Source organism: Pocillopora verrucosa, chromosome 3, assembly GCF_036669915.1.
Source record: "Pocillopora verrucosa isolate sample1 chromosome 3, ASM3666991v2, whole genome shotgun sequence".
NCBI classification, from domain to species: Eukaryota; Metazoa; Cnidaria; class Anthozoa; order Scleractinia; family Pocilloporidae; genus Pocillopora; species Pocillopora verrucosa.
In genome coordinates, this window is record NC_089314.1 from 13,039,325 (window position 1) to 13,096,802 (window position 57,478).

General features: G+C 38.2%; 3 protein-coding genes and 1 pseudogene across 3 annotated transcripts; 1 reads left to right on the top strand and 3 right to left on the bottom strand.

Annotated features, from left to right (window-relative positions):
* Positions 1-260: 260 nt before the first annotated feature.
* Positions 261-10,518, bottom strand: LOC131786494 (CCR4-NOT transcription complex subunit 11). Its single transcript, XM_059103546.2, has 16 exons — positions 10,367-10,518; positions 9,563-9,668; positions 9,011-9,145; positions 7,864-7,968; positions 7,464-7,520; positions 6,569-6,681; positions 5,659-5,711; positions 5,073-5,152; positions 4,364-4,439; positions 3,923-3,987; positions 3,505-3,570; positions 3,083-3,162; positions 2,362-2,431; positions 1,983-2,087; positions 1,580-1,630; positions 261-606 (listed from the first exon to the last, which is right to left on the bottom strand). Exons 1-16 carry the CDS (start codon positions 10,402-10,404, stop codon positions 484-486), a joined length of 1,323 nt encoding a protein of 440 aa, XP_058959529.1. The 5' UTR covers positions 10,405-10,518; the 3' UTR covers positions 261-483.
* A 1,509-nt stretch (positions 10,519-12,027) lies between these two features.
* LOC131786517 (secreted frizzled-related protein 5) lies at positions 12,028-23,980 on the bottom strand. The gene is made up of 4 exons (XM_059103575.2): positions 23,839-23,980; positions 16,728-17,345; positions 16,250-16,324; positions 12,028-13,221 (listed from the first exon to the last, which is right to left on the bottom strand). Exons 2-4 carry the CDS (start codon positions 17,215-17,217, stop codon positions 12,896-12,898), a joined length of 891 nt encoding a protein of 296 aa, XP_058959558.1. The 5' UTR covers positions 17,218-17,345; positions 23,839-23,980; the 3' UTR covers positions 12,028-12,895.
* A 7,610-nt stretch (positions 23,981-31,590) lies between these two features.
* On the bottom strand, positions 31,591-40,932 carry LOC136279561 (zinc metalloproteinase nas-15-like). The gene is made up of 10 exons (XM_066163506.1): positions 40,886-40,932; positions 40,009-40,126; positions 39,155-39,246; positions 37,735-37,818; positions 35,921-36,051; positions 35,077-35,191; positions 34,083-34,166; positions 33,352-33,393; positions 32,543-32,601; positions 31,591-31,737 (listed from the first exon to the last, which is right to left on the bottom strand). Exons 2-10 carry the CDS (start codon positions 40,113-40,115, stop codon positions 31,591-31,593), a joined length of 861 nt encoding a protein of 286 aa, XP_066019603.1. The 5' UTR covers positions 40,116-40,126; positions 40,886-40,932.
* A 16,440-nt stretch (positions 40,933-57,372) lies between these two features.
* Positions 57,373-57,478, top strand: part of LOC131786530 (uncharacterized) — a 1,740-nt pseudogene continuing 1,634 nt past the window's right edge.

Consider the following 57,478-nt stretch of genomic DNA (forward strand, 5'->3'; position numbering starts at 1 on the left):
ACTGCGCTCAAGCCGTTTGTGTGCGCGCTAGAGAGAAAAAAATACTTGTATTCGTCGGCACTAACGAGATTAGCTTCTATTTTTCTTCTCGGTTGAATCAAAGATTACAGGAAGAGTGGGTAAAATGATAATCATTATTGCCGTTTGCTCATGCCTTCACCCATTCACTCTCAAGATCTCATTGGTAATTCTCCTTACTATCCGCCATATGATTTTCATGATGAAAGTTCTGAGAATTTAGTATTGGCTCAACCAATCCCCCAATTGATATTTTTCTTTATTCTTATCACTTGTCTGCTTGATATCGTATTGATATTGTAAGGAAAATTCTTTTAGGGTCACTCATGGGAGTGAAAGGGTTAACTCAGAATTGTCTGGCGGAAGCAGAAGGGAAAACGTTCCAAAAGTCAGTAAGTTCTTTTTAAAGCCCATAGGCTAATCAGCCGCTTCCAAGTGGTGTAGGATATCAAGACTTCATTCCGTTTACTTTGTGGCGGCGGGACTTGTTTCACCACAGTCCAAGGTTCTGAGAAGTCGAAACAATCCTGCTGCTTCTCTAATGCGACTGAACTCAATACAGAACGCTTGAACTTCGATGAAAAGGTCCTGAAAAAAAGTGGAAAAAAAAAATAATAAAAAACCCCAACAATAATTCGCTAAGCCACATGGACTTTCTCCTGGCAATTTTCCTGAAAACATGGCAGGCCTCTTGGTAGGCTGTCACGGATCTTTAGCTAGTAACAGAGGATAAATCAAATGACTGAGCTATTCAAAGGGGGAGGGGTCTCATGTCTATCTCAGCGCTGCTATCGAGTTTCGTTTACTAACGAAACACGCAACACGCCTGTTGCTTTCGAGTATCTTTCAGACCCTAATCAACCCATCTTCACTCAAAACTACTTGTGTCTCTAGATGCGATGATCGATCTTCGGGTAAAATCTTAATTCCAAAGTTCAAATGACTTATTTTGAAGTAATCTGCCCTTCATAAATGTCGAGCTCTCATTTGGCTTGATAGCTCAGTCGGTTAGAGCACTGCCTTTAGATCACCGGACAGTCATGAGTTTGAGTACCTTAAATTATTCTCAGAGCTTTATCTCCCTAACTAATAAAGTTTTGTATAGAAATGAGACGATTCTTCTTTTGTTAACACCACCTTTTAAGGTAACATACTCGAATCCGAAATTAACATCATTTGACATACGAGTGGTCTCATAGAGGGCGGTGTAATGAAATTAGGAAATAGAGATTGTTTCGGAAGTGACATGGTTGACACTCGCCGACATTTCAATGAATTTTTTGAGTTCCTGTGGGTCTCATTTACTCATTAAGGCAAAGACGCCATCAGGATTAATTGTAATCCCCGCTGAACAACGATCCAATAACGGCAGGTGGTGTCACACGATGACCTTCCAGGAGCGTGAGATTGTCTCATTCATTGGAGAACTGCAAACAAAACTTCACTACGCCAGACTTAACAAAAGTAAGGGCAGTTTAGATTAGAGACTTTCTTTGTTCGCCATTCTTCTTTCTAATCAAATTCTCTTTATTGTATTTATAGTCCTTGATTATTTACCCACCTTTACGTCTATAATCTTGTTACGAATCAGAGACTGAAGAAAAACACAAACCTGCAAGGAAAAGGAACATGAGAAAGCTTGGCATTCAAGGTTCAACTTCTCTTAAACGGACACTGAAGGGAAAAAAAAAACAAAGTGTCCGTAACAACGATGACTAATCAAGTGTCATTTGGAGAAACAGGCACGACCGTCTTAATATGCTCTATTAAGTATTGAAGCACTGTCTAGCTGATTAAGGACACGAACCACACCGCAATACTACAACTAAAAAATAATGTTATTTAAAGCATCTAAGACACGTGATAAAAACATAAAGAAGTGAGTGGAGCGGTTATGAATATGGAGTTGAGTAGGAAGTTTGTCTACTCATCTTTGATATGCACATAAATAAGTGCCGACATACCAGTCTGACAAGTCTATTCTGCATATATTTATCTTTAATATTTTCACAGGTGGAAATACAGTTCGAGATGTAAAGATGAACAAACTCTTGAGGAAGATCCACGGCCTGAAAACAACCAAGCAACAAAAACTAAGCTGTATTATAATACATAAAATATTTTCGTTCGCAAATTTGTCCTTAAAGATTATCTTACTATCTTAAGTGAAAACAACCAAACTACCTAAAGCTCGGGAAAACGTGCTTTGTGTTAGTTTTGAATCCGATTGGTTGAAAGAGTGGCGCGAGTTTTTTGGACCAATCACAGAGGGAAAGCAAAACCAAAACAATCCCGGATTACATTCAACACTCAAAGTTGAAAATTTCTCTTATATCTACTTACCGTTGTTAGTCTGTTGACGACCTCCATTGAATGCAGAGACATCTCCATGTTCACCAACACGGAGAAATACCTGATTACAACAGAAAGATTTTTAGTTCCTGCCATTTGCGTCGAATTCTGAATCGTCAAACTAAGACAGCCAAGTCATTAAGTGATTCTATAAAGGCAGCATCTACGGTCGAAATTTTAAACCCATTTCGGGACAATTTTAGAAAAGCAAAGTTACTCTGAGGAATCGCATAAACTTATTATTTCTGAGAAAAGGCAATCAGCCGTTGATACCTCGCTCGCCTTTCGCACTACTCTATCAGATTATTTATGAATGGCACACTGTTCGCCATCCTCAATCCGTTCTCATTCATTCACTGAGTCGCCTATTTTGTCAGTAAGGGCCTATGGTATTGATATAATTAACAAACTAATACATGGTTGTTTGTAGATATGAAATTTCTCTTCTCGTGTTCAGCTCGATATGTCAGGAGTGAGCGTTATAGTTTCTGGGGCATACCGGTCTTTTAAGGCTGGTTTGGAGAACGCGGACTTGATGGTGAAGTCGTTCCCTAATCCTGGGTTCACTTAGCATTCACTAACCTTGAGGTTATTGATTGCTACCAAAGAACTTGCAAATCTCCAAACTACCGTGATACATAACCTGTATTTCCTGGCAAAAACTTGGCTTTGAATCGACTTAACTTTCCACCAACGACGAGTGGCTACTTACTCTGTTATTTGATTGGACTGCATTAACTTCAGTAGGACTTCAATGGCAATCAGTGGATTATTCTCCACAAGATCAGGAAGCTACAAAATACAATCAAGCATGTAAATACTGGTAACAGGAGACAGAGCTGAAAAAGGGCTTCGCATGCCACGAACGTTGCGGGCTCATGTGTGAAACCAATGCAACATTGTAGTAAATTGACAGATTTTTGGAAAAGCTGAAAAGCGGCAAAGTTTTAAGCACCGGTTATGGCGTGAGTAGAAAGGTTAAGCTTGAAAATTTAATTACAGAGAGTCCTTTAAAAAGGCACAAAATATTTTTTGCACAGCAATTTCTTCCTTGACACATTACTTCATAAAAACAACTCCCATGCTAAAATGTTCCGAGTTACCTTATTAGAATCAAGTCCACGTCCACATTACCTTATTTGGAGTAAGCCCCACGTGATATACGAGCTTCGGATCTTTTTCGAGTTCACTTAGGACTTGCTAAATGAAAAAGAAAACAGCTTCAACTAAACTTTGGCGTACGTCTCGCACTAAAATTTGTACTCAATCAGCGAGAAAATTGGACGAGCTGTGTTACTAAAATGTATTTTCATATCGACAGAGTGTTACACTTTTAAAGTCACTTAAACGTAAAATCCCGCAACGTGTCCTTCGCAAATAAGGGCATTTCATATGACAGACAAGCACTGGAACAAAATTAGTTCTCACTGTTACCCGGGAAGAGGCACCCACAGCGATAAACAAAGATGGGAATGTTTCAAAATGGCCGCAGTAGTGTGAGTTTTCTTTAAGCAATGAACAGTTATAAGAATGTTTGACAAGCGTTCTTCACCTGTTGTTGTTGCATGACCAGAGGAGCCTTGAAAGCTTTGTTCATCAAACGACGAACTTCGGCACCTTACGAGATAATAATAGGGATAAAAAAATTGGACCATAAATATTCATTTGCTATGTAGCTCTTACTTATAAACATTCAAAGGAGATGTAAAGATTATATTTGTAGTATTCAGCACCAATCAAGACTACATGGTAGCTTTCACTGAATATGTAGAGGAGCGAAAGTAGCAAAGCCAACGGAAACATAAGTTGTCGAAGCTACTTAAAGTACATAAAAAGAAAAGCAACCAACTCTCTCTGTATGGTTTGAATCATAGGTAAACAAAAAAAGTAAGTTTAAATATTCGGCAATCGTCTTTCCAAATTTGGTTAGTCTTGACTTTACGCACTCGACCCAGTTTCCCAAATAAGCTGTTCAAAACACTGACTTACTGACCAGCGCTGTTTGTCACACACATGGTACTGTCCCATTCAACAGTATGCACTTCTCCAGTAGGGTTCATCCATACAAGCTACAAACCAATAATAAATAATAATCAAATATAGTTTGAGATTGATCAGAACAAATAAAAAAACTCTCTTTCAGATTTTTGCAGAATCTGAACATGTTGTACTGCCGTAGCATTTTTAAAGATATGTTGAAGTTCAAGTGAGGCCTAAAGCTGCTGTTAAACCCTTTAACTTCCAGAAGTGACTAACATGTAACCTCTCCCTTTCACATCCAAACAACATCCAGTAAAAAGGTAATGAGAATACTGAAACTCATCTGGTAGAAATTGTAATCTTGATTTAACACCAAATTCTTGTAACTATTTTAAACAGAATTGTGCAGCAGCTACAGTGGAGAATTAACCATCTGATCTTGGGAGTTAAAGGGTTAAAGAACTAGTAGGGTGCTACTTCCAACTGAGAGCTACATGCCAATGGATTCTTCTGTACTGCGTCTTCCAATAGCAAGGACAATAACCTGAACAGTTTAGGGTGAGGTCTGTGGTTTTCAGGGTGTGTTAATAAGGGGATGCGTGTGTGAATGGACATCTCCACTGCGCACGATGGGAATATGAAGCACCCTTGCAGAGTTGAGTTTGATTGCATGAATTCACTAGCTATGTCATGAGAAATGTTTGATGTCATGAGTGCTGTACCTCGTCATCACAGGAGTACAGTGGAGGTGGTATTCTGGCAAACACTGGTCTCAGATTTAACTCAGATGGTGGATTCAGCCCTGTTAAATGGAGATCAAACGCAGAATGAAGGAAAAAGGACACAAATTTCTGAGAAAGCAACTCAAAATGTGCTGCTATACATAAATCAAACCTCTGTTTGGCTTAATTTGACTGACACTATGCCAAACAATTTTCAAGCAGAGAGATGTTGCACAAGAGTAAAAATATAAAAATATATAACAAAAAACTAATGAGAATTCTAAACTCTGTTTGATAAGTCATGTAATGGGGTACAATTTGTAAGCACTTTGAGGGTTTGACCGGTAAAGGCCTTGGAAAATCGGACACTGGCCACAAGGGAAATACACTGGGTCTGCTGTTTTAAGTTTCTCTTCAAAGCCCACACAAAACTACCAACCACAATGAAGCTTGAATGAAGAATTCCCAGACTGACATTTTTAAGAATGACACAGACTGAAGTAAATCCCACCTAAGAAGAAAGCAAACTTAGAAATTTTATCTCTTTGTATGGCTTTGAAACAAACAGTTGGTTTCTTTAGCTCACCTGTGACAAGAGTCTCCGTGATTTGTGAAGCTGCTGTAGAATCAAACCCTGAACTGTTAAAATGAACAAAAGTCAGGTTTAAGTTAAAGTGGTTTGTAATTACAGGAATACAGTGTAAAAGAATTCTTATTTAGCCCATTTTTCCCCTCCTTTGTAAGCAACCCACTCTTAAAACAGTAATTTATGCTTCCTCTCTGAGAAATAATACTTTTCTTCATCCCACATGGGTGGAAAATGGTTAACATCTCTGCTTGATTGAAAACCAAAATGATGAAGTTCAACATTGACCATAAAATTATTCCAAAGTTGGACAAGTATGAATGATAAATTTGTGATTTCCTTTCACCAAGGTTGTCTTTTTTGGTTTACATTGAGGTCTTTATCCTCCACAAGATGTTTTATTGAGACATGGAAAAAAATCAATAGAAACACACTTCAAATAGCTCATCTCTCCACAGCTCCAAGTTCACTTTAAATATTTACAACAAAAGTGGCATCAAGCAGAGGTCCATTAGTCTCTTGATGACTGCCTGCTTATTACAGTGTTTGCAGATCACAGGTTTAGAAAATTTAACAAAAAAAGTAAATACAAAAAATTATATGATAAGCAACCTTTAGAATTGGCTGCTCTGCAGAGACAGAATAAAATCAATTACTGGAAACACATTTAAAAAGTAACAAATATGCAATCTTACAATGCAACTGGATAAAATTGAAACTCTAATTTTTCCATAATCTGTCAATTAAATAATGTTTTTGTGTCTATCTCTATTCAGTAGAGGTGTCTAATGAATACAGCCTAATTTTACATTATATATAGAAGAAGACATTTGTAATAAGGCTAATAACATCTGCTTAACATATCAGGAGATCCAGATAAGACAGGTTTCATTGTATTTTATGTAATTACCTGACATCTGGGTCAGCATCAGCCAGTACTGCTGGCAGTCCACAGCAGCTCAAGTCAGGCAACTGAGAATTTTTCTCTGTCAGAGCCAACTGCAGGGAACTAAGATCAATGTTCTGGAGAGAAATGCATAAATAGTGATATATTGCTATCCAAAAATTATCTTCCATAACTGAAATTTAGACCACTTACATCCCACAACTACTTGTGAAGCTACCAGAAAGATAAAGCAGAAAAACTGTAACAGCCCTGAAATACTTACAAATACATGTATGAATGTGCATGAATTCTTTGGACCACCCAAGTGCAGTTCTCTCTAACTGTACTTTATCATAGATCTTTGTTACTGTGCACACTATGATTGGCAATTTGGTGGACTGTATTTCAATGTACAGCCCACTAAATTCAAAAGTCTCTTTGAATTGAAATCTTTTCCCTCTGTTTGCCTCCAGATATTTCATGAATATCTTACTACCCTTTTTTTCTTGTTCTGTACTGTAGGTTACAGATCCCCATTTTTTCTGCCCAGATATTTTATGATTAGGGCCATAAATCCAGGCCAAAAAAAAAAAAACTCAGAAAATAACTTACAGTACAGACATTAACCCTTGGTTAGTAGAAGGTATAAATCCACATGAAAGTGGTTTAAAAACTTTGATTGTTTTTAGGTGATGGTGTTTGTGTTTTACACTTTGAATGTGCAAAAATTGACATCATGAAAAAAAAATTCAAATTCAAACACACATTTAAACAGCACAGCTAAGAGTTATTGCCTTGATAAAGATAGTGACAATTTCCCTATCTACAATAATCTTAGCACTTCCATCACACACTTCACAGTATTTAACTCATTTCATATGTAAAAGTACATCATTTTGCATTCCAAATCATATCTTACCTGCCCTCCCCCAGGAAAGTCGAATGCTAAAACTTGACGGGGATTTTTCTTTAGAAGCTGAAAAAAGGAAAAAACCAACAAAGTCCTTGGCAGCTTTCCAGTTAAAAATTATTGTTTATGTAGATCTAACATCTACATCATTCTATTACCATACATCTCTCGGTACAAGCTTTCGTATTTCTTTGGTGTTCAGTTACAGGCAACTGGATTTGAAAAGTAATGATGAGCACTGTAATGGAAAATACCGCTGAAATTCTACTAATGGCTACCCTTCTACATCAACCACCTGCCAAACACAGCAGGCAGATCAAGGATTAAGGACAACTGTATATCCAAAGTCTGCTAAAGAATGTTTACATTACACAATTTTCATGTTACTTAAAGTTTGCTTAATACTCACATCTCTTGATGGAGTGGTGATGAGAAGATACAAGAAAGATTTCTCAGCTGAACCCAGTGCTGGTAGTGATTCAAGACCACTGATCTTGTTTTCATCATTTGAACTCTAAAAGTCAATAACAAATAAATGAAAAAACTACTTGTAAACATGTTTTTGACCTATTTACCACCTTAATCCTATCTTCACCCTAACATTAGTATGCTTATTCTCCAAGCTGTTCTCCATAAATTTCCTAAGGTGCTGACTAGAAGAATTTGTTAAACAATCAAGGTGATTATTTCCTTTGTCCTTGTGACCCTACTGTTTGATTCTGTAAGGAGAAATTAGATGCTAGTAACTCTTGAGGATCAAAGGACTCATCAATTTGCCATTGTAAACAAAGTAAAATGAAAATACAAGCCTTTCATGTTGTTAACATTTGAATAACCAAATAAATTAATCAAACAGTTTGTTCTCCACTGGTTTGTGTAAAATCTGATCTGGGCACCTCCATGACACCACAAAAGATGGACGTCACTTTATTGTACCATCAATTTCCTTTATTCTTACAACCCTAATATGTGATTCAGGGGTGATACTGTAAGGAGAAATTAAATGTAAATGTACTTAAAGGTTTAATCAAAACTATAACGAAATTCTTGAATGTGATTGGCTATCACCAGGGCACAACTAGGACAGCATATACTTCATGCTCATAATTCCACAGTGCAATAGGATAGCTGAACAAACAGTTAACACATCATTCCTGTGTAACTGGAAAGAACATGTCATGTATGAGCTGTTGTCTTGCATTTTGCCAAGTTAACTTTTTTCTCTATGAAAACACAACCAGTGTGTAGTTTCTTTAGCAAATTTTGTCAGAGTTTTGATTAATTGGTGACAGGACTTTGTGCTGTCCAATTCTGTCTGCAATGATACTCTTCAGTTGATTTACAAATTGAACAAGAGCAAAGCATAATTTTATGACAGTAATAGGACCAAGAAGAGTCCAATTCTGTCTGTAATCATATCGGTGATAAACAAAATCTGATAAATGCAAAGTAGGAGTCCAATTTGTAAATCATGAGCATGATTACAGACAGAATTGGATGACACAAAGTCTTGTTACCATAAATAATCTACACAACTGGATGCATGGCATACTCACCAGAACATGGACAAACACAGACGCAAAAGGGTTATTAGCTATAGGCTCCACTTTATACATTTCGTACAACAAAAACAGGACTACAATTCTTTGGATGTTTAATGGCAGTAAGTCAGGTTGTTGTAAGAGCATAAGCTGTAAACAATTGGACAACAAAAAATGTTATAATGATGCTACACATGTGTGTATGTGTTATTCAAATTTCATAATCTTCTGCTATCATATCTAATAATTTATAGGATTTTGTGGCCCAAGATAACCATAGCCAACCACATGGACCACAGAAGAAAATTGTTACCCTGGTGGTTATTGTGTTAGACTGTGGAATTGGCCAAGGCATTGTGTTGTGTTAACAGTCACTGTGTGTGTGCTTTTTTCCTAAACTTTGTTTATAAAATGGGATTAGGAGTTTCTCTTTGCTATCCAATTTTTACATGTAGATCTCAGTCTCAATTCAAGTAGCACCAAAAAACTCTAAAACTGACACATAATTCATTACATGTACTGTACAGATGAGAACTTAAGAGATAAATGTTATTGTGCTGCACATACCATTGCACTCCCAATTTGGAAATGTTCATTTTTGTTAAATCTCTGGTGTAAGGAGGAAGCAATCGCTTCAAAGGAAGATGCAGCAAGGGAATCTTCAGCGAGGATACTAAGAGATAAACAAAACAATACATGAAGGGCACAGTTAAACCCTTTAATTCCCTGATCAAATTTGTAATTCTCCTTACTGTCAACCGTACAATTCTTAAAATGCTACTTCAGAGAATTTAGTATTGAATCAACAAATTATTCCTAAATTGATATTTTTCTTGATTCTCATCACCTATCTAGTTGATATTGCCTTGATATGGTAAGGAGAAATTCTGTCTTGGGCACTCATGGGAGTCAAAGGGTTAAAGATTTGTTCAAGTCACTGCAGCTGTATTGCAGTTGTAAATTCTGTTGATGATCATGAGACTTCACAAGAACATTACTTAACAATGAAATCACTCCAACTAAATATTCTTAAAACACACAGATAAGGCTTGAGATGTTTTTTTTCTCTCTGTGTCCATTACTTGAGGTCCCGGTAAAATTTCCGCACAGCCCCATACTGTTGTTAGACAAATCTGATGTCCCAATGGCAATGTATTGTTTTTGTCGTTCTTTTCTCTATCCAAGAACTGAATGCATAATGTAGTATGGGGCTGTGCGGAAATTTTACCGAGATCCCTTGTGAATAAACTGTGATCGTTTAATAATTTGATACACTTAACCAGACATAGAATTAAGCTCACAACCTCACATCATAATGAGAAGTTTACAAGTTTGCTTTCAATATCATGAAATAAACGAGAAATAACCTACCTCAAAAGTGAGGACAATTCTTTAGGAGTGAGTGTCATGGTGAATTAAACACCAAAGCAACCAAGGAGACGAGAAATGAAAAGAAATTGTTCCACACTAATCCACGCCGATGGCTACCAGTCGGCCATGTTGGATTACAACTAGTGCCATACTCCCTCGGTGAAATGAATAAACATGCGCCCGCGGTCACTTAGTTCTGTGTAGAAGACGCGGGAAAGATACCTAATTCTTCTCTGGAAACAGCTGTTACACAGGCAGCTACGCTCTTAGAGAGAAGCTTTGAAACATTCTATGGGTCGATAGATTCACTGTTTCCTAATCATTCCCAGCAATCACCAGCGTGTGACGGCGTTGCCAAGGAGTTTTAGAGCCGTAAGAAGTTTTAAAGCTGTCAGCCCGTCGTCGGAGCGAGCTCTAAAGAGGCCTACAAGTCACCTTAGGAAAGAATTACCACAGATGCTTTGGAAACCAGTCACCTCATTTGCGAGCGAAGATTAAAAACTACCCATCTGTTTTGCTTCGAAAACTCGTTAAGTAATCTATCTCTTGATCACGGCTGAACTTTCATGGCCTATCGAAAGTCTTACCTTAAATTCTCGATTTAGCGCCGCCCCTAGAATGGCGTTCCCTTCGACAAAGTGTCGCTCCTGTCGGAGGAAATTTTCAATCAGCATCCTTACTCGGCTTGAATGGGTGCCTCATCCACTCCATTACTCTTCGCCTGGTTTAAAGCACTGGCGCTAAGTGAAGGATGTACATTGTTTACAAGTTTAATTCATCACTCTCGTCCGACCTGAGCGCATTTATACAGCACTTATTTCAGCTTGTAAACATGGTAAATATGAGATAGTTGCGACTCTCAATTGTGCCGCTTAAAAACTTTTGGGCCAGCTTTAAAACAATAACTCCAGCTTTTATTTTGTATCCACTCAATAGCTATAACACAGAAACTGATTAATTCTGGCCACAATTTCGAAAATTCAATTCGTGCCCTTGGCCTATCGTAATGCGCATGGGCACTATTTCGGGTATCTACTGTAAAACAATCTTTTGAAAAAATTACGGTAATCTCCAAAGGGCATGCTACGGTAAGCCTCGAGCCAATCATAAAGTAATCATTCTAGTGGAACTGTGAACAACAAGGCCGCTGAATGTTTCTGAACGCTGTTTTTGTTTCAACACAGCCTTTTGGCTTAGTGAAGAAACTCCAACCAATGTCATTAAATATGATCCGAAACAATTTAAACGTGGACTTCTCTTCGTCAAAGATAGAGGAAATAGATTAAGTTTCAATTTACGTTTTAACCTGCTTAATATCAGCCTAAATCTCAACTTCAGAGAGAAATGTGGTATTTTTGAAGAAGACAGAGAGCGCAGAGTCTTATGACCAGCTATTATACAGTGGTTTCAGTGACTTTTCCATAAGTGTTTTCGGTTGTTGTAATAGGCGGTTGTGCCTGCAAAAGAGCCAAAAAGCTACACCCAAACACGAAGCACCCTCGTGGGCAAAACAGACGGCGGTGGGCGGTCTTAACGGCTGCGGTACACCGCCGGGAACCGACTTCCATTAAAATCCCTGTTATGCTTTGGGCTCCCAGTTTTTCCCCTCGCCTGTGCGCATTATCCGTCACCCGGGTGACCACAAGCGATAAGACAATGTCTTTCTCTAAATGGTTATATTAATTTATGGATAAAAGTGCCTTTAGTACTAGAAGGCTTTAGCACCATGTGCTTACAAATTACATACAAAATAACTAATTTATCTACTGTGCGATAAATGCTATGTTTTCTTTACTGGAAGATAAACTTATGAAGTAAATTACGACATTGCCAAACATAGCCCTCGCAGAGACAAGCGCTTGGTGACTTTACCGAGGATGTTCGGGTTAACTTACATGACGTAGTATGCCTCTTTTTCATATAATTGAACTGATAACTAAACGTGACAGTTAAAAATCTCACAAAGTAACACGAATTTTACGCGGTGCACAACGTAGGCACATATCAATGGTTCAACGACTACAGAAAAAAAATTCGAATACAAAGCATATCAAGCATTCCAACAGTACATCATCAAATTTAGCAAAAGCACGTTTACGGCGACAAGTCCACTTCATTAGATATATTGAATTGTCTATTACAAGTTGTATTGAAATAGGTTCAAATTATTTTAAAAAAGGTTTAAAATGTAATCATTCGAGAGCAAAAAGGCTTATTGTTCTCTGCCTTTTAATTGAAAACTACTCTTCTAATGAACTGAGAATCGTGGGTGTCTGAAAAACTACAGGATTTCTTAACCGAGTTACACATTCGGCGAAATTTCTCAGTCGTGTAGATAAATATTTGGTCACTGACAAGTCCTTAAAGGCCAAAACATTAAAACTTCCTCTTGTATTTGGTCAAAAATATCCCAAGCAGACAGAATCAAAACATTGAATCTAGTTTCAGTCTGTAGGAAGAAGATTTGTTCGAGAATGAGTCCTGAATTTGTCAAATTTTATCCACACGAACTTTCTGGAAATTGCTCAGTTATTTGCAGTTGCCTCTCTGCCTCATGATTTTTCTATGTCGCTTGGACTTCCATGGCACAATGGCCTTTACGATGTACTTTGTCTTCTTTCCTATTTTCCTGTCAAGTATTATCAAGTGTGTAACCTCTTTCTTCACTCTTCCCGCCACGTTCTTGCAGCCTTTTCTTGGTAGCAGCACACGGTCGATGCTTTCGACAGCTTTCTTCGTCTTTCTCTGGCTGCGGGATCCTTGCCTGGCAGATTTCTTGTGCCTCTTGATTTTGATCAAAGTGTAGGAGCTGTCACCTTTTGATTCTCGTGTTCCCAACACCTCTGCGCGAATAACTGCGTTGAAAAAACAAATAGCAAGTTTGAGAGCTTTCTAGATTTTGTATCTCTTAATAATATTCTCTGAAGTTTTCCTTCGGCATTCTACTCATCAATCTTCTCTGTGCTTTCAACCTCTGATTCACCCGCAGTAGATGCATTTCCTAGTTTGTCTTAACAGTTAAATTCAATCAAATGTAACAATTTTCATCAGAAAATGGTGATAGATAAGGCCACGTAGCCAGAATTTAAAGCTACAATTTGACAAAAAAAAATCAAAAACAAAATAAGGAAACGAGTAAAAGAAAGAAAAAAGAAAAAAACTTTGAATTTAAGACATAAATTTGATTGTGTTTGCATTGGGGTAAGTTCGTGGTTAGCTTCGGGGGTCTTGGAAATCCATCAGATCTTGAGGGCACAGTGGATGTCTGGAAAGTAAAGCTCAATAGCTTAAGACAGACGTGGGTGGTAATTTACAAAATTTGCAAAGTATTTTCTTTTTTAGCCACGAGGAAATTTTAGCTTTAGCTAGAGTGATCTTCGTGTCCCATGAATGCGAAGACAACACTCATCTCTTCTGTCCAATCTTAATTGATCTTAGCAAAACAATATATAAGATAAATTTAAATCAGATTTTATGCTTTTATCGTTTCTCTTTAAGTCTCCGACGACCTTCTTTTGACCTTGGCGACTGCAACCTATTTTCAAGCTTAACTGACTAGAGATAACACCGAAATCTAATAATAATAATAATAATCTAGCATTATGAATCTGGATAAAGCAAGTCATTTTAAGCTGTACTCCCCATAACGGGATAAATGCCTATACCTGTGGCAATCTAGTGTTATCTTTTGTAAAATCATTTGATGCGTATGGGCTAAACGAAGCGTTTATTTCTTAGTCATTTTCAAGCGGTTTATTGCATTACTTTTTAGGTTTTTAAAACACTTCGTCCGAAGTAGGGACAAGCGATTGGTATTTAGCGGTATATGCTTCAGGTCTAGTTCTGCTATCCACAGATTGTCATCATTCTAATTACAAGGTGAACCGCTTCGATATTTCTAGACCTTGGGGCCAACTATGATGACACCGAAATGGAGTTGAGGTGAAAGAATAGCATACAAAGACAACAGTTTTTCGAGAATTAATTTGATAATTGCGACCATCAGCTCATCCACTTAGTTAGATCACCGAATGGATCTCATTTGTGAGCTTATCCTTTTTCCTTGATCATTAAACTTAAACCAATTTTGATCTTATTAAATTTTGTTTGTCACACAAATCAGATATAACATATTGTACTAAGCAGTTTTACGTTGCTAGGACAACTTCATCGCACAGCTTTAAAATCGACATCGGCCCTTTCGATTCTGGACCTGAACTTTTATTAAACTTTTGCCTATTTCAACGCCTTGGTTAAGTGCCAACACGGTTTTTGAGAGAAAAAGAATCATTCAAATTCATACCAATGAAAATTGTGTATTAAATAAATGTTTGGGCAGGTAAGTGACTTATATTCACCTCCTATTGGCGAAGGTTATCAAATTCGAAATATGTGTTTTTCTATGCCTGTTGCTTATCAAATGATAGGTCGCAGTTCTTTGAGGTGGTACAAAACTCCTGCCCGTATCACTCTTATCTCCGCCGTTTCAGACACCGAATTGATGTGAGTAGTATTTATCTGCAAAACCTCGACTGTTAAAAGGTTTAACGGTGAGATATGGTGGCCGATAATGAGCGGCTGCCGGGGTCAGTAAATTCACTAATCACTTTCTCGACTCCTCCACACAAACTTTGAACATCACAACCAGTTCAAACCTATTCTACCCAATTTGAAACATTTCATGGTTTATTACACATTAAGCTTTTAAATATAAAATTCTTATCTGGTCTTATGGTGCAAACTTTATCAGCAAAAAATTAATTCAAACGTCTTCGGGGTCGAAGTCAGATGTATTACGGGCGTTCGGTAATGGCTAAGAACAAAGCCTTTAATTCTCACAAATAGATATAAAAGATCCGGTTAGAATCGTTCTCTCCCAAAAAGAGATTCGAATGAACTAGGAAATGTAGAACAGAGGCATGCAAAACGATTTTTTGTTTGCAATTTTCTACGTTGTAAATCAATGGTTTTAGGTTTGATCAGACATTGGGTTCAATTTTAATTGGATAGCGTGTTAAGGAATCTGCCAAGATGACAGACGTGTAATAAATACGTTCATACGACGTAAATGCCGTTCACTTTAGCTAATTACTAATCAATCACTGCTCATTTTCGGCGCGCACTGAAGTACGTAGTCAAAACACATCACGATAGATTTGCAAGAAATCTCGCTTCACCTTTTAAATTTAACTTAACCCCAGACGGCTGTTTTCGCACAGAAAGCTCGAGGCACATTTTCGAGAGCGTCGCTAATTATAATGTGAAATTTCTCAAATGAAAGGCCCCTGTCACGTTAATTACCTGTGATGATTTATAGAGAATTCAGAAATTACGTGAACCGGTCCTACAAAGCGTCGAGAAATTGCGATAACACATCGAAATGCGCAATCATGGCAGATATTTCTGGGGCTGAGGCGAAAATGAAACTTTTCAAACGGTTGCGGTTTCGCTGAAGTGAACCATCCAGATACGGGACGGATTTGCAAAGTGAGGTAATACAGAATCACATTTGGTGGTCTGAGACATTTGCATAGCGTTAAAAATACGCTAACACTTGTATAACCGTTGACACCTATTCAAAGGCTCGAGGCGACAAATTTTCCAACCTTTGCTACACACTTTTCAGCTTAATGAGTCACTGGCCTTTTTCAAATTACTTTCCATAATAAAAAATATCCGAGTCACGTCTAAGGCGAAAAATTTTGCATAACTTTACGCTCCCGACACTCAAGTGTGCTAGAACAACTTATTTCATGATTTTCGATTTTTACATGTCGTACATTTTGACTAAAACTACCGTAGAGAAACCAAAATCTGGAATGTCCCCAAAAGATTTTGTATACGTGTTTTTATTAATATGACAAAGTCATTAGCAATTCTCACCCAAGTGACTCGTACAAGCTTTATTCTGAAGGACAGCATCGTTGTTTAAATCTGGGTCACAAATTACGTCTTTGACTGAAAAAAAAAAGATGAAAAAGATATATTGGTAGGAAATACTTAAGAGATGGATTCAACGGAAAACGTTCCTCTGACTTCCGTTGCTTCGCTCCCTTTCCGTAAGCACCTCTATATTTAGCAATGGGTTGGTTGGTGAAAAACAGATTGGCACAAAACGATCTATTTTGTAGCTAAATCTGACGAGTTCTCCCCCCCCTTACGATAGCCAAACTACCATAGTTTCAGAGATTGTTCTCTAGAAAAGAGAATACTTCAAATCTTGTGTCTAAATATAGTGATCATTTGTGCCCGGTGTTGTACAGCCTTCAATGTTTTAAATCACCTAGGTTTAAATAAACACATGAAAGACGTAAAGCGTATTATTATAAGTCAATCCCGATCTCAAATTGTAAAAAGGTACCTGGAGGAGGAGGCTTTGGGGTCGAAACGAAGTCTTCTCGAACGCACATAAGATTGTCCACGTACCCCGTGCAATTGAAGGCATCGTGACTTGGCCATGTATAATTATAACTACTCATCACGGGCTCGCAGCTCTTTCTCACGCTCTCACAAAACGACTTGCACAGCTTGATATTGACATAGTCTCCTTTCTCTTTATCATACAGGCAAATCGGCGCGTAAATGGCGCACAGGAACATCTTAAGGCCAGAATGGCACTTTCCGACGAGAGGGGCCCAGGGCATGATCGCCTCGACAGTTTCCGAGAGTTGAAAATTGTTAAAAACATTTGGGAGTCGCATGTAAGAGTAGCTACCGCCGTTTGTCAAGTTCTGGCAGAAAGGTGGCACAGGCTCGCAGCGTCCTCTGACCCTGAAGCCATGTCCATGTGATGTTGAAGCTACCGAACAAGTCATCAGAGCAACGATGAAGAAACTGTAAAGGAACGTCATAGCGTCGCTTTCCTTGCGGTTGTACTGGCGTTAAATCCACGATCTTCCAGACAGGATCACACGGTAGCGTATTTAACCAGTGGACTGTGGGCGGCGCTTGAAATATATTGATCGAATTTCCAGCTTTTCTGCCGAACACAAAAGGCACTGTCAAACACTTTCATGGGCAACAAAGGCATGTGAAACATTTACGCGTGTCATCTATGGAAGTGATGATATTCTTAATGAGCTATTGTCTCGAGTCTCCTTTGAATGCGCGTCAATCAGGCCATGTTTTGGGAAATGAAAAAAGAGGGCTTAATGCCTGAAAGTTTGAATGGGCACGGTACAACCTTTCGAACTTTACATACCATTGAAAATCAATATTTCTACCGCATGAAAAGCACTGGTATTCATTTATATCAATTGCCGTGAACAATAGAAAAATCTGTATCTTCACTTTTCGGTATTCAAACCAAGCATGGGTCGCGATGGCAATCATAATGACTTTTCTTCATGCGAGATGAAATCTCTTTGGTTCTGTTATGCTCACCGAAAAACATTGGACGCTTTTTCTCGTCTTGTTCTCGCTTCACTTCTCACGAAGATTAAGTGGATTACGAGCAAGTAAATGGCGTTAGTGATGTGTGAGGCTTTTACACCACTGTGGCTGACAAATCTTAATGGCTAGCTTTTTGCACCCTAATCCGGCAATCAATTCTACAAAGCAAGGGACAAAGTTTCAGGCATAGAAAATGCCATTTGACTATACTCTCCTGTGTGAAGGTGTTCATGAGTTGTCCTTGCTATTATTTAAACAAACAAAACTTATGACTGGGGTTTCTTAGCATGTGTAAAATCCCTGTCTGGGTCCTTATCTGCTTAATTTCAGCACGGTAGCATACGATTACCACATTCAACACGCGAAACATGAATTAAACCCGTTCAGGCGGAAACCTAGTGAGCAAGTATGTAGTGGCAAGGGTTCTGGCCTCCTACCGATGTTCCTCGGGTTTAGTTTCAGTCTTATGTGGCCGGGTTGATATTTCATTCTTTCTCGCCCTTGCTTAGAGATTTCTCTTCCAGTTTCTTTGAGTTTCTACATTCCGTAAGAATCAATCCCCCCTATGCCAACTCCACTCGTAAATACAGGCCCTGCTCCTTGACCGAGTTCCTTAAAGAGGCCTGCAACCTTTCCGTGCGATTGCCCATTTAGAATGATTTGAATCAGATTGGTCGTAAAAGCTTGAGTCATAATTATTGATCTACAGCTTGCCCGTGTGCGTTAAGTCAGAGTTAACTCTCGACAAAGTTGTTATCGTCTTCGATGCATGAGAAATCTGACTTCGTCTCCTTCGGCCGAAAGCATGAAGATAAGAGAATTCCTCAGTTTGAATCGACATTGAATTGTTTTGAAACCAAAGTCCATAAGACATCAAAATACTATTTTTTCACCGTTTCCTTGAAGTACTTCGTTGGAAAACGGAGAAGAAGACAAGATGCAACAAATCGGGCGTGAAAGGCGCGAGCGCATATTCCTCGGTGAAACGCTTCAAGTGAGGCATTTGACTAATCTTTTAACTCCCATGAGTGGTCAGGACAGAATTTCTCCTTACAATATCAAGACAATATCCAGCAGACAAGTGATGAGAATAAAGAAAATATCAATTGGAGGATTATAAGTTGATCCAATACCAGATTCTCTGAACTAATGATAAAAACTGTATGAAAGGTAGTAAGTAGAAGTACTAATGAGATCTTGCGAATGAAAGGGTTAAATCAAATCTCGCCGAATCCTTTAATAGATTTATCATTGGCTCGCCCATTTGGAAGAGGTTGAAGCCTTTATAGTACAGGCGGCCGTGGTAAAAAGGCATAGCCGGGTTACCTAGATTGATCATGGAAATTATGTCGAAACTATGCTAATAAATGTACTGTAATTTAATATAGCGAATGCCTCAAGACGTTTGGGTAGACTCAATGTGTCGATCATCTTGCAGTTTTCACAAAAAAATATATTTTATACCGCGATTTATCATTTATCAACAGCTGACATCCAACTCAGGACGCAAACAAATTCTGGGTAAAAACATGAAATGGGAACATTAATCATTTTTTTTTTTGCAAGATTCAAGTGGTGCTCATGGCTTTTCTCTCAAAACTCTTCTATAGACAGCTTGAATTGACCCGCGCCTGAGGAAGCTCTAGATAAGGATTATTGGAATCGACCTCACCTGTCAGAAATGCATCCATCATTCTATCACCTCGAAACACGCCTTCTCGATAATTGAGCAAAATAATGATTTCTAGCAGTTTGCCCGTTAGACATGACCTTCGATCGAAATTCTCTCGCCATAACCTTCTAGTTAAGATTAAGCGAAACAAAAAGGAGATGTACAATGTTGGAAAATTAGAAAAAGAAAAAAAAACAGTGCGTAGATACACAAATAGACAGATCTCGAGAAAAGAATAGTGAAGTGATTGGGCACCAAAGATTGACAGGGAAACGTCGGAATTATCTCAACACCCATAAAAAACGCTTGAGAAGAAAATGCGTTGCAAGCTTGATGCAGTTTAGATTAATTATAACATTGGCGGTAGGCCACTAAGTATGCAGAGGAAGTTTTTAATTTATTGACCAAGGCGTGGAAATGCCACTAATACCGCAATAATTTAAGGTGGAAATAGATTCTTGTCTTGAGTGGCCTTTGCGGTTTTGAGTTAACCTCCTACGTGTTGGCCCTTAGGAAATAAAAGCCCGCCAATTTTCCCTGATATGCCTAAAATTTTAAAACCATCCAAGGAACTTTGTAACAATTACCCTACCACTGATTTTAAGTTTCTTTATCAAAGAGAAGTCGTGGTTAAAAAAAGTAATAAATGACGCTTCACTTTGCCAAATTGACGACGTGAATTAAAAAACGTTTTTCGCTCCTAAATGCTCTGGGCATTACATAAACTATGGGAAATTTCATTAACAACTGAATTGGCAAGTACTCGGACGCGATAAGAATTCAGTGCCAAGTGAAAGTTTTTATCCACCATGAATTTTATGCAATCCGCTATCAAATTGCAAGAATCGACCATCTCCTTACTGTAAGTGGAGTGATTTAAAATCTATGGTAACTTTGAACAATTAGAGTACAAAAAAAAATTTAAAGTTCCCCGATGTGAGAGCAGTAGCACTGTTCTCACATCAGTCGAAAAAGGGAGGAAGGATTTTTTCACAATCTTAACAGATTTGTTCGTAGTAATTACTTTATTCAGTAAATGGTTCGCAAACAATGCTAAAGGTGATCGAATGATCCGAGTCATCTCTTTCAAAATTCAAAGAACCGTTGAATTTTACTCAAATTTTGCGTTGTGCCTTCACCTTAAACAAGACTAGATTAACCTTGTTCTAAATTGTATTCCGCTAGTGCACACTATTTAACTTGGTCTCAGGCTTCACTGCGAACCAACGCTACGTGACGAGGTTGGATATTCGAAAATCATCAATACTTAGCTATGCTTGTAATAACATGAAGGAATTTTGATTAAATAGCTGAAATTTGCCTGAGTTCTATGAACACAGGGTGATGACATACTATCAAACCAAACCCAGACGAAAAATTGCAATCATGATCATGTAAAAAAACAAAAACAAAAACAAAAACGCGAAAGACAAAGACAAAGATAAGAGTGAAAGGTAAGCCGGGAAATAAAAGTGAACCTTTTTAGTGGCAGTTCGGGCAGCTGTTGAAGTTGTTTTAAACCCATTTGTCCACCGAAAATAAAGTTTTCAAGATGTTTATCAATCCTTGAGTTTACGGCTAAGATCTCTGAGAAACGTTGGCACACTTTTTTCGAAGAAGAGGCTTTGTCAGTGAGTAGGTGTACCCCTTCCTTATTTGGTTTCATCCGCCTTCTTATCGCATATATTAATTACGCAACAATTCGATCATCAAGTCCATAATTACGAGTGAAACTCATGTAGGCTTTAATTCCACAGCCCCAAAGTTGTTTGGTTGTTTTTCTTTTCTTCAAGCGACAGGAATATCTTCCCCCCTGAGGGGACAGAAAAGGTCCTGGTCATCGCAAGGGTTTGCAGACTGAAAAAAAGCAAGCTCACCAGGAATGTCTGCCACCTGTTTGATGTTTTGTCACAAAACAACATTTTAAGAGTTCCTGAACGAAGGAAGTTGGTTAAGGCAGTTTGCACCATAACTGTTTGATTGAAGGAAACTTTACAATCTTAATTCGCCGTAGGAAGCCAACACCCAAAAGGTATGAAGTAATGAAAACGGAACGGAGATGATTAGTGATGGAAGAGACGGAATTACTTGGATGGATTACAAATAAACAACTTGCATAAAAACACCCGTGGGGGAGAGGGTAAGGAGTTACTTCACTTTCTGGGGGTGCTGTGCTTCATAGTTCTCCAAATCCTGACCCTTTTTTAGATAAAAACATCTCTTTTGCACACCTATTTTTAGTCATGGTCTCTAGAATCCACACTTGTCTCCAGACTTGTTCTTGAAAGTTCAACGTCTCTTGAAAATCAATCAAGTACTGTTTTTTCGTAATTATACTGCGCATGAATGACAAACTCAAGAGTTACTAAATTCAGTTCATACGATACATTTTTATTCGGTTAATTGTCAGCCTCGTTATTCATTTGCAGCTAAAAACAGAGACACATTTATACGCTCCTCTAGTTCACCCGAAAACCATACTCGATGCAAGAATATAATGGTCAAAATATATCTCCCTTTTTGGCCAAACTGGACACACTCCTTAAAGCAGCACATCCCTGTTTTGTTTATAAGGGAGAGAAACAACTCTCTACCCCGGGGCAAAATTTTTGCACGAGGTGCTGATTTCATTCCTCTGAGTCCAGAATTACACAGTTGAAAGAGTATACAAAGAGACATAGACTAAAATAGAAGAAAACAAGTTTGAGTGCTACATCTTTTCTTAGAAACTTTTCCAGAAAGACCCACAGACAGAAGGTAAGTGTTTGATTGGAAGCGAAGAAATACAAAGAACAGTGCTCACCAAACCTCTTGCTTACAAGTCAGCAACTGCTGACACTCCTTACTCAGTCACTGATTCTGACATTTGACCACTGACCATAGCAGGTGAGGTGACGGGTAATTTGCGCGCTGAAGCTTTCTTGATGGGAGTGTTTTGTGTTGCACATCGCTGTAAAAGAAAACTTTGATCGCCCAGGTCCATGTCCAAGTAAGCGTTATCGATCATTGCATTTTGAACTCAGAGGAGTTTTCAATTAAGTGTAGAAAATTAATCCAAGATTGCATTTGTTTCGCTTTACCGGCCTCACTCTGTGATTGGTAAAAAACTTGCGCCACTCTCTCAACCAATCAGATGCTAAACTAAAAGCGATCACGACTTAGTCGTCCGCGTGTTCCAGCGCTTTAGGCAGTTTGCTTGTTTTTACTTTAAGTTCTCACTGTTTTTGAAAGGAATTTTCCTTTTTTTCGATTGGCCGTTGTGATTTCTTTAGTTTTGGTTTTACGAAACTCAATCGAAAAGCCCCATAATAAACATCAAATAACAGCAATGCAGTTGTTGTTGAATGTCCCACGACTATTTTTACCTTTTTTCCTTAATCTTCACCTATCAACTAATTTTCCTTTTCCCATGGTCTCTGAACTTTTGCGTGATAGCAAAGGTGTTCATCCTTGAATTTTCCCTTAAATTCTTGAGACTGGAAAAAACAAATTGCAAGTAGCAAGAAAAACAAGGTGTTTTCTCAGATCGTGCACGTTTTCACGTTTCTCTCGTGGGACACACGTGAGGTCGCACAAACTTGAAAACTTCAAGGTCAACCACAATTGAGTTAAACGTACACTCAATCTTCATTGGTTGCTTTTCTAGTGTATCTGTTTATTTACGTAGGGCGGTTATCTTTTGGTTAGTGTCTTGACCTAAGGATTAAAATTGAATTGAATACGTGTGTGGGTCCGAAATTCTAAGGCGAAATAATTCTATTTCCACTTCGTATTTCTTTGTGTCTGGTTGATTTTGTGTCTGTTTGCTGATGTAGTGCGGTTATCTTTTAGCCAGTGTCTTAACCCAGGGATTAAAGTAAGATATGTTCGTGGGCTCGAAGTTCGGAGGCGAAACAATTTCGTGTCCACTGGTCTAAACTAAGGAAATAACAAGACAATAAGGGATAATTTTTGAAATATAGGAGGTAACTTCACAATGGTAGCATCGTAACCCTGGTCATGAAATGCTATCATATGATTAAAAGCATGTTGATGAGCATTATGTGCGCATAAAGCATTTATTTGTCCATAAGATTTGAAATTAGATCGAAGTAGACCAAAGAATAAAATTTTCATATATCATGCTTCAAGGGACTCGTCATCTCATTCCTAAGTCGGACCTGACAATTAGGAATACGGCAGTAATGCAGAAGATGAAATCACCCGATAAATCAATTTGCCTCATATCAAAATATTCGGCTTAAAAGAATCAAAATCGATGACAATTATGGCGGAGATGAAGTGTTAATGTGCGTCAAAAGAAAATATGATCAAGGTCACGAAAATGGACATGTTTCGTTTTCTTCAACCTCTTTGATTACAGAGTAAATTTACATTAGTAGAGGCTACAACAAATGTTTGAGCTTACCCAGTCCTTGGCCTGAGTTGACGCTTTCTATACCTGTACTGAACAACTGATAAATGTCTCGCTTATTTATACAGTCTCATTCGTCTACAAACAGGCCTTGGCAGGTAAAGCAGGAATTTACGTGATTGAAGTCTGCTTAAGTTTAATTGGGTCTTGAAGCGTGCCAAGTAAGTAGGTTTACATTCATCCATCCGGGAAGAAACGGAAATCTCAGAAATAAACAAATATTTGTAGGTGATAAGCAACTTACAGGGGAGAAAATCTGTTAATTGAATAATTCTATTGATGTTAACGCTTCTTGGCTTTGCTCTTTGAATGATTATATGATAAGATTTTAAAGTTTTTTATCACGCACGGTTCTACTCAAGGACACTTTTTTTCAGTTCCCGTTTTTGCCTCCGACTCTGTATTTACACATTCCTGTAAGCAGACAGCATCTCATAAGTGGACGCGGACACTTTTTAAAGTGAAAATTGGATTTTCCTTTTGTTTACGATCTCTCGTAAACGGACACCCCACGCATAATAATTGACTCTTAACAATAAAATTTGTCTTGAATTTGCAAATCAACAAAATAAAATGACCTTTGACGGCGTAACAGAACTGTGGGGATCGCTGGGTTTTATCCTAAACTGTGCCGGCATACAAATACATAGCAATCATTTCCAATTTGAATAAATACAATGCTCTGTCTATTACATGTTCGACTTCTATGATTGAATTTTGATTCATTGTCCCCGCCTATATAAATTGGTAAGGGTACAACCTTTAGCCATGTACACTGGACTCTGATGTCAGCAGCTTTTTCCTTCTATCTATGTTTCCTGTGCCGATTTACTTAAGTTTCGTAATAGTGCATCTCATACTTAAAGGTATCAAAACAGGAATGCGCTTTTGACGTTTTGAATTTTTCAGAGTTGAAAACGAAAGATAACGGAAAAAGTCAAAGTTACAAAAAAGTTTAGACGTTACACGTGTTACGATTGGTTGAAACAGTATGCTGTAAACTAAATCTTTGATTAACACTCCTTATGGCTCAGAAAAAATGTAGAGTCAGTCTTTCCAATCTTTTGCCAGCTCGGGCGATCTCTTCCATGCATTTAAACCACTAGCTTTGAGCTCTTCATCTCATAATCTCAAAGTTGGAAAAGTGCTTAATGTCTTGAAGAGCCAAAATCTGGCCTGATTGCAAACGATGAGAAAAATTTGGCTCTATATCTTGAAATTGAAACTTTGAGGAGATCGTTCTTGACCCGGAACTGAAAGCTTACTTGAAGTTCAGTTTATGATTGACACCTGTCATCTCACTAGCTGATAAGTTAAATGAAACCATTCATACTGTGTTTGGTTTATTCAAGCATGCTTTTGAGGGTAAAAATGCACGCTCATCGACGAAAATAATTGTTCTTGTTTTGGAAATTAAGTTTGCTTTGCAAGAATCAATTGAACGTGCGGGAAAGTTAATGAAGTAATTATCATCAAACACATAAAGACGTCTCGATTACGCTCAGTTCTGTGGGTGAGGCGATGAGGGAACGGCTAAAGCCCTCGAAAAATCTTCGACTACGCCCCATGATTCAACACTTTGTTCGTGCTCTGCAGTTTCCTGTGTGTTTTACCACAAAACAGAGTGCAGTCAAGGCTTCTTAATTGCAGTTTGATTACGAAACAGACAGCCTAAATGTTGAGCCATTAGGTTTACTGTTCGGACAAGCACCAACGTACAGTATATCAGAAAGACCACACATACAATCCATGTCTAATACAGAATCATCATGTAACCAGAAATCTCTATCGCAGCACATTCAAATCAAATAAACCGAGAACTAAGCAACCACTTACAGTGCGATTAGAACAACGGCCAGAAATAACTTGTCGAAAAGTGAAAAACCAAAGGAAAAAAAGACAGGATATCTAGCTAGGAAACAGGCCCCAGCTCATACAACTATCCTAGAAGGCTACATACATATAAAACTTAGGGAATCACAAGTGTTGTTGGCTTAGAATGATATCCCACGTGCAAACGCAGGATATTCACATTTCTCTATACCCATGATACACCTTCACTGAAGGGCCCAAGCCCACACTCTACTGCTCTCGTACCGCACAAATATTTAATTTCCGGCTTATTTGTTGGTACTCAAATGTAAGGAATTCCATTTTGTTGATATATCATAGAAAAGTAAAGCATAAGACTAAAACAACAGACCATGATCGTAACCGATTATAACCAGAACCAATATTCCAAGTAGGATTAAATAGAAACAGAAACTGTAATAATTTGGCAAACTTGGTTAAACTAAGGCGACTTGGGTGATCAAAGGAAAAGTAATGTAGCCAGAAAAGCCGTGGAGATAATATAAACTGTATTTCTTTTTTGTCGTTTCTCATCCTGAAGTGCGGGGGATATTTGGTGACACGAAAATTAACTTGGTTGGTAGAAGAATCAATTTATCGTTTCAAAAAAACATTTTATGAGCCCTTATCTATTGCGTGTCTACTCTTCATGGTTAGTTGGCCACTTGAATCATTTGTAAAGAGGACTCTTGATTTTTTTAATGTCCTGGGGCAAAGAAAGTCGATTTAAGGTTTATTGAGGGTTAAAATGTCAGGGAAAGTATCCATGCGTCAAAAATCTTAGGAGGAAAAGTCAGTTTTGTTAATTTCTGGTTAAAGCGAGATAATTTCGAAATGTGGCTCAGAGAAATTGAGAATCGAATGTACACCAATCAGGTTAATTACGTGCAATTGCTAATAAAAAAATTGAGGGGATTAATAAATGTATGCAAATCCAGTGTTCCACTTTATTTTTAGCTTGATCCATCCAACCAATGTGGATCGGAGCCCATATAAAACTATCCGTGGTAAAAATTAACTGCATAGGCGTGTATGAGAGTGTGTTTCGCTTTGCTTCTTACCCAGAAAGATTGTAACGAGATTTTACTCCAGGCTCTTTCTATTTGCCGAGCCAGTTTGAAAATTCGGCGACATGACATGAATAACTGAATTACAATGAAGTTCGGTCAAGTTCTTTAGGTCAGGAAATGTTTTCTTACTTCCCCTAAATGTCAAAACCTGAGAACTAAGTGAACTGTGTGCCGACATACCTATAAAGGCGGAACCGAAACTAATGAGATCTTCAGTAAAAGCTTTTCAACCGACAGAATCCGGCCCATAATTTTCAGTATCAAATCGCATTCTATGAGTTTTTCAGAGGCCAAATTAGGCAATCGACAAAGTTATTAATGCTCTCTCAAGATACATAGAGAAATAATGAGTTTGTTGAAATATAACGGTAAATTCATCTCAACAGTGCTTGATATGTCAAGGTTCTTAACCCCTCTATAAGGCTCTGTAATATTGTTATGATCCCCCTCACTGGTAGTTAGCTGACAGTCAATTTTCTATAGTCCCCCTTGTTAACTCCGTTGGCGACGACTTATCCCCCTCTGTTTCCCCTGAAAATCATGTCATCCCCCAAAATACATGCACCCACCCTGGGGGTAAATGGTGACTGGTTCCCCGAAGGGTCTGATGGGTATCTTTCAGTAGAACAGTTGGTGAGTAAACATCACTCAGTTTTGGTCAAGTAGTTGTGATATAATAGATACGACAATATTCATATATGAAACCTGCTTTATCAAACAAAGATGAAATAAAAAAAAATCGTTTCAAGTCTGAGTTTTTAAAGTCATTTCCCTTCCAAATTTGGGCAAGCTTGCTATGGTAAATATTTCCGGAAATTCTAATTCGATTTAAAGTTACAGAAAGCAAACTTCGAGTATTAGTCGTCTTAGAGGAAATTCCAAAATCACACTCTGCCGAATCTTTATGGAAATTATCTCCCTCAGGATAGGATATTCTATTTGCCGGTCACGCACGTTGTATTAGTATTGAGCCCGTGAATTCACAGGGAAGAGTAGCGGTATAAGCCTCATCAAGGGAGGCGTGCGGAAATTAGAAACTTTGAATCTCTTTTCCCCCTTTTTTAAAATCTCAACTACGCCTTTGTTCAGCACCAATACATCAACTTCGATTTTCATTGTGTCGGTTTATTTGTTAGCTTTTTGTTGTTGACGTGAAACCGTGAACACCGACGGAGCAATAGAAGCTAACCAGGTGCACAAACTTACCGCTCAACAATAAACAAGCAAACATTAACGATACCATGCTGAAGAAGGAGAGAACTAGCTTGGCTCGCCCCAGACTCTTGGCTATGGAGCTCGGATGGTAATAGCGCCCGACTATTGTCTGGTGTCTAATGCTTTTCTACCTCACGCATTAACAACTATTTGTCTTTCAGCTGAACTAATAATCTGTCCTGCATCTGGGTTTTGCTGGTTTTAAGCTGAGAAAAAAATCAGAAAATAGACATACATTGTCAAGCTATATATATAGTTTTTTTGTATTGATGTTGCGTGTTAGCGTGTAACGGAATATATAATTCCTTTATTGTGGTTTGTGATTTCTTAGCTCGCTCTAAGTGGCTTTCACTGGAAAAGGAGCTTTTGTCATTCTACTGTTTTATTTCCAAAAGATCATCTGTAGGGATTAACGCTTTTCACTGACGTTTTCGAGCTGCTTAATGTCTCATCACCATTTCACGGATTTGAAAACATTTGCATCTGCAATTTGCAATTTCGCGTCACGAAACATTACAAATGCACGACCAAAAGGAAATGTTTAGGAAAAGTCAGTTTGCTCTTTCTTTCTATATCCTTTCATGTTGTTTTTCAATTTCTCCCTGGCGTATTGTATATACCCATGATTTATTAAATGTTAGATTGTCAATAAACTTCAAATCAATACTTGGATCAGAGAAACCACGAAATCATTACTCGTTTAAAATTTACAGGAAAGATCACCTTTTTTTATCAACAGTGGTGTACTTGTGGAATATGGGCTGTTATTTACCGTCATATTTTCAAAACACAGATCAACACAGGCTTCGGAATGGCACACAAAAATAAACAGAATTATCGATTTAAAACAACAAAGCATCATCTTTTGATATACTCAAGCATCTAAATAACTTTCACCAGCTTCTCAGCTCCAGTGGCTCTAAGTACAAAAGGTGTGCATGAAAATCAATCAAGAGTTGAGACATGGAAAAGATATGCGACGGAAGGCTGCGCACACCAAGATCGTAACAGGAGGTGATCCTTTTCAATATTTAAAGTCAATCTCGGTGATGAGAAAAATGAAAGGACCGGGAAGGAAGGCGAGGAGAATGGGGCGGGATGGATAATGGAGCTAGGAAAAGAGAGGAAAAGTGCGGACCCTCATCCTCATATTGTAACGTTCCACAAAATGGGCCAGAAGAAGGAAGTTTTCATGCGCCTCGGCAAATGTAGTTTGAGTGCCATTCTCGGTGGGTTACTTGTTAAAGTAAAACTACTTCAATAGTGTTAACAGATTCGTTATTTAACAAATAGAGAAGCCTTGACTGTGCTCTGTTCTGTTATAAAGCACGCAGGAAGCGGCTAGAGCACGAAAGAAGTGTAGGGAGAAACACTCGACTACGTCTCGTGTTTCTTCCCACTTCTTGAGTGCTCTAGCCGCTTCCTAAGTGCTTTATAACAGAACAGAGCACAGTCAAGGCTTCTCTATTTGTTTTATAATAAAGAATCCGTTAAATTACCCAAGCATTACTTTTAATTTTCAAAACAAACTTTATTTCCAAAGCGAACAACAATGTCGTCAGCATGCTCTATACTCTCATAAAGCACGCTACAATAGGCCAATCAGAATCCTTGTTAGAATGGTTAAAATAATCTGATTGGCTGTTCAAGACTAAAGCTGTCAAAAGTGTCAAACCATCAAAGTTCAAAAACCATCAAAGTTCACATTCCACGATAGTTTACAAACTAAAATAGTTCGGCAAGTCGAATTTAACACTTTTGCCCGAAGTTTTTAAGTCTCTAAGACAGAATCTTGAAGTGAAATGTTCAGTGAACTTCAGCCGAATTATGGCTCATAAAAACACGCGAGTTTTTTCACATGAGAAGGTAGAAAACAAACTGTCCAAGGCGAATGTTTTTTGAATGAACGACAGCCGAATTCACCGGAATATGAAGATCGCTCGGGATGATAGCGCCGCAAAACTCGGCTGTAGTGACTGATGTGAATTGCCTCTCAACGTATCGGAAAGGATATCAGAGCAAGCTCTTATTTTTTCACTCGAAGGGCGGCCGATGTAGTTTCTGAGGCTTGCTTTACTGTGATGACAGGAGATCGGCATGATGAGCAAGCCGCGATGAAATTCAGCATGATCATATTCGCTCAGACACCGTCATGATTAGTATGAATTTGAACAATTATGCCAGTTTGGTTATATTTTTCATCATTTCTGTTTTGTTCTGTTTTGTTTTTGAACACTGAACTTTTCCAACGGAATATCTCTTAGGATCCAAGTTCTTCGACTGACGTTTTAAGGCTGATTAAGAGATACTGATCTCTTTGGCCGATTCATGTGTAATCACCATTTAATAGATCATAAAATTCGCACTTACGACTGGCTTTAAGGATCGTTTCCAAAAACTCATCACGGAACATATCTTGTGCATAAACGCGTGATGACGTTTACGATCGTTTGGTTTTCTGTTTTGTTCATCGTGACCTTTTTGTCTTCTTTGTCAATTTCTTTGAATAGTGCTCTCTATCTTGTCCATTATGTCAACAGTTGAAATGTCTAGAAATAAATTCCACAAATCCAAGGAAACCTTTTTTCATTTTTTTTAAATTAACTGAGTTGATGATGTAAAGAGTTTCTAAAGCTTTAGGATGACCAATTTACATTCATTAGAAAATAACACCTTCTACTTTGTTTGTTTGTTTTGTTTTCGAGGGTGGACCGTTGGTTTCCTGTTTGAGAATTTTCATGACAAAAGCTGGTATTTTTCACACAGACATAAACAGAATCACCGATTTAAAACGACAATGCAATATCCCCAGGCAAACTAAAGCACTTAAATGACCTTCATCAGGTTCTTAGCCCTAATGACTCCGATGCCTTAAAAGTATGTGCAAGAGAATTCAATCTTAAGTTTCGTGGGAAGTCTTGTCAAACGAGACGTCATTTAACACCAGCGTGGTGAAAGATTGTGTCCATCATGCACGTAATGGTAGCAAGAGGAACCCCCCCAAAATTTTTGTCCTTCATCGATGGAAAACTCAGTTTGGAAATTGGTAATTATTGACATCGAAGAGGGGTGCTACCAAATTGAGGATCAGCAAACTGCGGAACCTTCAGAACCCACGTTTCTTTGTGAAAGAAAAGTAATCAGATAAAATAAAACTGAAAAGACCTTAACACTGTCTGGAAGTTCGTTTTCGTGTATAAAGAAGAGTACCTTAACCCTTTCACTACCAAGATCTCACTGTTAATTCTCCTCTCTAGCAGCTACACATTTCCTTAAAACTTATTTAAAACTTCTACCTGATAAGTTTGGGCATTCTCATTACCTGTTTGCTAGACAATACATGGATATTAATGAGAGAAATTACATGTTAAACACTTCTGGGAGTTAAAAGAGAAATACGTTTTCACTGTCCTTGATGTCCAACTTTAATTGTGACAAGATTTACATTACTAGTACAAGGGTATTTTTAAATTTCATTGGGAGCAATCAGCAGTCACCTACCATGAGTGTTAAAAATTGAATGATAATTTGAAATCTCTAGCGATTTGGGTACCGCGGTATGCGCACAACACCTCAGTCCAAGGCTCTCAGCAAACCTATGGGCTGGAATTCATTGTACATGACCCTGAAATGAGGAACACCAGCGTAAAGTGAGGTCATCACCCATGACGCCCGTAGAATTTAGCGTGATCGGGGCGACCGGAGCAAATGTACTGCGTTTTGCTTTCAGTGGATTGGCTTTACTCACAAACGTATCCTGGAAAGGATTATATAAAGGGAAAGGCAAATGAACTAAAGCCGAACCAAATTGCCCTGAATTAGCTCCAATGAAAAGCAGCTTCATGAATAAACTAGCGAGGAACGTTCAAAATTGGAAAAAAAATGGTGCGCGTTGACAACAAACAATCAGCGCGAGTCAAGCTCGAGGAGAAACGCGAAACAAATAGCGCCTGACTCGGCCTTCCGCTATCCAGGCGCCTGACCTGATCAAACATGACCAAAACATTCTTTTTTAAATGCTTTTATTTCCCTTCAACTACAACTACAACTGAAACATAACATCCATGACCATTCGGTTACCAGGTTAAGTCGTCAAGATCCTTTCCAATCTCTGATTAGGGTTGCTTTCGCACTGGAAAATAATGTAACATACAATGAGACAGAAATTTATGGAGTATGACTGAAGGAATTTTCTTTAAAGCGCAGCACAGAACGGCAAGGCACAGAAAAGAAGAGCACTGTACAGCACAGTAAAATACTCAAAAGTATCCTAAATTAGTTTCTCCCATGTTTTTGTTCTGGGGTTTATTTACAGAGGGATAATTTCTGAAAACTAATCCAAATTACAACAAATGACAGTACTAGGGAACAAAAGCAACGAGAAAGAATTGCATACAACGGAAGAGAGGACAATAGCGCTTGAGGATCGTTAATGTCGCCTTCACCTCCATACTACATGTGTTTTGACGAGGCATGCAACGCAAAGTAGCGGGTGATACAACGTTACTGATGAACAAGAGCAACTCACCTACGCATGCCATTAAGCCAAGCATGCCTTTTACCTCCCTAAGGGCCTTTTTCTTCTCTTTCTTACTCTCGTCATCTGTAACTTTGATATTAGCTGCGATTGAAAAATCAGATTGTTTGATTATGTCTTCTGCAGAGACACATCTTTATGCCATATACATTGAAGACGCGATGACAAGCCGCTCTTCGGGAAATGAGGCAACTCCTCCCCAAAAGAAAATCTTTTTGCAAAAGGATAGAAGCCCGGACTCGAATACCGCCAGAATCAAGCCTATCGATCAGAGCAGATCTTTAGTTGGGCGCGAAAAAGGCCTTGCATTTTGCAGTATGCAACTTTTTCAAGTCCGGATTTCTGGCTGGTTGCCGTAAATTACAACGAAACCTTCTTTTGATACCTTGCTTCAATAAGAAAATACCTTAGGAGATGTATGAGCAAATAAAACAGTAACAAGGATGACGAAGAATAAACAGTATTAAAAGGTTCGTAAACGACAAACTTGAAAAGTTCACGCGGAATATTTTTACAACCGTAATGTAAGTATGTCCTCTTTGCAACGTGGCGAAGAAAAATTACCACTTTTATAAGAATAGCGTCAAAACACGATATGTTTTGTATTAATCAGCTCAAAATAATTAGATTTGAATACTGTTCAAAAATAACTAACTGCTTCCGTAAATAATAAAATGATAAATCTTAGTGAATAAGCCTGACGGCCACAGGCATCTTTCGCAATACCAGGCATGTTTCTCAGAGCCGCCGAAAAGTGACTGGTAAAGCAGATACTCTCCAGACACAACCTCAAACCTGAGTAGTTTCCATCTGATGAACTTTAAAAACAGATACCTTTGTTGTTACTATCCCCGTAAACACACTCCTTTTGATCAGCTGTAAGAAAAAAAAGTCAGTGTAAATATTGTATGACAACTTGGAAACTTGCGTTAAGTTTAAGCGGTACTCATACGCAGTCCTGATGGGATGTACGCATGGGAAGATTGAGGTGTTTCGCGAGAGAACACGCCTCGAACACCGGCGGACCCTACGATTTAAAGTTGCATGTTCTAACCACATAACAGATATGCAAATAACTTAGCGAGTACGTAAATTGTTACCTTTGATTTAGACCTACGACTCCTCTACAGCATCAAACCACTCATAATACTACTTTTTCGTAACAAACTGAAGTAAGTTCACGTAAATCAAATCTAAAATACTTGAAAAAATTTACATTGAGAGCCGAAACAAATCGCAGATTGCTTCGGTTTAGCTTTACTTCGCTGTGCAATTTGTCCGAAAAACTCGCGCCATCTCCTTACTTTTCTATCGTTTTAAACCAAATCCTAAAGCGATCTGGCTGCTCGCAATATGCCTTCTTTTTTAATGCTATGTTCATTGGCTCCTCGTGTTCCTTTCCACTGATTGGCTGCTTCGTAAAATTTTCGTATGGTTTCACCAGAGTCAATCGAAATGTACTTTATTAAAATGATTTCACTATTAATTTGATGCTTGTTTTTTGTAATTCCTAAGATTCTTTGTGGGACGTACAACTAGAGAGAGCTGTAAATGGTTATTCGTACTTATGCAGATGTCGCAGGAAACTCCTTGATTTATGCAAGGCTTGGTACTCATCTTCATGCTCTTTTTTGTCAGCCTCACACATTCTGTTGGGAAAATAGGAACAAGCTCTAAAATCTAAGCCACATAGCTCACAGTAACGATTTGATACAATTTCTTCGCAAATGCTAACTTCCTAACACGCTATTGCTGAGTTCGTACCATGAAATTTTGGCGCGAAATCCGTAAAGAAGCGTAGGTGGGCCATTATTCCACTCTATAGCGTAGCAACTCAGGTATGCATAGTGTTCATTTTACTTTGACACTAGAAGCTTCAAGAAATTGCATTCGAAAGAATTCCGCAATGATACACTTTTAAAGACGCGAGGAACTCCTACAAACCTTGGCGAATTTCGAGAAAATTTTTTTAAAATAGCCATGATGAGAATTTCAAAGGTCGTAATTGCAGCATGTCTTTGTTGAAATTCGCAGCTTGAGTAGCGATTTAAAATTTAACGCCGGTGGCTTTCGAAAACAAAAAAAATTTATGTTTTATGAAGAAAAAGATAGCAAAATCCTGATCAAGATAGGGCCCATAAGAAAGCTCGGATTTGCCACAAAAATGCTAACTGAGCTCATCCCGTATTTGGTGGTATGCTGTGGCAAACAATTTTACCAACACTTCCGCCAGACATGATGAAAGTCCGTCGCATAAGAACCCACCTACCCTTTCGGATTCGCATTTCGGATTCCTTAGAAAAGAGAGGCACTCGGCAATTGGGGTAACCTACCGTGGAACACAACTCGAGCCCAGACCTTACGAGTGGGAGTTAAGCGCTCACCACACAATCAGCGCATCCGTAACTAGTAATTGAAACCTAACTTTCATTATTACAGTTGTCGCTTAATTTCTTATGCAGGAATCCCACCCAAAAATCAGTAAAAATTCTTCAAAATTTATGTTTCCGTTTTGGACGAAATAAAATCTTATCGTCAGTAGCTTATTCAAGTTTTTACTTCCAGATCCCCCAGATCCTCCAGATCCTCCTGATCCTCCTGAACAGTACATTTTTTTCACTCGTTGTTTATCGATGTCACTAAGTTCTAACTGTTGGCCGATCAGATCTTGATACTAAAATTAAAAAGAAAGAAACAGATAAATGACTTCATTGATCTTGAAGTACACAAAATAACTCTGAAATCAGGTTTGTTCCAGGGTGACCTCCCCTTCCCCCGGTAGATGTCTCTCACACAAGTATCAAACTTAGGTCGACGCAACCAAGTCTGTTATTCGCTCCTCTTCGCTGGTCATTTGATCGTTTAATACAACACGATTTAACACAGTTAGCGAAATAAACATAGGTTGAAAAAGGGATTTATACTTATTTTGAGTCCGTTAGTTTGTTTGCTTGTTTTCATCAATTTCTGTATCATTCCCTATATTATGGCAGGCTCACATTAGCCGTTGGCTGCTTGTTAAAGCCTGACAATTGAGACTATGTGCTACCTAATGAAGGATTGATTCATTGATTAAATGACTGATGGATCAATTCAACGATAGTTAACACAACTACGGTCGTTCTAATAGTGACCATTTTTAAAAGAACAACGACACGGTGGCGGCAAAAAGTGTGCCTCTCCTATAAGCCCGGCGGCTTCCTGAGTCTCCTCCCCTTCTACTAATTATAATGCTGCAGATTAATTTTTTGTATTGTTAAAAAGGCAATGAAATATCAATGAGTTGGTGATATCTATGTGGGCGAGCTCCGTTACGTCACTTTGCAACGTTTCTAAGACACCTATAGTTGGAGGGGAGATTTTAGGGTCATTATCTATTTTCATGGCACTTCCATCTACTTACATCTGGGTTTAAAGTCACTATTGTATCTTGACCATTAATGCTGAAAGCGTTTCGAAAATAATGCATCACAGAAGAAAAATCATACTGCGTGCCAGGGTTATAATTTTCCTTTTCGAAGTTTCCTTCCATACCTTAGTGTTAAAAAGCAGAGCACGAGCATTAGACAGCATCTATAATAGAACCTGAATAAAGTTTAGAACGTCTGTATCTGAAAGTAGCTGGAATTAAACATATCAGCATGGAAAGTTCAATGTCATAATGCGATAAAATCAACCTGTCTAAAGACAAACATCAGCGAGTTTTACCTTGTAATTAACTACATTTTAAAATAAATTTACCCTCAATAAGGCACGTTTATTTTAAAATAAAAATATTTTTTCTTTGAAAAAGAGGTCCAAAATCTGGTCTCGGTTAAATAAATTTTTATCTGGCGGATAACACAACATTTTTTGTTTGCACTTGACCGTCGGATAGTGATTTATTCGTTGGACAACGTTATTAGGCCTTCATACAACTGGAACATGAACTCCAATTCTCCTTTCTAATAACCTTTGATCGCTCTTATATTTGTCGTTTAGTTCTGAGAAGTAGGTGTTAATCATATCAAACAATTTTCACAGCTTCCTATTTCGCATTTGTCGCAAGAAGAAAATCGTTACAACTTGTTACCATCTCTTCTCGACAATCTCTATTTTCCACAATCTTACTAGGTTCTGAAAGTTAGACCTCAAGTATCCATACTTTTTTTTCAATAATTCAGTGCACTGCTGAACTTCAATTACTTGCCCATTGACAGGGCATTCACACTGCCACAGATCAAAACCAAAAAGAATTACAACTTCCTAAAGTCAGCATAACATTGCTAGACGCCTGTAGAGCATCAGTTTTACTATTCAATAGCAGGGGTTTATCTTTTCAAAAAATGTATGAGTCAAGAAGTATAATTGAACACTTCAAAGAGATATCCTTGAATATGAGAGTGATCTTTGCGGTGATGAAAAAAACTTAAGCAGTAACGAAAAGAAAGCCTGAAAACATTTCGGGCCTGTGCGGGAGTTGAACCTATGACCTTTGCGGTACAAGTGCAGTGCTCTACCAACTGAGCTAACAAACTAACTGGGAACTAGTCATTTTGTTGGTTTGTAATTAGCTCGTGAAGCAAAGAAACATGCTTGTTTGATACAATCCGGGCCTAAACAATTCAAAATGCTTGAGTTGTTCCCAATGTGCATTACTGATGCCTTCAAACGAAGTGAAGGTAAAAATAATATAATCCTGATAACATCGTAGTTACACCAAGTCTAGAAGCAGAGCTCCGCATGCTTTTCCGTTTCTGCTCTATTGAAGAGACTCCGTTTAAGGAAAAGCAGCGGTAAAACTCTCCGTTCTGTGAAATTTTCTCTCTTCTCAAATTCATTTGTACCGAAGTTTAAAGACATAGTAAACAAAGTTTGTTGCAGTTTCTGAGAGCTTCATTTCAATGAAGCAATATCGTTCTAAAAGCTGCGATGCGCTTCCGTTCTGTCTCTTCTTAATTTTCCTTGCTTTACCCGTTAATCAGAAAATCTTTAAATTTCGAAGGTCAGTTCACACCATACGTTTAAGACTTTTGGAAATCTCAAAATCAGTTTAAAAACCTACATTTTAGGTCACCAAATAAGTACGAGTCATATTCTTCCTTATTTTTCGTTGCAATACCTCTAAATTGTAAAACCATCGTTTCGCTGACTTTCAAAATTTCAGCCTTGGCTTTGATATGATCACCGTTAAAACAAGACTGTGAATACGAAGGTTTGATCAAAATGTAACCTTACCCTTAACGATGTTTTTCCAAATGATTCTCACGTACTTATCTCGATCAGAGCGTCCCTGTTCGTGGAACATTCCCAGTGCATGGCCTAGACAAAGTACAAAACAAATATGTTAAGTCTTACCACTTAGGATTACAGAAAGAGGCTATTGTGTTTATTTTCCTTCAGATATTTTTGCAACGCGCGGGAATAAATGTTACGAACTGCTTGCCGTCTGCTTCATGGGTGTTCACTCTTTTAGTGATCTCTGATTCGACTTTATGAACGAACAAACATGTTCCTTCTTCAGTAACAACCCCAATCACTTTCTCATCGTGAATTACATTTTAAACGAAAACTGTTCGTAGTGGACTTTAGGTCTGAAATTTGGGGAATATCACTTGGGGTATTTCCGTGGGCCCAGTTTCAACTGAGGAATATTCGGTCACGTGATACGTTAGACCAGTCACGCGCGAGCAAAAATATTTGATGAAATAAAGCAATTCATCATATAAACTATGGTGTTAGACAAAGATTTCCAGTCCTGAGAGAAGCCGCAACAACACACGTAAAAAAAAATAGGATAATTTCCAGGTGTGTTTGATATCGCCAATAGGCTGTTGACACGTCACTCGCCTTTCACGCCACTCTGTCAGGTTGATGAATGAATAGCCTATTTTGGCCGTGAAGCCGAAAATATTTCTTCTGTCGGTAAAGAAAAAGTCAGTAACAGAAAAGGTTGCAAATTTTGTAATTGAAAGTTTCACCTATTGTTTTTGTAATGATTCAACGCAACGCTCTTTACGAATTTTTTTCGCGGACGTGGATCCTGTTTTTCTCATTCATAATAAAGTCGACTTTTCTTGTCACTATAGAGCTATTGTGTTTACATAATAAACAAAATAATACATGGTTGCTTGTAGATATGGAATTTCTCTTAGAGTTGAACACTCGAACAGAAATTCCATAATAACAAGCGCCAATGCATTATTCTCTATTTCTCCTACTTCAAAAACATGATATCCTCGTTGCACGCAATGAACGTTCCATTTATATCTTCACGCGTAAAGATATCAAAATCGTTATAGTAGGACCTAATAGGCGAGGTTTTAAACATGGCGGTTTTATTTTCGTGAACGGTTTTTTCACATGTATGAACCCTAAAAGGTTAAATTTGATTTTTTCTTTTACAGTGAGAAAAACATTTCTTGTCGTTAGGTCAGACGATGAAGTAGATTTTCCGCGGGCTAACTTTACATACAAGTGATCTTTGCATTTGGCGCTCCTAAAATGCTTTGCAAAATCGTCTATTATTCAAATATGCATTCAATATCTCTATAACAGAACGTTACATATTTGCTCATGGATACGAATTGATATGTGATATGCGAAACTGTGTATCAATTCAGCGCTTCCTGTTTACTATGTTTGGAAGGTATCTTACCAATTTCATGAATGATAATTCCCTTGTGATTGCAGCCGTTACCAATAGATAATTTTTGTGCGCCGCCGATCATTCCCACATAAGAGGAGCAACTGCATGTGAAAAAAAAAGCAAAACAAAACAAGGAGGCGTCGAAGTAATGCGGGATTGTTCCTGGTTGCGTCACATCGCCCCATGATTGACCAATCAAATGTAACACTAGGAACAAGCAAAACTTTGTCATCAGGGTTTTCTCGCTCTCCGTGACGCTTACAGATGTTTACTCTCGAGTTATTATAAGTTCCTAGGGATGTTCACCCTTCTTCTGATTGGTCATTGTGATAATGCACCCTTAATCCTAATATGTCTAATAATTCCCCCAAGGAACTGTCAGGCAGTTTTTTGTCAACCAGTTACGAGAATTAGGTGTGATAACAAGATAAAACCATTCGGCTGGCTGATAAGTTTGTTCTTGTCTCCTTTTCTAGGAGACAAGGATCATGTTTTTCTATTGTCAGGAGAAGTTAGCTGATATTCACTTGTGGATGTAAAAGGCTTGAATTAAACATTTATTACTCAATCACTAAGTCGTTGAAATGTGAAAATCATTTTGAAAACTCGACATCTTTGTCAAAATTGGAAATTGAAAGCACCATGAGTACTGAAAACCAGAAACAAATATCAGCGACTTCTACATAAGAAATTCTAGCCGTAAAATAGCTATTTTGTTTTCATAATGATAGCAGCAAGAGCAAAGTCCGAGTCTGGATTTAACAGTGAGTAAATGGTGATGAACAAGAAAATTAATTTGTCTAATAAACTATCTTAGATATTCTATTTCCCTTTCGATAAAGTTAAGAAAGCAACAAACTCACCCAGAACCTTTGTGCATTATTACATAATTCTTGTCAAAGCGGGATTTCGGGACGAGTCTGATGCAGGTATACATCTTGTAGTCGTTGATAGCTCTCTGGATGGACATCCTCACCGAACCTAACGGTAGGTAAAGATACCACTCGTTTGCAGCAAACTTAAAAATGATTGCCTGAGCCTAATTTCCTAACGGTCGATTGTTACATCTAAAGTGAAACTTACCAGCGACGGAAACTACGTCCGCCATTTTGATGCAAGAAAACTTTATTTCCTCCTCCAGCTCAGTTAAAACTCGTCTCAAAATACTTCATTTTTATCGATTTTTCAGGAGAAATGGTAGTTCACCAGAAATTTGTTTCAACGATGGTCGATGCGTGAGTCCTGCGTGGGTTTCTGACCTCCTAGGCGATTTTCATAAAAATCAGGAGAAGGTTTTAAAATTTCTGGTTGAGATTGTGACCAAACTTCAAGTGATAGCCACCGAAAGGTTTTTAAAGGAACAAAAAAACGGATTTATCCAAATGAAAGAGTTCATCGAGAGGCTGCGTTTTTGGACCCTTGATAACGAACTGAATAAGGCCTTTGTCACCAAATTACTACGTAAAAGCAGTTTATGTCACTTGCAACTGATACTTTCGACAATTAATGCTTTACAAAGTTAAAAAGGAAATATCTATTTTTTTTAAAATGGTTGGTTTGGCACCTCAACGGCGTTTACATCTGCAAAAGAGTTTCCGCCGTGCCCAAAATGATTTTGTCCGTCTTTTCGAGATCCTTGAGAACACTTCGGACGAACACTACCGCTATCTCTTCTATGGGTGTGCCACAGACACATTCCCCCTGGACAACCAACAGAAGAATTGATAACATGTCACTTACCTTGAAGGGACCCGTGGATCTCGTAAGGAATTTTACCGTCTGGCCAAATCGTGACTTGAAATCCGTTTCTCATTTGTGCGTCAGTCCTTAATATGTCATCTTTAGTAGAACCCTTACCGAAGGGAGTTTGTATATCTAGCAAAGAAGGGAAACGTAAGTGTTCTTGTTAGATTAATCGAAAAATGTTTGTCCATCTTAAGAGCTACTACAATCTGGGATGAAGACAGAAGAAATTTATACCAACCCTAAGATATGACACAATTTATAATATTCGAACTTCTTTCGGTTTTGTTTCTCTGTTCAGCTAATATTCCTAAATCATCACGTAATATCACAGTGTTTCGCATTCGAGAGGATCACTTGTTAATGACTTACTTTTACGTGTCCATGTTCAAGTACTGCGTCTTTTAAACATTTCAGTTTTTAAAACGAAAAATGCCTACGAAAATTACTCTGAAGTGTAATAAACACAGCCAGTGATTTCGCAATTTTGATGAGGAGAGAACTTATAGCAATCGATGTAAGGTGTTTCATCCATCGAAAATAGGTTTACTGTCCCCTTTTTTATCCATATTTCTACCTGCTTGATTGAAAGAATAGAACCAGAAGAACCTCCTGAGCAATTACTATGACGTAATGAACCAAAGCTTCAAAATTCTGGAACTGATGGCATTGGAAATCTTTCTTTTTTAACACTAATGTTATCGAAAGGTGATTAAGAGGAGGGAAATTTATGATGGGCGCGTCTTTTACGCATGAAAATAATAAAAAATAAATAATAATAAAAATAAGACTACCATACTGAACACTACAACAACATAGTTATCAGTTTTCTTTCATAAGATGTCCACAGGCCAATAAAAGCCACCAGTCAAATTTATCACCTGGGGTGGGGGGGCTAGACAATGTTGGTTGTGTCACAGTGAACTTAACCTGAACCCCCTCTAAGGTTCTGTAGTATGCTGATAATCATTGGAAGTCAATTTAATATAACCATCCCTCTACAATCTGTTAGCGACGACTGATCCACCCCCCGCCCTCCCTGAAAACCATGCGATTCCTCCCAAAAATCCCTCCCCTTCTTGCGATAAATAAAAACTGGTCACTTTGCGAGCCAAAGGTAGCGAAGACTTCTATTAACTTGTTTAAATGTAACCTATAATTACAATTTTTTTACGCAATTTTCAAACTCTTGTGTCGTGAGCCAAGGTATAGCCTACCTCTCCCTTTTCTTGTTCCCAGGGGCCCTTTTCTAGAAAGTCGCGGTAACTTAACAGGCCCGAAGCCATCTCTTAAAATAAAAATTTTTAGAATGGAGGAGCAGTTACTGGCACCCTAACCAGTTCATTTTGTTTCTTTAGCTGACTAACTTGTATAATTTCTAAAACTTTTTAAAACCCATCTTTTTAAAACCCCATAAAAACATAACAGCTTGTCAGGCCCGGAACTTTCGTGAAAAGGGCTTCAGGTATGCTCGGGTCTCGCCCCTGAACTTTTTCGATGAAGCAGATTGAAAATAGCAAATAGAGAAGAAAGGTGCAACAACTTTTTGTTGCATTTTGGCGGCAAACGACATGTCAGTAAAAACGTTCACAATAATTATATAAAAAAGTGTACATTTGCATGAAAATTTCCCGTTCTATTACTTACCTGCTCAAAAAAGTGTTTGAACTGTCACAAACTAAAAACATGTTCCCCCGATACAACTTTGAGACCAGCAATCACTGATATTTACCTTATATATATCGTTCGGAAGGGAAATATTTAAGGCGACAATGTGACATCTACCTGATTATAGTAATTACCAGGCGGGCTCCTAAAGCTACTGACTAACCTTCGAAATCTCGCGGGAACGCTGCCTGAATCAACCCGGCGATAAAAAGAGCTTTAATCAGAACTGAGAGCCTCATTTTGCAAGAATCAAAATGGTTCAATGAAACCAACTCTCCGAAGGGTGTTTTATACTAGCATTTACGACAGTAATTGTAAACAACTGTGTGAAAATCAAACTTTGACACCCAATTCAAATTAAAAGACCACCCCACTTAAAGACTTCTATTCTCATTTTAAATGACTTATGTAAATGTCTTCGACAACGACAGTCGTGAAACGTTTAACGAACACCTGTGTGAAGATAAATTTTTATCAGTAACCCTAACGAAAAAACCATTTATTTATTCATAAAAATTTGATTTCGCTTATGTGAATACCATCTTTAATGTCTACATAAAGATCTTCAATAATAAGAATTTACAAAATGAGTTCATGCACACCTAAATTAAAAATTCTTGGCACAAAATCCAACTTTTGTTTACAATAAAATCTTTTTGCGAAAAGATTTCTTAGGTTCCTCTAACTATTTACAACAGTAAACGTGAAGAGAACTTAATGTCCACCTGCGTGAAAATTAAACTTTGGCAGTAAATCCAATACAAAAACTTTTTCACTGTAATATTAATACCCTTAGTTTAAAGAACTATTGGCACTCACATTGATAGCTCGTGAACCGAGAAGACTGCAACTGAGCCAACTCAAGATGATATCCTTCTTTCTGTCTACAACTCTGTTAAAATATGTGATAGTAAAAATTACGTTGTTCGCCACTAGTGCTAAGTTTACCCTAGAATATCTCGAATTTTTTAAACGCATAGTTTTCTTAATGAACAGTTGTTTGAGGAAGCTTTCGAATTTGAGAGAAGTAATTATCTTTTTGTTGTTTTGTAAGTCAATTGTCCATTATGTTGTTCCAGCTGCATTTTCAATATCCAGAGGTCCGTGAGGTTGAAATAACAAACTCATTGGCTAATTTACAGGTCTCCTAACAAAAGTCATTTTGGCGCCTACCTTTTTCCCTTCTTTTCATTTCTTTTTTTTTTCCTTGTAAAAAAATGAATCAATAAAATAGATCGAAAATGGGTCTGTGCCGATGAAGGGCCTTTTCACCGGTGGGCGATACACAAAACTGCAATTTTAGTAATTCATTGGAGCTTCTCACCGCTGCAAAACAAAAAGTCAGTGTTACCACGTTTGACAGCTTTGTGCTGCGGAGACACCCAAAGCCAATATAAGGTGATAAAAATGCTCTTGTTGCCAGGCAATGGTTTCAAACACCTGCGATGCCTTGTTCTTATAAATCATTTCATGCAAAATCAAGCTCTCTACTTATTCATAGAAGTTATCAGCCTCACTTCGTTTGTTTTGTTGTCCTATGATTCGATTTTCCATAATGTTGTTCCAGCTGTACTCTTAATATCCAGATGTTCATGTGTGTTGAAGTAATAAACTCATCAACAAATGCGTATTTCTCCTAGCAAATTTATTTCGACGCCCTTTCCCCCCCTGGTTTCATTTCTTTTTAATTCTTCCAAAAAAATGTTATAATAAAAACAAATAAGTGCTGTGATACTGCAAAATTAGCATGCATTTTTGTATCACGTGACTTATTGTTATGTAGTTAGACCTCGTGGTCTTTTGATCAGCCGCCATTAAAATTGTTGAGTTGTGTCTATGCTCGGTGTCCTTACGTTGATCGTAACAATAAGATCGAAACGGGTTTCGTTCATTGAATGGCCTTTTCATTGGTGCATGATAGTTATAAAACTGCAACTGCAGTTATTCATCGGTGCTTGTCACCGCTGCAAAAGGCACCGCTGCAATAGAAAAAAAAAATTAATTGCTGTATAGTCATTGCTGGCACTTTTGACAGCTTACTGCTGTGGAGACACTCAAAGTCAACACAAAGTGATAGCATGGTCTCGTTGCCAGGAAATGATTTCAAATATCTCAGTATAAAGCCCTGTTTTCCATAAAGTATTTCAAAAAACACTCAAACTTTAGAGTCTTTTAGTACCAAATCATCAAGTTGCTCTTCTTTTTAAAAAGGCAATTTCTAAACGAAAGCTCATTTTCGAAAGAAGATACCTCACTGCAAACCCAATAAGCTGTTTAATTTTGATTGAGATGAGAGGTACTGAAGTAAATCAAAATAGAAACGGTTTTGAGGAATACGTGCGCTTCGGGAGATTGCTTCAGTCTCTTAATACCTACTGATTTTGTTGTTCGTGAGCAGCTTGACCTTCAATTATACAACAGTCGCCGTGAGTGTTACATTTTTCTTCGATATAACTACCAAAGCGTTCAAACTTTGTTATTGTGTGATTCGGGGTGACAGACAAACAGCAATAGGCGGAATAATAAAGCGAAAGTTTAATTCAAATAAAGGTACCAAAACCGCCATCGATAATAATATGAACGTCTGTCTGACAACAGCTCAAAGCTGCCGATATTACTCCATGCAATATGAGAAATTCATTCTAACTGTGACCATCAATGGTCGGTTCCCACATCTCATAAAGCACCGTTTCAATCCACTGTGACATCAAGAAGTTGACTTACTATCGGGGCGCTTACATGTGCGATATCGGGGACTTTTATCGATGGCGACAAGAACGTGAACTTCACAAACAGGAAGTTTAAAAAACGAAACGCGTGCTACCACGCATCCCAATCGAGCATGACCCGCCGTTGACACTGCGGAAAAATGAGTGCGCATACTCGTAACGTGCGCGAAAATTTCGCGCGAAAATCAATGGAATGAATATATTTCCATGGTATCATTATAATGACGATATAGCGGCATTTTTGAAATTCCTATTATCTGTTTTCATTTCCCGGGGATAAGCCCTAGCCTTAACTGGTAAGATTCCCATTTTCGACATAGTTTCTTTCGAACCTGCTTTACAACATATCTTTCCCAACAAAAAAATTATTTTGGACACAGGTATGAATTTAAGTATTGAAGTAGAGCGTTCGTAACTTGGCTAAGAATTTCGTAGCCCGTGTTATTGTTATAGCACTTGTTTTTATCGCCTCCTCACTAGGCTAACCGGTTTGTTAACTGAGAGGAAAAATACGCTATATCTCTGCTTGTAAAGGAAGAATAATTGCCTTAAACACTGAAATGGCTCGAGTAGCGGAGGTAAAATAAGGAAATTGTTGTGAAACAAGTTCATTATCAGCAGTTACGGAAAAGGAGCAACATCTAATGGTGCCCGTTTTGAGGCCACAAGTGTAGTAATTGTCAGGAGTCACGTGATGACGGTAAATTTTTTTTTAAATGGATAAATCGATAATTTGCTGTACTCGCACTGATATCCTATATTCCAAGTAAACGTAAGCTTTACGTGATCAAACCACGTATATCGAATATCACTACAAAGGGATGTGGGGACAAGGAAATTGAAGCAAGAAAACTGGAAATGGGGAATTAAAAATGACAAATTACTGATTGTCAATTGTACATCAGAACTGAAAATCTTTTGTTCACCTGGGATAAACTGGTGCACACTTTCAATGAGCTATTGAAATATTGAAAAGAATATTTATTTTGTTTTCAGGACTGTAAGGGGATCAAAGGATGAAATATTCATAATGCGCGTAGGTGAGTCAAAATACAAACTTCGAAGGTTTCTCTTTTATTTTTATCAAAGATGTTTTTTTTGCAGCTTATAAAATGAAAGGGAATACATCTAGGTGAGCGGTTTTCAAGTTGTTTTAAAACGTATGATTTGTTAAATCAGAATATCTGTTAGTTTCCCAAAGTGGCTCAGTTCGCTCACATTTGGTTGAGTACAAACAATAATCAAACTTTTCTTTTCGTTTCTCTTTCCTTCACCGTCAAGGGTAGTATTTTTATCATTTTTATCTTCAAAGCTATCACGTAACGGCTATCACGATAAGCCGGATATGAAAAAATAGGTTGAACAAATATTCTCGCGGAGCATTTTGGGAGTATTCTCTTGAATTTTATGCAAACCCTCGGCTGCATCTCGGGTTTGCGTAACTGTCTCAAATTCTCCACACCCCCCCCCCCCCAGGCGTTTAGATGAGGCTATATAAATCCTCTATTACTTTAGTAGTATTTATAGTCATCCGTCTTGAAATTACTGGAAAACCGCCCACATACTATGTATTCCCTCTCCATTTTATAGTTCAAGGAATTTGTTTTCTTTGTTATAAAATGGAAGAAGAATCTTTAAAGTTTGGATTTCGATTCACCCTGCACATTATTATCTTTCATTCTTTGATACGCGCACGATAAAAAAGGAAAATGATTTTTCTAATCTATTGTTCTTTAAAAGGATAACACATTAGCGAAAGAATTAATTTCTTTTTAATAATTGACTTTTTTTTACATTTCTATTTTAATTTCATATTTTCATTTTCCCTTTTAATTTTCCATTTCCCATTTCCATTACCTATTACCCATACTCCGTCTTGGTAACATTCCATGCATATCGCGACCGTGGAAAAATCTTCTAAGTTTAACATTTGTACATCACTTAGTAATCAACATTCTAATAATTAGCGCGTCCTTCACCTTCGTCTGTGAAAGAAAACCACAGACAGGGTCTATTCACTATCAGCATGGAACAATGATTCCGTAAACTAAAGAAACTCTTTTTCAATGACTCAAAAACATAGCAAGCCTCCACGAAAAAAAGGTCAGTGAAAACAAATGACTGAAAACATCAAAAAGAGGCGAAGGCGAGATAATGACCTCACAATGGATGCCTATTCAAAGCATGCAACAAAAAACGATTTTTGCGAAGCCGCGGCAAACGAAAACAACCTACAAAAAGTATTATCACTAAAAAAAATGTCTATCAAAAAGAAATCCATATAAACGGAGGGCTCAGAATAGACGCATTTCGCTTTGAGACAAAAACCAATAAAAGAGATTTATTCAAAAAATGCGAAAGGTAGAAAACTTCCCAACCCCAGGTTACTTGATGTCTAGACAGCATGCAGACGCTTCAACATAGTCTATACGCCTAGGAATTTATAAATAGCTTGTAGTAGGCCAGCGGTGAGAATTAGCTGGGAAAACCCGAAAAGATGCAATTGCTACGAGTTGTCGTCGTTTTTACCTTAATCTGGTTTGTGTCAGTTAACATTTGTCGTGCAAGGAAAGTGCGAGGTAAGCGAAAGCCAACGGCAGTATCAGATGAAATTTACGCTTGTGTGATCAAGACTGCTAATGGGAAGCCTCTTCCGCCGGTAAAACAAAGAAGCAGCGCAGAAAGATCAGCGTATGTAAAATACTGGGGAGCGGAAGGAGAGATAACCGTCCAAAAGGAAAAAGGTAAAGATGTGCTGTGTTACCAGGGACGTCGAATGCGTCGACTCTCTGAAGTCGATAGACTTGTGACAGAAGAATTTGAGCGCACTAAATGATCAGGCGCAAGAAAGCTAGTGAGCAACTTGCGACATACGTTTGTGGAGCTAAGCCGAGCTAAAGTTCAAAACATCCTGATCTCTAATACGCTTCACTATGGAAAAAATGCAAAATGTCTCAACAAGGCTACACTCAAACCCATTCGTGCTCAAGATGTTCAAACGAGGCATCAGGTGGATTTAATGAACATGGGCAAGGGAGGAACAGTCTCTAAATAAGAAATCATACCGGTATGTATTATCAGTAATGGACGTTTTTAGTCGGTTCGTCTGGTTGCGTGCAGTTAGAGAAAAAAGTAGCAAGGTCATCTCTGACGAACTGGAAAATATTTATTTAGAGCACAGGCCATCGTGCGTAATTCAAAGTGATCAAGGCGGGGAATTTAAGGGTGCTGTGAAAAGACTATGCCGCCGCATGAACATAAAGCTTATATACAGTCGGTCTTTCCATCCACAATCACAAGGGAAGGTTGGGAGAAGCCACGGGTCACTTAGATCAAAGATAGACTATGACTTCTTAAAAATGGGAAGAAAAGGCGTTAACTGGGCGGAAAATCTGAGTAATTATCAGCGAATTCTAAATGAAGACCCAAAAGAGGTATAAGGATACAAGACACCTTTTGAGGTCTACTTCGCTCGAAGAAGTAATTCACTTGACAGGACATCGACTCCAGGAATGGAAAAAGAACTGCTTAAGACAGATCGAAAGCGCCGACAAAAACACGTATCAGTTGTTAGAAAGGACGCCCACACCGCCACAGCAAGGTGTGACAGAAGAATGAAACAGGTGTATGCAAGAACCAATCCACCCTCAAAATATGCTGTCGGGGAGAAAGTGTACGTGCGCCTTCGTGGTAAAGGACGGCTTCAAAAGAAGCGTTGCGTTACTGAGGCGGTCATTGAAAAGAGAAATTTAAAGAGGCACCTTTATAAAGTGTCGTACACGTCCCCCGAAAGCCGAAAAAACGAGAAGTGGCTGGCAGTTGATGATGTAACGAGTTTAACCTTACGAAAAGAGAAAAACAAACAAAGAGTGGCCAGGCTTTCAAAAAAACAAAAAGAAAGCCACCGTGCTAAATTTCTTATCCCTGTGGAAAAGGAAGACTACGGGAAAATAATAGAAGATCAAGGATTTGTAATTACGTACAATCCCCCTGGAAATGGAGGTTGCCAATTTGCAGCTCTGACACATCAGTTAAGTGGTCTTGGCATCTTAAGGTCTCCTGAAACTTTGAGAGACGAGATAGTTGAATACCTGGAAAGTAATCCCCTCGATCACGATGGATTCCCTCTTGTTAGAACTGCTCCCGGAATACGAAACTTGAAGCCAGTTATTACATTTGAGGCCAACTGTTACACTTGTGGCCTCAACAGCCCGCACCTTCACATACTTTCACCTTGAGTGATACACTTATTCCCACGGTACGGTATGAACTACTTGACGAGGCTGGAAAGAGTATGGCATGTTGTCAACCTGGGACGCGGTGCACAAGTTTTCGGAGAAAGACAAAACAATCGCCTTAAGGACCACTTATAAAACGCCAGTCAGGAGAAAAACGTGAAAGGTTATAATCAAAGGCTGCATATTTTAGGTTTATATACTTCATACCATTTACAAAATAGATAATAAAATAAATGATAAAAATTATTCTCACCGTGTTTGCACAAGGAGATCAATAACTTAAACAAAAATATTCATGCAAAATTGAGTTTGAGTGCTAAGCAGACTCGACAGATGTTCAATGTGATTAACAAGCTATAGCAGTTAAGTGTATGCTCCAAACTTACTGCTTCACCACAATTCAGTAACTCAACGGAGGGAATCAGTAAATTAGTGCACAGACTGGTTCACCCAATTTACTAACACCAACTGTAATTTCTGACGTTTGAGTGACATAGGAACGAATTAGTCAGAAATTATTATTCTGATGGCACGTTGAAGAGTTTCGCGTGGCTTCATGGAAGTTTCGAATTATTTAAGCTTTTCGCGGGAAAATTAAGTCATTCTAAGTCGGTCAGTCTTATGTTTGCCGTTCGGCTGTATTGTAATATACGCTGCTTGGCGGAGTTTTACGTTTGCCATCGTTTGGCTGCTTGCTAACAATCGCATTGTGTATGAATGCTATTTGGTAATTCATAGCTCTATGATAATTCGGCTGCCTATGACTTTTGCTTAGCAATGGCTGCTATGGACACGCTTGAAAAAAGACGTACCCTGTAATCGCTTATTCTATTTTTTAAATGTTTTAAACTAGATGGCCCAAATTATATCTCCCAATTTTTTACACCGCAGTTAACTAAATACAATTTACGAGGCAGTGGCTTAAATGTCGAACAGCCCCCATGTGACAGCCTTGTCATGCACAACTCCTATTTTTCCATGATTGCCCACATGTGGAATCAGTTACCAGCTGTAACCAAATCCTCGACCACTTTAGCATAATTTCGTGCTCGCCTGAATAATGTTAAGAACGTCACGGTGTCCACCTGAAAACCATGCAGACGAGTCTACACGACCCCCCCACCGACCAAAAAGTTTATCTAGATACTAATTTCTAAGAGGGTTATACGAGTTTAAAGTTTTTGTTAAAAAATGCGCAAACATCCGTACCAAAAATGCAATGAATTCATGATGCGAGTATTTCTCCAAAATTTCAAGCCAACAAAAAATAATTCACTGGGTGAAAGTAGAAACCTAGATCTTTATGTACAAACATAAATATTTATGATTGTCCTGTTTTTATATTTGTGAGCCATCAATCAAATTTGACAATTTTCACCATTTTGCAAAATAATGGAAAATACTATGGTTGCCGAAATGTGGTAAAATTCGATAAAAATTATTTTCATTCGATAAAAATATATTTGCATTCGATAAAAATTATTTTAATTCGATAAAAATATATTTTCATTCGATAAAAATATTCTTATGCGATAAAAATATATTTTCATTCGATAACATATATATTTCCATTCGATAAAATATATTTTCATTTGACACACAAAAAAATGTTTTTATTCAATAAAAATAATTTTCATTTGATATAATGTTTTCATTCGATAAAATATATTGCCATTCAATGGAATATTTTCATAGGGTAAAAATATTTTCATTCGATAAAAAATATATTTTTATCCCAGAATGTCACGTGGTACTTGTTAGGCCTGGTCGCATAGGACCGATTCGCGCCAAAAATGGTTCGCCTGCCCTAGCCCGGTCTGTTTTGCTGTCGCACTCTGTCGCAGCTTTTTCACAGCTTCACTCAGCTTCACGAAAATGGATTTGAACCGGTCAATAATTCGTTCCGAGGTGAGACAAGCGTTGGAGGAGTATATGCAGTCGAATACCAATAGATCTGCAAATGCAGGAGAAACAGGAAGACTGGAAGGTAGTTGTAAATTAATTTTTTTTCAGTGTACCGCCTAGCTTGCTTATGCTTTCTTTAAATGTATGAAGAGACGAGAGCAGATCTCAAATCGAATTATTTTAGCCGTAAACTTGTTATTTACAGCTTCCCCACAGAACACAAGTACAAGTACAACTAGCCAACGGCTAAACTCTGAAATTGGACAGGCTGTAAACCGTGCCAGGGATATTTTAAGAAGCAATCGATCGTCATTCACACGAAATGCCTGCACGTCGTTTCAGAATGGCGCCACTAGCGCGTATCCTAAAAGACCCCGATTGTCGGGGGCTTCACGTTATGGAAATGTTCTTCCCAAGGATGTGGTTAAAACGGTTGTGCTCTTGGAAAATTCTGGTTCTTCAAACGAATATCCTTTAAAGAGGGTCTGGATGGGGTTTAGTGTCAAGTGTTATTTGGCCGTTTTTTTTTTAATGTTTAGTGTTAAAATGGGTAAAATTTTAATGTTAAGCGTTTAAAAAAAGTTTAGTGTTAAGTGTTAAAAGGTATTAGAACAGCGATTTCACTCAATAAAGGTCAATAAAAGTTTTACAGAGAAAGCAATAATATTAGAAAAAAGGACTAAGATTTGTTCAAACTTAGCTCTTATGATAAAGGCGTGCAAACTAGAAACAAAAGGAGAAGAGTCTGCGCAGAACTAACCGAACTGGTCAGCATGCATACTTTGTACTCATGCGCATAAGTTCTGTAGACATTCTGTGGTCAGCGGTTTTTCAGCAGACTTCTGCATGCAAAATGGCCGCCTCGTCCGCATCGGCGGGAATTGCGGAAGTATTGATCAGCTTTTATAGATGTGGCGAGGAAGATGCTTTTGAGAGACATCGCAGTAGAATTCCAATCGGTATAGACCAAAGAAATCTAACGGACGCCAGGAAGCATATGATCAACTTTCTTGGTATTTCGCAAATGGCTACGTCGCTGGGTATGGGAAATTTCGAGCTGAAACTGTACCGGCTGGCCAGGAGTGCTCACGGGAAAACGAAGAATTTACGTATCCTTACGCAGCAACAGTGGGAGATGGAAGTGCCACTCCTTGTTTCTGACGAAACCCAAAGTGAACTCAGTAGTAAGTAGACAACTGATCTGTCGAATTCATAAAGTGCAGGAAAAAGTTTTGAACTAATGATAAATATAACCACAACATATGTATTAGAAAATTGGGGGTTACAAATTATCCTTATTCGATCTTAGAAAAGGATAATTACTTTGAAGGTTATAAGTATGAAATACTAAAGTAAAATTTCCTCTTTTTCATCTTTTTTAAGTACATGTGGTACAGAAAATAATTAATTGGTCAGACAAGAAAATGGTGCTTGTACCGGGTGTGAAGCAAACTCCTAAAGAACCTCTTGGTACTTCAACAAGTTCTTCAGAAGATAAAGATCCAGAAATTGCCATCATAGACAATGAGCCTGGAGCATCAGATTCTGCGAGAAATAGAAGTAGAAAAAGAAGACAAGAATGTCTGGAAGATAAAGAACTAGTTCAAAATATTTTGCGAGACAATAAAGTTGTGAGAAATGTGCGTCAGAGGCATGAATTAGATGAGCTTCAAGCAGGTAAATTTTAATGAAATAGGTGGTTTTTGAATTTCTAATTTTACTTGTACTTTTACCTTTACTTATGTGTTTACTTTTATCTCGCTTAGACTTAGGGAAGCTTGCTGGAAGCTCAGCTCTTAATGAGGTGAAATTTACTTGTGGAGTCTGCAAGAAACCGTATTTTATCAGTACTAAGTCCAGCAGAACCACCCAAGGGAAGGTCAATTACTTCAAAATCAGTAAGTTTAAACAAATATTTTTAATTTACCAATATTACTGCAGATCACATGTTTCAGTACTCAGAATAAGAAAAAATAATAATTCCGAGTGTATTTAGGTGATAGTAACTCTGGTCTTTTGTATTCAGCTGATCTTCTAAAAGACTAATGAATGTTTATAATTAAGTTGAACTTCCCTTATCACTTTTTCAATAATCCCCATGGTGGAGAAATGTAAACCTAGGAATACACTGTTCACCTTTGCTAAAAATTTGTCCTTTGTAGCACACTTCAATAAGTGCCAAAGAAATTACGAGAAAGCACAGCGTTTAGTGAAAAACAACCACACCCTGGACAGCCTTTGGAAAAAAGGAAATTGTGAACGACTTTCTTCAGCATCAAGCAGCAATTCCATGTCACAAGATGAGCAGGAGGACTTTACTGGTGCTGATGCCATAGAAACAGGCTCTGACAAGTAAAAACCTTACTGAAGAATATATTGTTGTATAAAAGAACTTTTTTTGGATGAAAATCTAGATTATTATAGAACTCATGCATAGACATGTCATTACCATGTACCAATAGATAATATTTGTTGTACACACAAAGATTGTTTAGCTTTTTCCTTAGATCTCAAAACCAATGTCTTTGACCAGCATTTGTAGTACTGCTGATAGAGTCTTAATGCATAGTTTTTGTTGATATTTTGAACTTAATGAAATAAAGCAGTTTATGTTTTTCAAATTGATGTTTGCACGTGTGTTTCATGTGTAAGAAGAAAATCATATTTTGCCAAAATATAATTGCATGGCAGTTAGCAAATAGTGGAACTACTAAAAACAATTGGCATTTGTATCATGATACCAAAAATCCATTACAAAGCTTAATATCTGGAGCATTCTCCATTGCTTGTAGTGTCCCAATGTTATATATGTTCTTCTTTGTTCCCCTTTTGAAATTCCTGATACTGGCTGATACTGTGAACACAATGAACAATGACCAGAAATGAATCTATATGTTGCGAAAACTATAATACATGTATGTGATAATTTCCTTATACAGTGATAGTGTTTACCTAAACGAAGATTTGGAAGAATCCGCAGACTTGTCTCAAAGCCATGATGAGACTGTCAGTTCATGTATTGAATCATGGGATGAAGAAACACATTGTGCTTTTGATGAAGCTGGCTATGTTGACCAGAAAGATTCAACACAGGATCCGGAGGGTCATGTGATAAGCGATGCGAACGTGGAGGATGACTTGACATGTTTTAACTTGTGAGTGTTTATGTAACTAGAAAGATGGAGGACAGATGGTCCATTTGTGTTTGATCTTGTAGTTTCTATTGGCTCCAACTCTAAGCTTGCGAGTTTTGTTGAGGTTGCTTACGTAATGGGGAAATGTTGTTGCACTATAATTTATGAGAATTGACAAATTGTTAGCATTGGTCTGTGTGTGGTCTTTGCGCATTTAGACGTTTGTGTACGTTTATTCTTCTAGGTGTGTGGAGAATGCCCATCCAGTTGCTATTAAACTCAACCAACTTCTTGAGAAAGGAAAGATCCCGGAAGACTGTCTCTACTACAAATTTATTGAAAACACTACATCTTTCGCTCTAGTTGATCTTAAGTCTGCTTCAGATTTCACATGGGACCGAGATGTGTGCGAGTTTTTTGACACTATCAAGTATCTCGGAGGTAGTCGGACACGAAATTTTGTGAGAGGGCCTGGTTTCTTTGGAACTGGGAGAGGGGGACTGAAAGAATTCAACACATTTTCTGATTTCAATCTTTGCGGTCCGTCAACAAATTCGTCAAAACGCTTTCAAGCTGGTTATACTACAGCCAGTGGGGTGATAAAACCGCATCTATTGTCCTTGTATTCCTTTGCCTTCAATCGACAAGCTGATTTGCCAGCGCTTGTTTCTACAGACAAGTTGAACGTTATACCATTGTCACAAGCTATTGATGGAACTGCATTAAAACCTGGCCTAGAATATGATTCACTTCAGAAAATGGTGGTTGGGCTAACAACTCAAATAGACCAAAATAATTTCAGCAGCAACTCCATTTCTGATCCTGAGGAAATAAAAAAAAAGCTCTTAACAAGCGCCGAAGTGGTCGTAGGTACATCACTGGACAACGGCTCATCAATTCCAGTTGGTGTGTACTATCGCCCCAAATCAGTAACTGGTGAAGAAATCCTTAAATCTATACAAGACACAGCTAAGACCTTGCAAACTTGCCAAATGTGTTTGAAGCTCCAGGCGTCTGTAAGTCAAATTGTATCAAATGACATGCCCTCTTGCTTTAGCAGCTGTGATGAGTGTCTTAAGCTCAAATCTGTTTGCTCAGCCTGTAAACAAAATGGCCAGGTCTCACACATTCCTTCCTTAAGGGCTTGTAACCGGTGTTTAGAAAAAGGACTAAAGTGTAACAGGTTTCTTGCTGCAACGGTAATTACCGATTGTGAAGAGTGTAACAAGAAGGCGTTGTCAAATCTACACTCTATGGCCGAAGATGGTACATTACCTATTGAACTTTCGCTTCTTGTCGCCCTGTTAGATGTGGTTCATCTTGGCAAGAGTATGAAATGCAGCTGGGCCAACTGGTTCATTGATCTTGAGGGCGCAAAGAGTAGTCTAGTTCTAATTCGAACACTCCGCGATTCTGCTGGCCCTGATGTACGTAAGAAGTTACGAAAAATGCTGACCCTGGACTGCGTAAGGAATAAAGATCGGATGGCTGTAGAACCTATCGTGCGCCTTACTAGAACCTAGGTACTAGAGGTACTGAGAGGAATAAGTTTGGTCGTCCACACAATAGTTCCAGAAAAGTAACGCTTTTGGAAATCCAATCAGAGTGGGATATGCAAAAGACCCATTGCGATTGAAAGTGGGGCTCAAGGAAAAGTGCTTGTGTTAGACTATGACTTCGAATCTCAAGAGGCTCGTCTCGTGGAATTACGTTTGCATCAACCAGTTGATGTTCACGTTCGGAAAGAGACATTCAAGGATGCAAGGGACCTTTGTTTTACCAGTGGTATAGTTTTCGTTTCTGAAAGAGGATCTGGGGCAATCCGTGTTATTGACTTGGAAGGCAAAGTACGTTTAAAGCCGGAGGGCCTGAAATCGCGAGCAGAACTACTTTCACAGCTGAGTCGTTTTAGTTTATCACAGGATGGCACAGTGCCAATTCTTCGGAAGCGACTCGCGACACATTTAAAAGCTTTAGCTGCACAAGTTAAGAACCCAGAAATCATCCAGCTTAACACGCCTTTAGTAAAACCAACGTCAATTTGTGTGGCGAGTACAGACATCCTTTTGTGTGCGGATGACGAGCACCAAAGGATTATTCAGTTGGAAGTAAGCTGCAATGGAGTTGCTGTCGTTGGTACTAGCATGCGAGAAATACATTATCCCGATGGCGTTTCCAGTATTGAATCTCTTTGTGTGTGGAGAGGGTCCGCATACTTGGCTGCATCTGGTAATGCAGGTGGGTTATACGATTGTGACCTGGCAAATTCAAACGTCAAACAGCTCCTGCAGAATTCGTCCGATTCATGCAGTGAAATCAAAAGGCTGCGTCATTATGGCGACGTAATTGTGTTCACTGACATCGTAGATAGGAAAGTCAAGACCTTCGATCCGAAAACCTCAACTGTTAAAACATTGATGGGCACTGGAAAAGAAGGAACTAATGATGGAACTGGTGAAACCTGTACCTTTGCGCAAGTCCACGGAATATGCAGTTTCCAGAATAATGATTTTCCATGATAGAGACATAAACAATGAACAACACAAAATTGCAATCAAAATGACACAGTATGTAAATCAATTGTAGCTGATTCCATATTGAATGCCCGCGTTTATCGTTATCAGTATCTGGCGCATTTTTTAGCCGTTTCTCGTTACATTTGTATCAATTTTAGTGTTTCAGAGAATTTTTTAGTGTTAGATGTTAAACAGCCCAAAATTTTAATGTTTGATGTTATAGAAGGTAAAATTTTAGTGTTTAGTGTTTTCGAGATACCCCCATCCAGACCCTCTTTAAAGAATGATACGATAATGTGCTATGCTGAAGTGGATTTTGTCACCACAGATGACGAACGTCTCGTGCGAAATAAAATCGTCGGAGCGTTGAAGACACAAATACCTGACATTGCACCGGATG

Bases quoted from the DNA above. Each gene is read 5' to 3' on its own strand.
- LOC131786494 (XM_059103546.2), bottom strand. From the start codon at position 10,404: ATGACACTCACTCCTAAAGAATTGTCCTCACTTTTGAG. The intron at 7,521-7,863 runs GTGAGTATTAAG...TCCTTTTTTCAG, and splicing joins TCACCACTCCATCAAGAGAT to CTTCTAAAGAAAAATCCCCG. The intron at 4,440-5,072 runs GTACAGCACTCA...ATTGGTTTGTAG, and splicing joins TGTACTCCTGTGATGACGAG to CTTGTATGGATGAACCCTAC.
- LOC131786517 (XM_059103575.2), bottom strand. From the start codon at position 17,217: ATGACGTTCCTTTACAGTTTCTTCATCGTTGCTCTGATGACTTGTTCG. The intron at 16,325-16,727 runs GTACCTTTTTAC...TTTTTTTTTCAG, and splicing joins CCCAAAGCCTCCTCCTCCAG to TCAAAGACGTAATTTGTGAC. The intron at 13,222-16,249 runs GTGAGAATTGCT...TTTTCAACGCAG, and splicing joins AGCTTGTACGAGTCACTTGG to TTATTCGCGCAGAGGTGTTG.
- LOC136279561 (XM_066163506.1), bottom strand. From the start codon at position 40,115: ATGTCCATCCAGAGAGCTATCAACGACTACAAGATGTATACCTGCATC. The intron at 37,819-39,154 runs GTAAGATACCTT...TACTTTGTCTAG, and splicing joins AATTATCATTCATGAAATTG to GCCATGCACTGGGAATGTTC. The intron at 31,738-32,542 runs GTAAAAGGCATG...AATCCTTTCCAG, and splicing joins AGAAAAAGGCCCTTAGGGAG to GATACGTTTGTGAGTAAAGC.